Genomic DNA, 72,089 nt, shown 5'->3' on the forward strand with positions numbered 1-72,089 from the left:
CTAGAGCAGAACTTTAGTTCTTCAGTAGATTATGAATTTGTAGTTAGTGATTTCCGAATAGTAAAGATTTTGGGTTTGGTATTTATGTTTGGCTTTAGATCTATTGAAGAAGTATTTGAAATTGTTTAGAGGTCACCACCGGAACTTTCTATTGCTTTAGTAGGGGTGGAGCCTTTGTGGGCTCTATAAGAGCCGCCAAACTCCTCCCGCATGTTCGGCTGGGGATTAGAAGGTACTAGCTACGCCCTTTGAGACTCCATAGTGACGAAGAGACAAAACCTCCTAGGGTGGTCTAGGCCCTTCCTCTAGTGCCAATCTATTGCCGCTGAGAACTAAATGGCCTTAGGCACCGTGGTGAAAAGTGCAATAATGCTAGAGAGCTCGATGGTCGGCTGCCCTAATCAGAATTGGAGAAGTCGAGAGGCGCTCAGTCGCTACAGTCAAGATCCTCATCGGATGGCAGCCCTCTGACTTGAAACAACATAGAGTAAAGAAGTCTTTTGGCCAGAACTTATTCAGCGGGAGACCCTCCAATACCTAAATCAGTGTGGTAATCAGGGAACAGAAGGAGGTTGTTTTTCGGTTTGTTAAGATGTTCTTCCTTTCTTACTTCCTCTGCCCTCCCTTTTTGTGTATATCCAGTGGAGAAGCCTATCTGCCACCAAAAAATTAGAACATATGGGTCGACTAGAAGTCACTGGTTTGAGTAAATTCTGAACATCAGGTGTGAATGCTTCGCACGTGGGCGACATCCTGCCTATCATATCGATAGGATCTTGATGATTACTCAATCTCCCAGTTAGGATGGGGTCAATTGTGGGGAGCTCCTGATATGCAAGCTCGGCGGTATGGCTTGGGCCTGCCTAGTGACCGGTCCTAATCCACTATCTGTTGGCACCGTGGTGTGTTTTAATTGATTGGACCTTCTCGTAGCTATAGCTAGTTTGGAGGTGTATCAGTTACAATTATAAGCTTGTTGTAAGAACCCACGATCTCACCCAAAAAAGCTAGCCGAAAGGTATTATTGGATTTTTTAGTCCTGTATAAGTATCCAAAAATTTTTAGTGAATAATTGATGTGGGACTAAACATACGCTCGTACAAGTTCTCACACTTGCAGACCTACTAAATCAGATGCTAGAAAAAGTGGTAGATGCTGATCCACTATCTGTTGGCACCGTGGTGTGTTTTAATTGATTGGACCTTTTTGTAACTATAGCTAGTTTAGAGGTGTATCAGTTACAATTATAAGCTTGTTGCAAGAACCTACGATCTCACCCAAAAAAGCTAGCCGAAAGGTATTATTGGATTTCTTAGTCCTGTATAAGTATCCAAATTTTTTTAGTGAATAATTGATGTGGGACTAAACATACGCTCGTACAAGTTCTCACACTTGCAGACCTACTACATCAGATGCTAGAAAAAGTGGTAGATGCTGCTCTCAAAGGTCTTTTTTTCTTGGCAGACATGTATTTTAACAACATCCTAAACAAAGACACAGCTCTCAATATCAAACATGTGCCTTGGGGATTGTGGGTTGACCATTTTTTTTCGTTGGTAGAACATAGGCAAATCTCACTAGATTTTATTAATTAACATTATAGTACATACAAACTAAGATTCTATAGTCTACACACAAACAACTGCACATACTCGGCATGCAACCAAAAGGGCAACATTGTGGGTGTAGCCTCTCAACTAGCTGAGGACAAAAAGGAACAATTAACAGAACGTTGCTATGCATCCAAACTAAGGATCTATGGCATGGCCAGCACAAGGATGAAAACACCAGTAGAACAAACTCGTGCATGGCTTCACTATGCAGACTAGATAGGTCAGCGGATGGGGACGACTCAAATGGTAGCATTTTTTTTCGTTAACTCGAGCAATTCACACTGTTCTAGTATAAATATGACTAAAAAGTCAAAAAGTAATGTATCTTGAAATTCCATCAGCGCTCGTGTGAGATCGGTCCAAAGCATGTTATCCGAGTGATAAGCTACGAAGGAGGTTACATAGTCCGCAGCCCTATTCATCTCACGATAGATATACCTCGCTACGAAGGAAGTACCCCCTCTCATTATGCTTCAAATATTCCATAACAACAGGTGTATACTCACCACCCTGGCCTACCCCCTGAATCCAGGCAATCACTGTAGCGAGTCATCCTCAACAAAGATAAAGTCAGCTCTCAGGTTGCAACGAGCATAGCTGAAACCTGTCCATGCAGCCTTCAGCTCTGCCCTTGAGATCGAAGTGTCAAAGATTGGACTCCCACTAGCTGCAATGAGCCTAAGAAACCAAAGCCACCAAAGCAACCAAGTATTGGGAATGAATGCACCACATGGACTTGCATTGGAGGAAGCCTAAGAGAGTGGAGTGGCATGGTCTTCGCCTCCACCTTCAGCAAACTGCCGTCTACATGGCAAGGAGGTGGGCATTCTCGTATCCAGGTAATCCAAGTTTCATGCTTGATAGGTATCATCCATCAAGCAACAGCCCGATATAGACATTGTGCTAACTTGGGAGGTGATAACCATCGAATATGGAACCCAAAAGGTGTAATTGATTAGGTTCTATATGAAGTAATTGAGTATGGGACTCACACTAGCTCATAATCGAGTGTATTGCTATAGAACATGAATAAAATGGCTATTCTGGCCAAGAAAAAGACAAGTCACGACAATTTCAGACACACGAGACCTCATCACTAGCTTGAGTTTGTGTGCTATATAGAAACCATAGAGAAACTCGGGCTTTGGTTTTTATGCTCGTAGGCTCACTTCCCCACTTTGTCTCCAACCCACCCTTGACCCTATATCTTTTTTCCATCGAATCATTGAGCCCGCAAGCCAAGCCATCGAGTCGTGAACATCCCTAACAAACAAATATTTTCTACCCAGGTGTGTCATGGACCATGCGCTTCCCCAGACAATGGAGAGAAGGGGACAAAAACATAGGAGAGAAACATACGAGACACACACCATATGGGTCCAAGGAATTGGATATTCTTGCCTTCTCTATGTTGTGAAACTAGGCGACTTAAAATTAGCTTCTTTCTTCCTCGAGGGAAGGGCTTCGTCTGGTGCTAGGAATGTGCATGGAAGTAGAATGGGCATGAGAATAGATGCATGGACCGATTGAGAAAGTTCAAAGGAAATTGACAACCAAGTGCAGGGGATGGAGTGCTCCAACCGAGCTCGGTTAATTTTTCTTTTGGAGAGGCATTCTAAACTTGCACCGGACTTCTTTCACTGGAAACATACATATTATTTTTTACCATCCTCTATAGTAGAGGTGGGCATTGGGCCGGGCTGCTCATGGCTCGGCACGAAGCGGGTCAGGCACGGCCCGCTTGCTATAGTAACGGGCCGTGCTAGGCACGACTCATAAAAGGGGGTCGGGCTGGGTTAAGGATTTCTGGCCCGCGGGCCGAGCCCGGCACGGCCCATAAGGACCTGGGCTGGCACGATTCGTGGGCCAAGCACGGCACGGCCCGCCGGCCAGCCCGAAACGGCCCATAAATTAGAGAAGAGAACTTCAATTTATGGTATTTATAGGACTCCAATTTTTCTCCAAAATACCCCTCAAATTAGCCGTTTTATGGCTGTTGGGAGGGACAAAATGGGTAAAAAGCCACAAATAACCGTTATGGGCCAAAAAAAATAGCCGTTATGGGCCACCCATAACGGCTATTTTTTTTGGACAGACGGGCCGTGCCGGCCCGGCAGGGCCCGCCACCCCACGGGCCTAGGGTCATGCCGAGCTTAGCCTTTAGGTTAAGCAGGCCATGCAAGGCACGACCTGTTTGGTTTGTGGCGCGGTGGGCTTGGGCCGGGCCCGGCACGGCCCGATGCCCATCTCTACTCTATAGAGAAGTGCAGGAGTTGTTGCTATTAACAGTTTACTATGATGTTCGGACAGCTAACCCTAATGTCCAGCAGTCAATATATTTGCATGAGTCTCGAACAATGGAAGATTTGATCAAGCAGCCACACATTTAACTAGAGGTGTAGTCGAGCCAAGCTTGATCTAGCCTAGATTTGATGCTTAATTCAAATCTAAATAATATTTAATGGGTTCAAAATTTAAATTGAAATTCAAGCTCAAAATACTTCTGAACCTAGGATCCAATGATCATTTTGATGATATATATATATATATATGTGTGTGTGTGTGTGTGTGTGTGTGTGTGTGTGTGTGTATGTATAATATATAATTTTGAGTCTAATTGAAATGAGCCACTATCTAAATCGATAATATATGTTATGTATAATATATATTTTTGAGACTAGTCAAACTTAGTCCGATCAAGCTAGGTATATTCTAGCTATGCTCGAAATTGATTTCGAGCATATATTACTGATTCAAGCTTGATTCTTTTAGCTTCGAATGAAACTTGAATTGAGCTTTTTTTCAAGCTGAGCTCGAACCAAGCTTGAGACATTCAAATGGTTTAACACCCCTAACTATATATGTATTTTAACTATTCACTTTTAATATGACCTAATTATGTCACAGATTTAGATGTACGCAAGCTTATCCCATGCATGATGGCTATTCTTTTGTTTTGAATTAGTGACCTTTACATCATAATAGAGTAGATTTACTAATATACCAAAAGCTCAATCTAACCTATTTGCATGCAAAACTGTAGGAAACATTTTATGCTTATCATTACAACAAATGACTATCAAGAATGATATGAACCTCAACTTTCACTAGCCAACGGTCGTTTAAACAATTATATACCATATATGTTAATTTTTTTTTTCTTAAACAAATCACCTTGGGGTTCATTTGGTTGGGGATAATCTGGTATAAAAAAATAAATTTCATATCAGAATACCATATTTGGTTAAAAAAGAAGATTAAAAAAAAATGATAAGTCCCACGCTTATTTTTACTAAGAGAGAAGGTAAAATAAATATTACCAAAAAGGTAGTATTTTTTTTGCCATACAAGAGTTACAAGTAAAGGTAATCTAAAATTATCATTGCTTGACAAAAACTAATATATTAATTATATATATTATTATTATATTTAATATATTTACAAGTTATTTATTATAATTAATACAATAAATTAATTTATTATATTAAAATATTAAGAATATTATTTATGAATAATAATATAATTATGAATAAATAAAGACTAAGGTAAATATATATTAGTTATTAATAAATCTAACATGGGTATTATTAATAATTATATTTATTAATACACAAAATTTATTTATATTAAGGAATATATTTTTTAATATATAATTATTTTAAAAATATTTATTAACTCTTCTAAATATATTTTAGTATTCAAAATGGCCTTTGTTGATAGTCTTTATGTAAGGCTATAAATGGCCAACAAATGGAATGAACAAAAGATGTCATCATTTGAATTATTTACTCAAGGACATTATTAAAAATTTTGGTAATATTTTTTTATAAAATTACCTCTAACTAAATATAGTAATCTTTTTTTGGTACTATTTTTCAAAATAAATGTGGCAAAATTTATTTTCTCTTGCAATTATTTTTTTAGGTAAATGATTTTATAGGAATCATCAAATTACTCTATAATCTGAGATGCATCAATAAAGCAAATCTTTAAAGAAAAAACCCTCTACCTCCGGAACAAGTCCTAGGTGCTCAACCAAGCCAACCTAGAGTAGGTGGCTATAATAATAAGGCCAATTTGATGCTTATATCGATGAAAATTTGTCCATTGGAATTATTGTGAAGGTTGCTGTTGTCAATTTAAAACATTTGCCATATGTCCCATAATGCCAATTTTAAAGAAGAAATCTAAAAGTGGACTTCTCCTACTAATAGAGCCATCGATCCTATGATTAAAAAAAATAAAGAAAGAAAATTGCACACAACATTTTCTTTCTTCCTCATCAAGCCTCTCCATCCATTCTCTTTCTTGTCAAGTCATCTCTTTCGTCCATAAGGTCTTCCTTCTCCTTTTCGAGTCCCTTTCTCCTCCAAATTTCTCTCTCTTTTCCATAAATTTAGGCTTAAGAGTTCATAGAATCTAAGAAATGATACACACACACATATATATAATTAAACAAAGTTAAAAAAATTGTGTGCTATGTATCAGTACTCATGATTTGAAAATTGTGTATCGACTTATCTAGATATATATATTGGCTTGCTAGATGACTAATTTACTTGGTGTACATTTCTAGCTATATAGTATATACTGATAAAAGGTATGTTGTAGAAACTATATATCGATTTATTTGGAGGTATGTATGGGATCACTATTAGATGTATATCATAGAAGCTTGCAGTATGTAACAAAAAATTGACAAGTGTATTTCATTTGACCATGTAATATGTACTGGTGAATATGATGTTATAGAAATTATATATCAATTTACTTCCAGGTATATATTGGATTGTTAGATGACTAATTTATTAAGTATGTATTATCTAGCCGTGTACTGTGTACTAGTGAATTTTATACTCTCAAAACTATATATTGATTTACCTAAAGGTATGTATTGGCTTGTTAGATGATTAATTTACTTATTGTGTATCGTCTATTCATGTAATATACCGATAAAAATATATTATGAAAGTAAAAAAAAAAAAGATACCGTGCATGATTTTTTTTATTTTTTTTTAATTATGAGACTGATGATTCCATTAGTAGTTCTTGTGTTTTAGGTTTTTTTCTTTAATACAGCCCTCATTAGAGAACACGTGGCAAGATAAGGAGTGTGCCTTTTTTTTCCCCCCCCTGGTGCTCGCCCCTTGTCACTTTTGTCTGTCTCACTCCTTAATTAGAAATAGGAAACATCAACAGACGCGATAAATCCACACGCCAACACACCCACTCTCCAAAATGTGGAGCCTAGTTGAGTGGGTGCTGTCACCAAGAAAAGTAGGGACGTTTACAGCAGTCAAAAACTACATGCACTAGACATGGGACCCAATCGCCTATTTTTTTCTTGAAAAAATAGGGAAGGGGGAAAGAAGCGACAAGCCCACCTTCACGTAGCAGCCTCCACTGGGCCCCCATCCCATCAGAAGAATGTTCAATGCGGACAGAAATGACCGTGTATTGGGCACCCCAGCCGGTTTTACTCATACTCTTTCCATCCGTGGGCCCAGCTCGGTTATCTTTTCGAGCTCCGGCACGAATACCACGTATGAGTACGTGAAATCTGGTACCACAGAGACTACCAATAGAGTGATACGTCCTTCCAGACCTCTTGTCCGAGCAGAAAGCATCCGGTCTCCATAATTTAATTAACGTCCGTATGTTTCGAACTTGGAACCATTTGGTTGAAAATAAGACCACGCTATTATTGGACTACCACCTCAATGGCACCCGATCGATTTCCTCCGGGTGCCCCATCAGGAAGATAAGCGAAACGAGGCGGGTCATCCGGTTGCAGCACCAAAATTGCCTCTGCGTTATGCGGACTCGGATCTTCCAACCAAAAACCACTTAAGCACATGAAATCCCATAGGCCCCACTAAATTTGTGGTACGGAACATGACAGGTCATACTACATGGATTTAAACTCTGTCGCTTTATCCAGTTGAGAGCAAACTGGGACCAGTTTTCTCCTCGAGACCACGTGGTGGGGTCACGTGGGACACGCTTTTGATGACACATCGCTATCAATCCTCGTGTCTGATCCCTGCCGTGTTCCTCCTCCCGATCCGCTAGGAGGATAATACCGTTTCTTTTTTACGGACTTCGTCATACAAAATCTATACGATCACTCATCTACACCGTCCGATCTCGCTCGCATAGGGATTTTTAACCTACCGCATAGAAACATTAACGTACAAGGAAAATACTATGGAGACGGTTCTAGAGTTTTGGAGATCAACAGCCGCATGATTGATGGACAATTGTTGGGACCGAGGGCACGGGAATCGGGCAATGGTAGCCGTCGCTTTCCTTCGCGATTCCAGCCGAATACGCACCGCTTTTCCGCCCGCCTTTTTCTCGAGAAAAGTGGGGACCGAAGAGTCGCTGCTCTCACCCAAATACGTTTAACCGCAAAATTTTGATGAAATTCGATACATTAGTACTGATATGGTTGCATATGCCTGTCTAAAATATAGTCTGTATTAAAACCATTACTTATCTCAAAAATTTATTATAATATCATGTTAAAATTATCACTAATCTCAAAAATTTAAATTGATAGAGTAAAGTAGATTTATTTATATATTTTATATTTTCTTACAATCCGTTGAAAAAAACAGATATCACACATGGCCATCCAAAGTGTGGTCCATTGGTGCACCCAAAAATTATGGTGCGGAGATGGCCAAGCCCCAGCGCCAGCTACTTTACTATGGCGGGTAGAATTATTTTGCGTCCCCACGAAGGCTAGGTGTATGGTTAGAGTCCGGCATGAGGACTCATAAGAGGTTAAGGTGGTGGATGAGTGCCGGTGGGTAGCACAAATTTTCCCACTTGATCTATGGGGACAACTCTGTTGATCCATTTAAGCAATTAAAAAAAATGATGTAAAAAGGATTGGGCATGGACTTATATATATATAGAAACTGATGGTGTTATTGGTGCTCCCTAAGTAAGTACCTTATCAATGAGTTTGATTTAAGAGGATGTAGATAAAGGTGTGTGAACGAGCATTAGATGACATGTTGGAATTTGTTTATGTGATAAAATGGTTTACCTTTCTCAAGATTTTAGCATACTCTAAGACAAGGGAAATATTATTTACATCCACCGAAAGTTCTAAAACAGGATTGGAAATGATTTGAGAGTTGCTCATGATCGAGTAGCTTGGTATTAATTTGTTTGAAGCATAGTTGGGGCTTCGCTCAATTAGAAAAGCTGAACTCAAATAGTACATGTAGAGCTCAGTTCAAAAAGGAGCCAAGCTTGAATGGTGGTGGATTAATATGAGCCGCACTTGAACAAGATATGTTAAACTTAGGCTCAAGCTTGAGCAACTCCTTTTTAAACAAGTCGAGTCCGACTTGATACTCAAACCCAACTTGTTTGCACCTCTACCCTCAAAAGCTTTGGAATTCATATACATGCCCTTCCAGAATATAAAATAAACATAGATAATTTCTGGAGCTTGGTTCAAATGGAAGCCAAGCTCGATCAACAGTGAATTACATAATTAAAGGAAAGCTAGGCTTCAGGAATTGAAAGCTTGATTTAAAGCTTATATGAGCCAAGCTTGAACAAGACAGGGCAAGCTCGGCTTGAGCTTGAGTGGCTCCCTTTCAAACAAGCCAAGCTCGAGCTGGTACTTGAACTCAGCTCGTTTGCACCTCTACTTTTGAAAGATTTGGAAGTTGCATATATGCCTTTTGTGAATATTGATTACAATGCATGGATAGTTTCTCGAGCTCCAATAGCTGCTAAAGTTCGACTTAAAAAAGAACTAAGCTTGAATAATGTGGTAGACCACATAATTAAAAAAAAGCTAGGTTTGGCTTAGTAAAAGCTTGATTTAGAACTTACATGAGCTGAGCTTAAACAAAATGTATCAAGCTTGGTTCATGCTTGAGCAGCTCCTTTTTAAACACGCCAAGTTCAAGCTCATACTCGAACTCGGCCAAATATGAAGAAATCCAGGATATATATAAAGACATTGCTCAAAGATGTCTATACAAATGCCTTACGTATTCATGGATTTGTAGTAAGAATGTCTGTTGACTGGCGACGTTATATTTCAAACATGTACGTTAAATTCTCCATTCAGGTCTCTATCAGCTTTGCTCTCTCAAGCACATTTGATCCCCCCATTTATGGTGCCAGAACTGCACATAAATTCATCTTTGCATAGAAATATCCATGCTCATTTATGAAGATACCACTCTCCCTCGTAACACATTTGATCCCCCAACCACAACTGTACATCACCTGCATTATGCTTAGAAATATCCATGCTCATTTATGAAGATGCCACTGCCCGAAAACACCCTACCGTGGCGTCTTTCACACTACAAATTAAAGGAACATTCAATCTATCGTACCCCACTGCCATCACCTGCACATCTCTCTCGCCCTCCGATGCAAGAGAGCAGGAAGAGAAAGAAAGTGAGAAAAGGAAGAGAGAGGAAATAGAGAAAAAATAAGAGAAGAAACGATGAAGAAAAAGAACCATGCTTCGCAGGTAGTCCCGCTCAAAGTTTCACATACTTGAAGTAAGAGAATCAGTTTTTTATTTTATTCATAATATAACACTAAACAAGTATATATATATATATATAGTTAAGAAATACTAAAAAGACCCCTATATGGCACTGGTATCTGCACCACTCTCTTATGTCCTCGACCACAGGATGGAGAATGAATGAAGTCACTAATGAGAATGCATGCGAGGGACGGGAGGTTGTTTCTATGTGCAGTTATTCCAACATTCTTAAAGATGCATCCATGGCTCCCACCTTACCACCCAGTACGTCATTTATGACCTCAATCTGGCCTTCGGCACCGGTCTCTGGCTTCCCCCTGATCCCGTAAATCATATGGCGACGAAGACTAGCCGGCACGCAAACCCAGTCCATCGGAAATACTTTCTCCGCAAGTAAAAGCCCATTCATTCATGCCCAAAGAATTTATCTGTCCTGAAATACTTGTACCACCTTCTCATTTATGAGTTGCCGCTAGCTTTTCTGATGCATTACATGGCATTATATTGCCTGAATCCAGTTTCTTAATGGTATTAGAAACCGAGCATTACATTGTTCTTTTGTTTGAAGAAAAAGAGAGTAGATGAAATTGTTACAAGATAAGAAAGAAAAAGAAGAATACAAGAGAAGAGGGGAGAGATTGAGGTACAGGATGGGGGATATAAAGGTGGCTTCCTTTCTTTCAAGATGACATGTCCACCTTCTTAGCCTTCTTGTTGTGAGGTTGATGGCTTGATTGGGGTTATCGCTGATGAATGATGATGTCCAAAGCAAACATTACGTTGAAGTACCAAGCCTCCACATGCAGATTTTCTTGAGATCTAGACGATAGTGCACATAAGGTTTTTTCTATAATTCTATTAAATTAGCTTTTGGATATATATATATATAATTAATTTTAATTTATTTAATTAGTGATTTTACTTTTGGCTCTTGTTCTCCTACTTACTAAGATTTTAGTACATGCTTCTTAGATCCAACCTTGAAACATTACATTGGACTTTATTCTCATCCTCTGCAACCAAAACTATCATTCGAACAAAATTATTCCAAATTTCATAATTGATGCAAGCTACATCATTTACCTTGTAATATTTTAATTTAAGAAATTATAAAAAGTAGCCTAAAATTTATTGTGTACATTAGCCAAATAAAAGACTTCCAAATGATGAAACTTATGGAAGAAATAATCTAAGATACTTGTCACAATCATAGGTGAGATTGGGCATTGTTGATGCCCAAAAACGACCTAACAGAGTCTTGGTGATTTGATGATTGGTCGGCTCGACTGAAGCTAGGCAAAGCAGACCGAGATTCAACCTACAAACAGAAAGAAGCAACCAGGAGTTATCGGTATGTATCTGGCGGAGGATCCTCTAATGTTTAAATCAGACAAAGCTTTGGAAGGAATAGTAGAGATCTAAAATGAATAACGAGATGAAAAAGTCTCTTATCCAAGGTTCGCTGGCCTGGTTTATATAGAATGAAGGATGAGAGTCTATTGGGATCTAGTCGTTTGATCTTCAGACAAGCTGTCAGAATCATTATTTGCCGCGCTGGGCAGTTACACCCTTTCTTATCCAGAGTTTCAAGATTGTGTCAGCTTAAAAACGTCCAAGCTATTTGCTTGGCGGTTCGCTCTGCAGTTGATTGCGCATACCTCATGTTTGCTCTACGGTTTTAAGGGTCGTCGAATCTGGGCTGTATCAAGCATCACACTCATATGGCTGAAATTGTGTATTGTATTCCATAATAGATTGGAGTGGTTATTTTCTTATAATCATCGAAGTAATTACTTTGCATTGGCTTGTAGGTATGTTTTATACTGAGTTGTCAATGATATAAACTATTTCTTAGAAAATCATTATCAAAGTTGGAGATATCGATCTTGTATGCACAACATGCAGGTAGTCTCTTGACCCAAGGGCACGAGTACCCACTGTGTATTTAGTTTAATAAATTTAGAGCCAAACCCATATACTTATAATGATATCCTGGATTTTCCTTAATTGGGAGTTCACTAGTTTACTGTACCTAATGACGAGTGGAGGTAAATATTGTTCCAACAAGGGAGCCACATACTGCACTTTATCCATATTAGAATAGAGACACATCAACATAAGAGTTCCGGTAGTAGACAAAATTTTAACTGAATTGATTTTTCAATTATAATTGTTATTTTTTTGAATATAATAAATTACTCAAAATTGATTTTATGCATGCATCAATTTTTCATAGCACCCGTTACGCGTGCTTGTTGAACAATTGAGATTTTATCATGCCTTATCACTAACGTATATCTTTTGCTTACTGCAATCATTTTAGGCCTACCTTCCCTACCTAACATTATCACGAGAAAGTCCATTTCATTATTTTCCGTGCAGCAAGCTGCTTGCCTTTCATATAGCAAGGTGTTCCTTGAGACAAAGTACAAAGTGGATTTAAAATCCATAAATATGTGGAAACAAATTAGCTAGGGAATGGCCAGAAAACCACAAGGATAATAGGAAGCTCATGTATATCTACGAGGGATGTGATTAGTCGTACAATACTTAAATCACTCCCATTCTGTTGTTTGGTTAACGAACCTACAACCTATATGCACATGTCTCATTAATGAAAATGTATCAAAATTTTATCATCTTTATGGTATCAGAGCAGCTCTTTCCTTCAATGAGAAGAAATCGATCCTCTCTCATGACTTCTAGCGATTCCTCTAATGCCACTCTTTGCTGTTGTCAACAGTCCCACCACTACCACTCCGCAACTAATCTTGATCAATGCAGCCACCCAACTTTCCTTGAAGCTCAGCCCCTTTTTTTAATAAATATAAAATATTTTAAAAAATGATATAGAAATAGATAGCTATCAAGTATACTATTTCAATAAAGATATATAAATTTAATAAAATAGGTAAAATTTTTTTTAATTTAATATAATTTTTAAATGAAAGTAAATAAAAGTAATTGCTCGAAAAGAAGGGCCATGAAACTGATTAATTAACTAAGATAATGCTTGACAATAGTGTTTACCATGTCAAGCAAAAGCCGAATAGGAAATGGTTATCTCATGCCACTTCATTGTCAAGGTAATAAAAAATTGCACCTCTCTATAAGAGAAAGTAGGGGCATTATGGGAAATTCACTCCATCCAATAAATAAAAGTCCCATCCCACCGTCTCCCCTTCAAGTGAGTACCCAAGCAGCAACTGCAACATCACAGCACAGCAGCCATTCAACTCCCTCTAGCTCCTCTCTCCCAACCTAAGTTCCAGGTCTCCATATCTTTTGGCCAGCATCAGGATGTAAAGACCAATGGACTCCGTGCTTGCCGAAGGGAGATACGTCCTCATCATCCTCCTCAGCACCGACGTCTCCATCCCCTGCGTATTTTCTCTGGTTTCGGCAGGACAAGCTCCTGCTTCATGCAATCTTGGCATCAGTTTTAGAAGTTGTTATTCCACTGATTGCTACATCGGAGACCTCCCATGCAGCCTGGTCGAAGCTCACTCGGCTCCATGCCAACCACTCTCATACCAGAGTCATGCAGTTGAAAGAGGATCTTACCCACATCCAATGTAGTTCACATTCTGTAACAGACTTCTTGCATGCTGTGAAAGTTATTGCTGTGAAACATGACTCTGCATACAATTGTTGAGCACTTCACCTTACCAGCAAATGATCCTTATTTGTGATGATAATTAGGGCATTGTAGTTGTTTTTCACTTTCTTTCTTTCTTCCTTTTCTTTTTAACAAAAAAGAAGGGCATAGCAGTTGTTGATAGCTCACATGAGGGATTAGAATGAGCAGTAACTAGGTGCTGTTTTTCTCCTGTTCATGCACAGGAAGTTTGACTTGAAAGTGATTCAACCACAGTGTTGTTTTGGATTAACAAACTCGCTTTATGCAGGATGAAGAACAGCACATTGTTGCAGGATACTATGGCGTGGGAAGCAGTCAGCCACAACATTCGTGGCTACTCACATACCTTGTGAAGGAAATCAAGCTACTGATTGGCTTGCAGGCAATGCTGCTCAAGACGGCTTTACTCCTTAAATACTGTGATAGAGTGCACCCATTACTTGTCCGAAATTGTTGCTGGTATGTCTAGAGTTGTTTCTCTTTATAGTTTGTGTGAGAATACATACGGACATCTATTTAGTCTCATATTGATTATTCACTGGATAGATCTTTAATATTTATATAAAATTATTAAATTTAAATAATTGTTATAAATAGTATTAGAATGGATCCGATCTATAATCTATATAGACTAAAAAATACTGTAGCACGGATCTATTAGGGTTGACCACAGACAATCTAAATAATATTTCCAACTAGCTATTTTAAGTTAGAAATTAAAGAATCTAAATGATATTTTTTTGACAAAGTATTTTAGGTCAGAATATTGGCCAGCTTTTTTGAGTAAAAAATCAGTTTCTCAAATTTTATAAATAGAGCCTTTAATTTCACGTCCAAAGGCCAAACAACTGGAAACAAGCCTCTCTCTCTCTCTCTCTCTCACTCTCCTCCTCCTTCCTTCCCCAATCCCCACCAATTATTTTCTTTCCTGCAGGTTGTCCGAAGGAAAACAGTCCGGTTCTTTGTTTCCTGGGCCCGAAACCACACCAAAACCTTCACCCCTCTCTCTCTCTCTCTCTCACACACACACACACACACTCACCCACCCCTTAAAAATGCTACCCCTTTTTTTTCTACTCTTCAGACCCTCCTTCAACGCATGAGACCATCTCTGCATTCTTTCCTTGTCTGTTCCTCCTGTAGTACTCTACAGTGTTGGTGGCTGAAATGGACCTTGGTGGGGTGGTGGGCATGGATGGGTTGGTGGGTGCCTCTTTTCTCTGTGGTGGTGTCTTCTTCTCTCCCCGGGCTTCTTCGGACCCTGAATCCAATAAGCAAAATGGGTTCTTGAGGTCTGGTCTCGTGAAAGAGGGGAGGCCTTGTGGACCAGAGGAGCATGATTGGAGATGCCTCAAGGTGGCCAGGACTGAGGCCCCTTCCCTGTTCCCTGATGCACAGCAAATGCTCAGCTTCTCCTCATCCAAGCCGGATGCTTTTTTATTCAGCAGCGAACCACTGTCATCAGTCCCTCTAGCGTCCTCCTATGTTGGGAATGCAGGTAAAGCGTAATAAAAATGCTTGTTTGAAGACTTTGGGCTAACATGGGACCGGTGGGATTTGGTGAAACGGATCATGCTGCTCGTTTTTTTGGGTCGGTGTGAGGCCTCTATGCTCGAAGGGTTTGGTCTTCTTGTGGTATAATATTGATTCTGGTGTTGATTGGTAGGGATCTTTTTCATGGCATTCTATTGAGCCATCTTTAGTTTGAATCTTGTCGAGAAGAAAGTTGAGTCCTTTCTTTTCCCTGTCTTTATAGTTGTAGTTTATGGAAATCAGTCCACTTTCTTCGCAACAAAGAACAGATAAATGGGACAAAAAGATAGACAGAGAGAAGGAAGAATAATAAATTTTATTTTTTTGGGTTGGTTATACTTATGCAACTTAATGAGCTCTTATTAATGTCATCCTGACCAGTCTCCTAGCCAGGCCCCTTTCAAGGCTCTGTTATTTGTTATTGTTACATGTTATTTTCCTCCTATCTCGATCTCTGTTTGCTTCTGCTTGTGTTCCATAATATGATGTGGGGTTTAGCCTTATCCTGTTGCTTCATTACTTCCTAATCTTTTGTTTTTTCTCTTCTTAGGCTTGGTTTCGGGAAGTCTTGATGTGAAAATGCATGGGGTTTTGGCAGGGGTTAAGGGGCCCTTCACTCCCTTGCAGTGGATGGAGCTAGAACAGCAGGCCTTGATCTACAAATATATGAATGCAAATGCTCCTATACCAACCAGTCTGCTAATCTCAATCAGGAGAAGTCTAAGCTCATCTAGGTTCACATCCTTCTCAGCTGGATCTCTTGGACCCAATACATGTAAGCTGTCCTCACTCTAACTAGTAGTAACTGATAACAAAATCTCTACTGGGTAATCCAAGATGGAAATATGCCAACATTTCTGTTCTAGCAATAGGTTTATGTACAAGTAGCCTACATGTCTTTCTGATTTCAGTCTCAAGGGATTTTTTAGGAATGGCATTGTCCAATTTTTTTTTAAAAAAAAAATCTACAAGAGCCCTTTAAATCCTGGAATATGTGTTACATAATGATTACTATATAGGGGTGTGATTTTTATGAGAAGAATTGATTCATAGTTTTTAGTTTCATATGACTTACAAGTTGTTTTCTAATGTTTGGTAGAGTACACATTAAGTTGTTTATTAAAGTTGGTAGCATTATCCTAATCCTTGCATAATTTTCTTTTAATTGCTGCAGTTGGATGGGGATCTTTCCATCTAGGTTTCTCTGGGAATGCTGACCCAGAGCCTGGAAGATGCCGTCGGACTGATGGCAAGAAATGGCGGTGCTCAAGAGATGCAGTTGCCGATCAAAAGTATTGCGAGCGACACATGAATCGGGGCCGCCATCGTTCAAGAAAGCCTGTGGAAGGCCAAACTGGCCGTGCCGCAAAGGTGATGCCCATCAACGCCACTACACCAGCAGCTCCAGCTGTTTCTGGCAGTGGATCACCTAATAATTTCACAATGGCTCAGCAGCAGAAGAATAATGTGAAGGCAAACATCACTTATTCTTCCCCCACACAGTTTGACAGGTATACATGAAATCCGTATGCTGTATTTTTTTTGGTACGAAAATCCATATGTTGTATTTCATTTCAAGTTCCATTGCTTTTATTATGAATTATAGCAGTGAGACTGGTATTGATGCATACTTCTTTCCTTCTGTATATTCCTGAAGTTGGTTTTTGTTTGCTTCCTCAAGAACTAGATTTCATGGTTCAAATGATTATGTTTTTTAACCAGTAAAAACTGTTATGACCATTTGACATTTCGTTTGAATCTTTTGAAGATTCAAAGACATTATTCTTGATCACTAACTAGTATGACACATTTCCATGAGTTCCTCCAAACATGCTGAGTCAGCATGTCGATGCATCCTGTTGGTTGATTGGCATTCACTCTTGGAAATATATTATTATCAAGCTAGTACTGATATGAAATATCAAGCAAAGGTCGTGCTTAAAAACCTTTAAAATAACTAAAAGAGAATAGTTGGATGTATATGTTAAATGGTACATTTCACATAATAGAGCAACTATATAAAAGTTTCCAGGAACTTTATTAGTTCTTACCCATTATCAAGTATGGAGGACCCTTTATATGTTACATAGTTTGAGCTCATTCAACCATTAAGCAACACTCCAGGGTTTCATGGACTTGAAGTGTGTCATAATGAAAATAAAAAATACAATGTATGTTTTGATAAAGGGAATTACATTTGACTTTTAAGGATTTTCATAATGTCAAGCACAAGTAGAACTGATTTTCATGCGACATTTCTTAAAGCATTTATATATTACAACATAATTGTGTAACAATATTCACTGGAGTGGTCCAATTTCTTTCTTTATATTGGACTGGATGGTTATCATGTAAGAAAATATATTATTTCTTTCTTTACATTTCTTATGAGATGATGCTTCTTTTAAGGTCTCATTTGAGGTAATGTCAGAGTTGTGATAGTTATTTCCTAGACACTATAGCAAAAAAGGACTGATAGATACGATTTGAATGGATAAAATGTTTGTACCTCTCAATTCCCTTTTGAAGAAGAAGATTCAGTTTTCTCGTCACCCATGTCGGGCTTGTATTTTTCCTCTCTTTAATTAAATTGATCCGCAGCCATGATAGCTTACATATTTCCTCTTTCTTTACTTTAAGGTGTAGTTGTCTCTTCATATCTTTGTAATGATGTAAGCATTAGCCATTTAGGGTTATTAATCTAAACTGATTCTTTGAAGAATATCAGATTTCCTAGTGGTCTCCGGTCAAACCTAGCAGACCTTAATCAGCTAATTGAAATTTGTTTGTGGAATGCTGTGATTTCAAATAACTACTTAGAAGTTGTATTTTTGTTCAGCTGTATCATACTGAAACAAGATCGTAGGTGAATACTGTAAATCTTCTTCAGAGCATATAAAACTTCCCTCTTTCATATTTGTAACTTTGTCTATGTTCCTCTGCAGGGTTTTGGCTAACAATGAGTTGAATAACTCACATGACCTCTCCATGTTAAACTCAGTGAACTCAGAGCCCACAGAGACTTTATTCCCCATTGCAGATCAGCATAACCCTTTCGCAGAATTGCCTTCACGAGCAAACTATGGACTTATCTCAGACTCACCATTTAAGCTCCCAAGTAACTCCTACTTAGGGAATGATAACTTAGTCTCCTCTGTAGAATTCAATGATCAAGATTCCCCAGCCAATACCTTTAGACACTTCATTGATGACTGGCACAAAAAGCACTCCGATAGCTCAACCATCATCCGGACTGAAAGTGAAATGCAGTCTGACAAAACTCAACTCTCTATTTCAATCCCTGTGGCTTCTTCTGACTTTTCATCATCCTCTTCTTCTCCAACACATGAAAAGCATACACCTTCATCACTCAAGTTGTCTCTGGATTTTGATCCTGATAATACTCATGTAGGTGTAGGAGGCCACCCAAATGATGGGAACCAACGGCAGGCAAGTTGGCTACCGACCTCTTGGGGGTCTTCCATGGGTGGCCCTCTTGGAGAGGCCTTGGCCAACACCTGCCTGGACCATAATAAGAACTTCTCATCCTTAAAGCTCGTGACAAATGGTTGGGACTCGAGCCCCCAGTTAAAGTCATCCCAAACTGGTGTCCTGCAGAAATTTAGCTTTGGCTCACTGTGTAGTACCACTAGGAGTAGTCCAGTTGCTGAGAAACACAATCTCCAGGACAGAATCGGTAGCTCAAACCTTGTAAATCCATCGACCATTACCTCATCATAATCGTTTTAGTTAGTGAAGCAGCAACAAGAAAAGCTACAGCAGGAAGAACTTTGAGAGAGGTTTCCCAAGATCGTGTGATTGTATTAAGTGTTGCATCAGTTTCTTCGTTCTTTTATTTGTTTCTTGTCATTTTCTATGTTGATTTGTGGAGCATTGGCATGCCTGCCAGTGTCTTGGTGTGAGTATACTGTTGTTTTGGCTTGGGTTTGATCTGTGGCTGTCAACTAGTTGCTTTATTTCGTTGGTATTTTGAAAAAGAAGGGGGGTTGATCAGGATATACTGTTTAATTATTTCTCCAGCTCCTGCATTTCTTTGTATACTCTGATATAGCAAAGATTTTGAAGAGAAAAGCCTTGTTTGCCAAAATTATACTTCTGTGCTTTTATCTCCACTATGGTTTAAAAATTCAAAAACCCAACTCAACTTGAACGCGATCCAAGTTGAGTCGACTCATAGACTCTATCCAGCATTCAGTACCCAATGAGTCTCGAACATCAAGACTTGCAGATACATACATATATACGATACACACATACATATATACATGCATCCATATATACATACACACATACGTATTTAATGTTATATATATATATGTTATCGAATATTGATTTTTAAGAATATAAATAAGATATTTATATACATGAAAACAACGAACCCTAAATTTTTAGTCCATAGACAGCATATAATTTGTCAACTTAATAATTAAAATAAAAATTAAAGTATATCAATGGCTATTTGACATGCCATCAAATTCTATTTGAATGTCTGTCAAATTGCTAGGAGGGGGCAGCCATTAGAACCCGGCAGTGCATGATAAAATTATGATTTATGGGGGGATTTCAGGCAGGGCAGGCAACGCGCAAAAATCCCGATCCTTCACATTCTATTTATATTATTATAACTTTATACTAAATATGCTTACCAAAAGGTGCCCCGATTATTTGCTTTGGTTGAAAATCTTAAAAAAAAAATTGTATTGCAAAAAATAATACCTACTGTTTAAGACTCAACAGGATAATGAGTTTTGGGTAACTCGATGAGTCAGTTGGGTTGGCTCGAAACTTGCCGAGTCAAAGTAACTCGGCCGAAGTTTGAGTTGGCTCGACGGGTTTTAACTTTGATATCCACTGCAGGTTGGTAAGAGTGTTGCTTATGTCTGCCAAAATAAAATCCTCTGGTTATATGTATGTTTCTGCACAAAGCTTCCATTGCATGGATTTTTTCTCAAATAAATTGAAACATCTAGGCTGTAGCTGATTGATGGGTTGTCTAGTATCATAAGAACTTGATTGGTGAAGTACGTACTTACTAAAAGATGCAGATGGTTATGATAATTCCCAAGCGGATGGAACCGTCCGTGGCACAATGAATGCAGTCATTCCGTTGTAGCTATTGCACCAGTTTCATCCCCTCATAGGCGAATCCAAAGATGCTCCTGCTTTAACTACTTTAAAAGTTTTATAACTATTTCCGAGCATCGGTCAAATGGCTCAAGTTCGGTAGCTTGGTTTTCAAATGTTAAAAAGAAGAGCTTGAAAGAGGTACATTGCAGCATAAAGCAATGAAATCATCACAAACTGCGACTGCCAAAGGCTATGATATCCTTCCATTTCTACAGTTTTGAACCTGCAAGAGAGTTTCAGTACGTTCTTTGCAAATTCTTCTACTTTGCAGGGTCATTCTGCCGACCTCCACAGAGCTTCGTGATCATTACTTCCGCAGAAGTTTCAGCGAGTTGTTGAAGCGTGCGCTGGTAACTGTACGCTTCAGTGCTGAGATCATATCGAGTGTGGTTATTACCAAGGAATTGCAGGCGATCTCTTCACTTTCTGCATGTCTTGTGGTTTTATTTTTATCAGTGGCCATGGCCATTTTTCTGGAAGAGTATACACGGCTCCATCTGGGACAAGACTCATGGACTATGATGCAAGAGAGTGCATTAGTTTTGACATGTTATAAGCAGTGGATGCCTCTAGTGTTCTGGTCCTCTGTTGCAGGGTTAGCTTCAAATAATCCTGCATTTGTTGCACTAAGCTAGCAAAACAAAGGGAAGTAGGGCACCCACAACAATTGATTTAGCGCCATCATTTTTTATTTCTTTTATTTCTCTAAATAAGATTATAAATTTAAGACAAAAATGTATTTGATACAATTATATATATATATATATATTAAAAAAATATTATTTGTAGAAAAAATGTAAGTAGGAAATTTTTACTTTTACTCTTTTCAAAAATAAATACCACCGAACACCTACTACCTCCACCATTGCCGCCATCACTAATATTGTTTGTCTCCCCCACCATTACTACAATGGCCACCACTATCGTCTTGTCGTCACCTTTGCTACCCCCATCTCAAATGTCACAATTCTATTCACTACTGTGATATCTATCACACCACCAACACCATAATCGTTGCCATAACTATATTGTTAATGTCTCCATCACCACCACTATATTGCTACTATTTTCAATCCTATCGTAGATGCTGCAACTACCACAATAATTTTCACCATTTCCACCACTATTATTATAGTTATTTTTTAAAAAATGACTAACTATACCAATATGTTTATATATTTAAAATTTAAAATAAAATTGAAACAAATTATTTATTTATTTTAAAAATAAAAAATGAATGTGATACCAAATGATCCCTCATTCTATTAAGTAGAATTTAACTAATTAAGAGTAATCTTTCATACTTTTCCATCTCCAATGACACAAATTTTATGCGGTGGAGCGGGCACCGTCCATGGAAGAAAAATTAAATATTGCAAACTCTTATTCTCACTCAAAATACTACCTAAATACAAAGTGCAAGTTAATCAGGCATAGGGGTTGCAATTTACGACCCAACCAACAAACCAGATCCATAACCGATCTGCTTTAAGTATGTTCAAATCTGACTAAGTGAATCTAGATCTTTAATGGGTCAACCCACGTCCCTAACCCATTTTAACCCATTTACTTAACAGATTGAATCCAATCCATTTAAAATTCAATAAACCCTGTTTGAAACCAAATTACTTAACCTGCTTAACTTGATTTGCCCATTTATTAAATAGATTATAATCAGGTTGGGTCAGTCCACTCATCTAACTCAAGAGTGGGGTTTGAATCAGGATATTTTACTTATTTAATAAATAGTTTAGGTTGGTAGACCTTTTGATCCGACTTGCAACCCGATTGCAGCTCCTATTTAATGATAGTCAACTGAAAAGAGAAAACAATAATTTGCTACACGCCTTTAAAATAAACCTTTAAAATAAATCTTGGTCAACTCGCTAATTCGCTTCATTAGGATAGAATGAATAATGATAATTTGACAAAAGGCTGTTTTTGCCATATAATAATATGAATTCCTTTGCACAATCCTGTACAACTACTAGTTTAAAACCTCCTACTAGCACTGCATCAAAGTATGTTCCAAGGCAATGAATTTATTTGACATCAAGAGGAGTATCGAAACCACAGGCAACTCCAATTGATGAAGACTAACTCAGCCTGACAGAATCAAGATTCGCACTCAATAAACATAATATAGCTAAGTAGAACATATACAAAGATTTAATAGGATATACTTTTACAAACTTCAGCGCTCATATTATACCTTGAATACATGTGAACTTTTCAAAATGATCCAGCTATCAGAGGGACCAGCAAGATGCACTACCCTCCTGATAAGCCATACACTGCAAGCTAAAGAAAAAAATCTTGTTTGCTTAAGAAGCCCAGGGCGTCCGGCAAAACAGACAACTCTAATGACTCACTGAAAATAATAATAATAAAAAATTCGATACTATTTCGATTCAATGTAATCAGATTATCTTTAAAGTTTAAAAAGGGACCAAAAATTACAGCCCAAAGCAATGAACAAAGTTGACATCCTGTTCCTGCTGTCAGAGAGGAAACAAAATCATGTACAATGTAAATAATGCTAGAACGTAAAGTTAACATGGTCAAATATGCAAGCCTGATAACTATCTCACCTAAACTACAAAAGAAATATGCTTCAACGAGGTTAGCAAAGTGTGAGGGTGAATGGTGAAGAAAAATGTGATTACAGAACAAACTCGATCTTTCAATCAATCATGTTTCAATGATATGGAATATGTAAGCTATTTTATAACCAAAATGCAACGATATAAGCTATCATATTACATCAAACTAAAATATGTAAATGTCTATTTCCACTAGGGAAGGGATTGAACCTTTGATCTCTTTGACCTTGTGGTTAACAGCAACTGAACTACTCTAGCTTATTTTACATAAATTATCCAAAAAAAAGAACAAAAAAAAAACATACTAGAAAAGGACAAGACACCATGCATATAAAAACTGTAACCTGCATTCAAGGACTGAACTTGTAGGCCACTTGCTCATGTCTAGAGTCTGTCCCTCCAAAAAAAAAAAGAAAGAAGTATATTAAAAACCTGTTGCAATAATTCCCTCCAAATTTCTTTTAGCTCCCAATCCTCTTCTTATCTCTTTAACCTGTATATCCACAAGACTGAAATTTTTCTCCTATTGGTACCCCAAGAAGCAGATTCATATCCAGCCCAACCTCACCCCCAACTGACCCAAAGAAGGAATCTAATAGGTTTCCAAGTTCCAACTTCCAAAACTTGACAATCACATGGAATACATTTAAACTAACTTCTGCATTTTTAAGGAACAAAAGACTCACATACCCAACACAGATTCATTGTGGTTCCTTTTGGGGCCTTATAGACGACGAAAGGAATGAGCAATGTAGTGGATTCTAGCTAGCAAGAGAGGAGGCAGTTTTCCATTGATATTTAAAAACTGAGGGGGCTAGGAAGAACTTATAGAAACTGATGCTAAGTGCTACAAAAGAACAGTATATGCTTGTATCTTGGTTAACTATAAGAAATTAAAGAAAATGCACTTCCATGATTCAGTGAAAAAACCAAATGGTCATCTTCAATAAAAAGGGCACTCCACTCTGGGTTCAGTGAAGCTTAGCTGAATGTAAAAACAAAATAATAGGAGATACTTGATTCAGGAGGGTTATGACGAGACAAATTAGGGGGGGGGGGGGGGGTGCACAACAGCAACAATATTAGCAAGATGCAAAACTGGCTAACTACACCTGATTCTGTTGCTGCACCTGATAGCAGCTTAACCCTGAACATGTCTAACTCTCATTTCTTCCATCTCTCTCTCAAATCCTAAACCCCTTCCCTCTCTGCCACTAAAACCCTGGAAACCATTGCAATAAGCTTGCACAGTCTACCAACACCACTATCAAGAACGATGACCAATACAAAGTCAGGAACTGCATCGCCATCACCATAGTCTTCTAAATTAGGAGTTCTCAGACTAACAACTGGAAGGCCATCAGTGACCATTTTGTTGAGTAAATTGCATCTGTGAATAGTATCATCTATGTTACTCTCCTAATCTTCAACCCAATTTAGCCACTTCATTCTACTATCACACCCTACTGTTGTTGAAAGGGTCTATAACGAAGACCAGAAAACAAATTATAATTGGTATTGATCAAAATGCATCATCAGTTCTCTAATAAAATATATTCAAAAAAAGCCAATAATACTTTCTAATCAACTGAGTCTAAATTTAATCCAACCTAAATTTCACCAATGCCACCAACTTTCATGCCTTCTGGTCTTTTGCAGACCCAAATTAGAGAATTCAGATACTTAAGCAAGATGCAGATGCTATGTAGAACATTTCAATGTAAATTAATAATAAAACACTCAAGTGACTAACCTTCAGCTTTACCATCCTCACAAAACCAAATAAAAGTTAGAAAAAATTGTTTGTCCAAATAATCCTCCTTGAAGATCTGAATGTCAAAACTACCATGCAACCAATTCCCATTTTAAATCCTCTAGTAGATTCCAACACAAGTTGCTAGCACTTGGATTAGCCACTTTTAAAAACTCAAAAAAAATTTAAATAAAAATGTTATTTTCAAATAACTAGCAATATACTGCAGCTTCTTAACCACCTACTCAACTAATTTCCCGTACCCATTCTCTCCATCATTTACTAGGGACACTCATCCCTTCGACATATAGTTTTTTTAATGATGGTTTATATAAAAGCTGCATAGTCCTCCTCCAATTGTATGTAAGCATCCCACTATCTCGAAATAAAAGATTCCAAATTCTTATACCTTTCTGCCAAACAGGTCTTTTAGCCATGATGAGAACGGAGTGTGGGTATGATAAAGAGTCACCACACATGTACAGGGTTTAGAGTTGCAAACTTTGATGAAACACATCTATTCACTTATAATTCTTCATAGGCCCATGCAGACTTCAGTCACAAGTCCAGAGCCAGCCTTTCAAGCTAACAGTTGCCTAAATTCTCACTCTCATATGAACTCTCTCCTACATTACTTAGAACTTGTGCTCCCTTCCAGTCTTCTTTTAAAATTGGATAATAATTTGATAAAATTTTCAACAGTTTTTACATGTATTAAAACCAGTTCTATTGGTTTTATTGTTGAATTTTTAATATAAATATTTATTATTATGTTTTATCTATTTTGGTGTTGCATTGCAAATTCATGAACCACTGCTTTTCTTGGTTACATGTGCATAAGCACGTGCAATATAACTAGTCAACACAATATTCATGGTAACATCCAATTACCAACCATTTTGAATTAATGATATCCTCATCTTAAGCCATCCCATCAAGGCATAAAGGTGTACAATGTACATAGCATACCATTCTGTTTTGCACTTGTTCAGCCACAGCTTGCCTTGTTCACTATAGAATCATCTATGGTTTATATATTCACTTTTTTGCATTTAGAATCCTATCAGATATATGTTATTGCATTGCAATTTACATAAACTAGAGAACAATGAATTAATTACAAAAGTAGGAAAGTTTTAAAATAGTCACAAGCATCTACTCCCATTAAAATCAAACAAGTATGTAAAACCAATACCTACAAAATGAAAACAAGATTTCTAGTAATCATAACACATCAAAAATTCCGAAGGACTGCACTCTTAAAGATAACAGTAATCTTCAAACAAACACAATAGACAGATTCCTCTTCTTCTTCTTCTTCCCATTCGTCTTCTTCTTCTTCTTCAAAATATTAGGCATCGTTTAACCCAATTCAACAATCAACTTCTAAATAAAAAAAATTGAAACTTGTTGGTGCTCATATACTATCCAGCTAGTAATAGAAGTCTGTCATGCCCATGGTTTGAGCAGTCAGAACGAGGAATTTTCTTTATAATCATGGCACCAGGAAAATAAACAAAAGCCAACATATCTTCCATGCTTAAACAACAATCCCCTAAACACAGAAAACATTATAACAATCCATAAATACAGTAATATCAACTATTAAACTAACACTTTAAAGGAAGAATAATAATTAACTAATTATAACAAAACCTATCTGCATGGGGGGTTATTAGACCAATTCAAACTATAATTAAAAGGAGAATAACAAACCAGAATCCTAAATCAAAGAACATTCTGAATTATCAAAACGCATCAAGAACGAGTTCTATGAAAAGAAATTGATCAATGACATTTAACAACGATCTATTTCTTTGAAGTAGAAATACAAACTAAAAGAAAAACCACAATCTCTAGCAGAAAAAGGGAAAGAAGAGGAAAACCACAAGCACCTTTAAAAAGAAATATCCTGAAATTTTCAATACATGTAACTTTATTAATTTTACTCACTTTATTAAAGATGGGAAAGAAAACAGAGCCTCATTAATAGAAGACCAAAGCTGGTCATAGTTCCAGTTGATTATCAAACTCAAAATACCAGAATTTTGATATCAAAGGAGATAAAAAAGGCAGTGGTGCTCATATTCTATGGGTGTAGAATGAGTCTATCATGCCAATTTCCACAGCATTCAGAACGAGGAATTGTTTATAATCATCGCACCAGCCGTTTCGAGAATAATAACAACAAATAAAAAATCACTCGCTGATCTCAACCATAAGATCATAATGTACCAACTTTATATCTCAAAGAAAAAAAAGTAACAACTTTCGAATTATCTGTCCCATTATAAACTCAGATTCAAAGGTAAAAGAGAAACATTAGCTCAGACACGCACAAAAAGGCATCAATTTGGTCTATGCATTAAGCATATATCAGAATCGAGAAATTTAATCAGTAAGCAAGCCGCGAAATCGTTTACAATATAGAGGCGAGCGTAACCCTACACCCATCTTGTGGAAGAGGCAAGGGCTTTAAACGCCTCTAATCAGTTTAGGGAGTGGTTGAAGAGCCCTCGCCGCCGATCGGAGAAGCGGCGGGCGGGCGAATCGGAATCCATCTCCCGAAGAACCGATCCAAACAATAGATCAGCGAAAAATAGATAAGAATTATACTATAGATTTCAAAAGCGAAAGAGCAACTAGGAAGAATAGAGAAAAATTTTGGAAAAAAAAGGGGAAAGGAGGAGGAGGAGGAGGAGGGCAGAGAGAAAAACATAACGAGGAGTGGAGCGATAGATTTTGGTCGTCTATATAGGGAACCCTAACCCTAGATCTCGCAGCGCGGAAGGAAGTGAAGGATCGGGAGGCGGGACACCAGATCTACCTGGACACGTGTTTAGTGAGGATTGGTTCACAGATAGGCCCTTGGATTTCACGGTCAGGTTTAGAATGGCCGTGGGCTGGGCCCCGATTTCAGGAGAAGTGGGTTAAACATATATCATGCAAAATTTAAATAAATCAAAAATCTATAAACTTAATTTTATTTTATTTATTAAATAAATTAAATTTAAAAATTAATTTTAATTATTTTATTAAATATATAATTTAATCTAATTTATAAAATTAAAATAAGTTAAATAAATTGAATGGTTAACTAATTTCTTCTCTATCTGCAATGTGCTCGAGGCCGGCTTGATGGAGAATCTGCTCTAGCTTATCTTAGCTAAGCTTTGAATATTGAGCGTAGCTTTTCTATTCTATTTGACTAAATCAAACATTATAGGTAGGCTTGTTTATGAGCTCCAGAAAACTATTTAAGCTTGGCTTACTTGCTGAGTCCAAGCTGCATTTGCATAGATAGGATCATTTTTAGCTCTAGCAAGGAAATATGTCCATTCATAAAATAAATTACAAATATGGATATTGATATGGGGAAAAATGGATCGTCCAGCCTATAACTAAAAGGCCGCACAGTTTCGGCCTACTAAACGTCAACGACCATCAGCTGAATCTTCACGTCGGCTCAGAATCAGCTCGACCTCGGAACTTCGCCAAAAGCTTCACCAACTTCAGATATTCGCCGACTCATTCGACCAAGCTCGGGGCACCTCCAAATATTTGCCGACCTACCCCAACCAAGCTCGGAGCGCCTATCTCAGCAGTACGCCCCGATTCTCGAGCTCGGGGCGCTCCACCAAGCACGCTTCGGAATCCGGAAAGTCGAGCTATTTCCAGCACCCGCCAAGCCGACCTCGTCAAACGCACAACGCGACTACTTAACGAGCTCGGCCTCGCCAACGACTGCACCTATGTGCAGGCCTACGCCCACCTACGTGGCCATACTTCACAACACTACTGTGTCATGTCTCCATAACCGGTCTTCAGCAGTTAGATGACACCTTGACTACTCCGACCATACCTTGTCGTGACTGTCAATACCTTGTCGTTCTCAAGAACGGGCAGTACCTCACGCCACCAGCCAGCCTAAGTTACGCGCCATCCGGCTCAGAGCCATACCCCCTTATGATGAGGGCTGACAGTGCCTCCGCCACCTGGGCCACTCCACCGAGGCTATAAATAGCTCGGTCATGTAACTTCTAAGGGACTTTTGGCTAAACCAAATTTATCCCACTCTAACTTGATCATCGGAGGACCCTTACCGGAAATACCGATGAGGCTTTGTGCAGATCCGCGGCCGTCGCGCAGGAGGTAGCTCCCATCTTTCCCTTTCAACCACCGTCGGCTCCTTCGACTCCACCGGCGTGGTCACTTTCGGGCCAAATTTGAACCACGATAGATATTATAATAGTACTTTGAGTATCAGTAAACATATATAATATATCAAGATATTTTTGGTATGTTAATGATTATATATAATTATATTATAATTCATGTAATATTATTGATAATATAAAAGTAAAATGAGAGACATAATTGGTACAAGAAATTGGCATAAAGAGAGGCACAGGCTTATTCAAAAAGGAGCTTGAACAGTGTATCAACAAATTGATCATAAAATGGTTTTGACCAAATCTTCTACTTCTATGCCGGAATAGCAAATGGTATATGGTTAGCATAAAACCTTATCCTCATGCTAAAAGGAGCCAGGAAACTAGAAAGGGTGGGGACATTTTCCCCATGAAAGATGGGGGTGCAACCATGTTTCACTATGAGGGCATTAATAATAATAATAATAATAATAATAATAATAATAATAATAATAACAACAATAATAATAATAATAGTAATAATAATAAAGTTGGACAGGAGCAAAATTAATAATAAGATCACTATTATATAACATGCGATCTCATCTTTCACGTTCAACGAGTCAGACTGCTCTCTAATTTGTGCTTGAACTGGAAAGGCTCGGCCTTCATTGTGCATTGTGCAGCAGCCCATGTTTGTATAGGCACGGGCACCTCATGGTACATGAAACCATCTATTGCATTGGAGATTGGTTTAACGTAGGACGTGATGTCAACATGACTGTGAATTGCCATGACGGTCGGTTATTGGGGCTATCAACCCCTGGTGACTCGTGCTGATTAGCTCCTCAGGCGAGGCCGTGCTAACTCACTTCAGCTGCTCTACTGTTTAGCAGAGGCCAAGGTTGTTCTCTTCGCTTACTGACTCTTCAGTTGGGGTCGAGACCATACGCCTCAGTTCTTGCCCTAGGCCAAGGAGGTCAGTTCGGTCTGAGGTCGAGATGTCCAATATTTTCTCCATCTTTCACTATCTTTAGTACTATCCTAGCGAAGGTTCGCACCACTGTCATCACCATCCCTTTGCTACTTCCTTGATCCTCCTAAATGCCTTTACAATCCTGCACCGGTTAATTATCAAATTTGGCCATGCTTCAGATAGATTCGCACTTTCTAGTTTGCTACCACAAGGCAATTGTTTGTGGATCCTAAGAGGGACATCATCATAAGTAGCAATAGTAGTCTAATTTGAATGGTGGATCAAAGCAGATCGATTGAAATCGAGGTCCGGTCATATCTGATTTTTTTTTTCTTTTTTTGCGTTTATATTGTTCTGGACCTAGGGAAGGATACTATTATCCATTTGATGAATGGTGTTCATCTTTCTTGATTCCAGGATGCTTGTATATTTAATCTTTAGTTTGTAACCATGAATGCTAGGCACTAGTTTCCTTGGTCAAAGATCAGTATTTTGCTGAGCTAAAACTAACACAATTTTCAAATTACTCCTAAAAGAACAAGAGTCATTGCAAATATTTTCTCAAAAGCAATATGTGATGCTAGAAGCATACTTGAACCATTTGAATATTTGCATTCCTATCTGTATTCGTGAACCAAAAACAAATATGAATATTAAAATCATATAGATATTGAAATATATTAAAATTGAAAACAAATACGGATGTCGAAATATTGAAATTTGATCCATTTTTCAACCAAAGACCAAAAGAAGAAGAAAAATATTTGTACATATTTATACATACACTAGTTGGCACCCTCAACATATAATCAAATTTAAGTCATTGATTATTAGCTTTACATGAAGTAGACAATGGTCATTCAATTTACATTCAAAAACTCGTTCATAGAAAATATTTTTGATGTTGAACTTGATATTACTTCTTAGCAATGTTTGAGGACGGATCTACCTGACCAACTTGCCACCCACGGGGTTTCTAGGGTATATAAAAAATGGGTCTGAATCGTTGAGCATAGATGGTTCAATTGCTTTGAAAAATTTTCTTGATTCCTTCCATCCCAACGTAACCAATCAATCCTCTTCCTCTTCACTAGATTTCATCCTTCCCTCTCCAACGCCATGGGAAAAGGAGAAGACATAGAGACGGTAAGAGACATGGCGAGGTTGGTGATGATGAGAGTTCTTGAGGTTGGCAATGAGGGCAGCAACGTTAGTCATGTTGACGAGAAATTCGACAATCTTAAGGTTGGTTCTCATCCATTTCGATAAGATTGCTGAAAAATAATAGCAGGTCTACAATCTTTTAAAATAAAATATGTTTATAAAGAAACTAACAATGCTATATATTGAACGCCAATGTACATGACTAATCATATTGGATCTACTTTATAAATGATTCTGGGCGATATTTTTGCTGAATTTCTTATTGTTTTATTTTTCAATTTCTGTGAATGTATTTATTCTAGATTGGTTTCATAAATTCGGTTTACCGAAAGAAAAAATAGGCATCAAGAGTCATGGGGATCATGGAGGCGTCCTGATAGCCCTGATCCCTGGATCTATGAAGATTATATGATCCAAATGAGGTTGGTGGCTCCATTTAAGTTGGGACAGATTGGTCTACTCCCACTTGACCCAAGTCACCTTTTAGGTTGGCTGGAAGACAACAGCGGATTGGGCCATATTTGTCTTCTGGGCTTAGGCTTTCCATAGGGTATGTGCAGGGTTTAAGGGACTTTTCCTTGGTAAAGTATAAAAAAGGGATGGTTTAAGACAACAATCCCCATTAAGTTGTTATATCTGATTTGGAGCGAGTATTATGTTATATATAATAGTAATAAAAACTTAGATAACATATGTCATCCGCTTGTTATTCTATTATCTTTGGCCCATTATGTAATTTAAATAACACCTGTTCAAATAAAATAACATTTTCAAATTTAATCTATGAAAGAATGTTTTTATTTGGCCAACTGTGATTTGGGGAGCTACATCATTTTGCTTTTTGTTATTGGTTGTTAATTTCCACTACAATAACAAATAGAATCATAATGCAGTTATGTCGTTATTGAAACTGTGGTTGCAATGGCAGGATTTGTAAGGGAAATCAACCTACATGTAGCATGAAAAACACATATTTCCTCCCAACATTGTCATTCATCTAAATCTCAAATTTTTGCTTTAACTGGTCCCTTAAAAAAAGGAAGACATTTAGGGGGCGTTTGGTACCGGATGATCATACTAAGGTTCCACTTCTTAAATCATCGTCTAACCCAGTGATGGAATACCTATCCTTGAGGTCGGAAATTCATAATCATCCTAGCACAATAATCTTGAGCTGAAATTTAAGGACAAAAGCGCACCTTGATCCAACTAAATAAATTGGTATATCAATATACTGTCAATATATTATATTAATATTATATATATTGTATTTATGATATATATTATATTATAATATATTATTAATCATATTATTGTTATATTATTATTCAATGATAATTTTAAATTATAGTAGAAATATATTATTATAGTTTATGTTTATATAATAAATGTTTTAAATATATTACATCTATTTGCCTTATTTTTCTAATCAAAATAAATATTAACATTAAAATAATATATTATAAGTATAAATACAAATTTTAATTCTATAATAAAAAATAATATATCTTTATAGGATTAATAATTTAGTGGCCTAATAAATATATATTTTATAAAATATATTAGTAATTAATATATTAATATTTATATTATAATATATTGTATATTATTAATAAATATATTTTTACAGAATATATCAAGGATAGTTTTGGTATTATATGGTTAGTGATCTTTAATTCCTATACATAGCAAAAAGGTTATTCATAAAAAATAAAAATCTTTGATCATTGAAATATAGCATACCAAATGCGGTGATCTTAGATCATCAAAAATCAGATTATCCCATGATAAGAATCATGAGTGAACTAAGATCATCTTGGTGATCCCATTTGGGTCATCAAACGCCACCTTAGTAAGTGGTTATTCTTGCGCAATAGTAATTACATCATAAATATTTAACAATTACTAGTATATTTGGACATATTAATATTTAACAAGGTGCACCTTAGCAAGGTAAAGTCATTGGTTATTATATCAAATAACCTGCATAATTTCAAGGAATTGAAGGAGAATGGTAGGGATGGATAGGCTGGGTCCCGTGACAGAGTGAAACCTGGGTTAGGGGCAAGGTTAGTTGCATAATATATATCAGATTTCAGTTTTTTATAGTGGCAATCTCAGAATTTAAAATAAATATGATACATGTATCCTTATCCAATTTTAATGGCAACATCCTTAGCAATCCTACCTATTTCGTACAAGTTAAATTAGCATTCAAAGCGTGTTTAATTTCTTATGAGGAGCTAAAGCAGCCATCATTGTCCTTTTCAAGAAAGACTTATTTTATAATGATTATTTTTTTTTGAGAGAGAAATTCTAGCATTCAATTTATATTTGCTATCTGAAAACTAAAATCAGTTCATTGTGGAAATAGAATCAAAATAGATTAAAATGGAAATCAGAATACTTATTTACTTCGATATATTTGATATGCAACTGAAATCAGAATTGAAATAAAATTTGAATAAATAAAATTATAATAAAGTAAGGGGTTGTATTTTGGAGGGTTGGAGCATTTTATATCTTCTTAGAATTGAAATGAAAATACATTTTTTTCAACTAAATGGTTGGAAGGAGAGTTTTTTTTTCCTCAGTGTCCAACTTTTTCCAACCAAACATGCCCTGACTTCTTATATTGATTAATCTGTGATTGGAGTCCTTTGCGGCGATAGCCATGCAAGGCCGTCCCGTTCCACACGATTCCTAAGTTGTAAGCTTGTGAATACAATTTCAAACAAATGACAAATGTCATAAACCCACTGCTCCTAATGGAAGTCAAGCAGACGAAGGATTTGCGACAATGATTGAAACATGCAATTTAAATGCTGGAGGATGCCGTGGGTGATAGTTTGTTGGTCAACTACGTCTTCCTCCGAGTGTCGTTTTGGATGTTGGGTTAGGATTATGGACAAACTCTGGTCATAATTTATGGCAATTGAACCCTTTGACAGGTCCAACAAGTACATTAAATTTGACGGCAAACACTGAAAAAGATTTTAAGTATCCCATCTACCTTTTTATAGACTATGGCATCAAAATTTCTTAATCATTATCACAATATAATACTATTATTTTCATTTAGTGACAAGTAGAAACAGACACTGGAACTGCCTAATCTGTGATGACACATCTCTATGGTTGAAATGGTGCAGGGCCAAATATTTCAGCAAGGAAAGCATAATGGAAGTTAGGGCATCTAAATTAACCACATTTTCAATGTCGATTGTTTGTTATTAGTTGTATTGCGACATTAATTTCTCAAATTTAACCTAAAATTGAAACAAAAAGAAAAGTTGAATTCAGGTTCCGCATGCCACTAAAACTGTTCTAAAATTCTCATGCTCTTTCTTCATGACAGCAGGTTGCAATTTTTGAACAATGATACATAACAAGTAGTTTGTTGGACTTTTATGATAAAAGAAAGCGAGAATTCAGCCAAATCTCATTAATTAAAAAGAAGTTACATATCCAAAAAAAAAGAAACTCATTAGATTTTAGCAAGCCATAATAACTGAAACTGTTCCTTTCAAACTCCTGAGCATATTTCCCACGTTGGGAAGAAATTGGCAGTCAAGCAACAAATAAGGACTCGTTTAGATGGTAGGAAAAAAAAAATATGGTCAACAGAAAAACAAAGAAATAACTCTTGTTTGGTTGAAGTTTTCAAAAAAAGATAAAAAACATGAAAAAGCTACTTTCCAGCCCGTTGAAAATTGAAGTTTATTTTTTTTCAAAAATACCTTAACTTTAAGCAATCAAAATCCATGTGTAAAGTATTTTTCTTTATTAAAAATATAATAAGTATTTCATACAACTTTTCCAGAAAAGTAGATGCTCAACTAAACATAAATCACTCTGCAACATGCCACTTTTCCATAATCAATTAAATATGCTAAAACCATTTTTCGAGACATCATATTCACATGAATTATTTTTATAAAAAAAATATTTTAGTGAGATTTTTTTTTCCGAACCAAACAAATCAAAACAAATTCTTGCCTTCTTTTACACGACTATGGAAATTTCCTTGGAACTAGGATACTAAACAAATTAAGATTTCTCCATAGAGCGGAAGATTGACTATGCCGCCTTTCGTTCTCATAGGACCCCGTCAATTTTTTCTCTCTCCACCTACTCCCCTCCGCTCATAAGACAATCCAAGTAGCCCAAGCTATCCATATTCCTACACCCATGGCAATTTGGTCTGTTCATCTCCCTCTCCCATACCACTCAAACGTTGGAGGGCAAGAAGTGCGTGACTGCATGAGAGCTCCCTTTCCAACCACCCACTTCATTTCTATTACTTTCAAACCGTTCAATCCACACAAAGAGGAAAAGAGATGAGCTACCACAGGTCCCGTTCCTTGGGGAAGGTGCCCTTCTTATGGGAGAACCAGCCCGGGGTGTGCAAGGTCACTCCAGGCACCGAGGAGAGCCCAAAGGCCGGGCCACCTCAAAAGCCGCTCAAGCTGCCACCGCCACCGTGCTCCACCGATCGCCGGAAGCTCTCGGTGCATGGCCTGTATGTCCCTCTCCCTCCATGCCCCTTCCTGCCTCCTCGAAGAATCTCGTCCAAGAAAGGGATGTCACAAACGGAGAAGGACCCCTTTCTCGCCGCCTACTTGGAGTGCACCAAGAGTACTGTTAAGAAGCAAGGCAAAGCCACTAAGGGGAAGGTTGGCTTTGAGAAGGTTGAGCATGCGTTTTCTTGCAAGCATACATGTGAAGTTAGGGAGGATAGCATGGTGAGGCTGTCTCAACTTCCTGAAATCCGTCTTAAAGACAAAAAGTTCGGGAAAGGACATGTTAGGATGGGGATCAACAGCCTTAAGGACCGAGGTTACTGATCTTTTAGGCTTTGGTTGGTTCATTGCTTCAATTTCTGAACAGTTTAATAAATAAAATCACCTCTTCTTCTTCTTCTTCTTCTTTTAAGTTTAAGTTACTGCAACATATCTTTTTCTTTATAGTTTTTGCTTTTTTTTTATTAAACCGATGGATTTACACATCACACATGGCACGGGTAAATATATCCAAGAGTATCAGAATATGATCAATCTTTGAGCTCCTGGGAGTAATCCACAAACAATCCGCGGAGTGATGAGCCATATGCGATGCTACATAAACCGCCGGTCCATTCCCTTGTCTGAATATATGGGAAGCAGCCTCTGGGACATGCACCTCACATCCAGGAGAAGTGGGTGAATGTCTGAGTGAAGTTCAGGCAACCTGTTGGTCCATATAGACGAAGCATGAACTTGATATATAGCATATGCAAACCCCTTCCATGCAGTCATAAGTTCAGCCAGAGGAGCTAATGCATTTAGCATCCTTCTCCTGCCGCTCACTACTATTACTTTGCAGGTTGTGATCTCTAATAACAACAGCAAAAGTAGCACCTCCAAATATGATATGCCGTACCATATCGTACTGAATGGTATTAGACGTACCGTACCATACTGGTTTGGTACCTATAGCGTACCGACGCTCAGTATGCTAAAAAATTTTTGTATTATACTGTATCGATACTATACTAGTGTGGCACCGGTATAGGATTCGGTACCGGTACGATAAATCTTGCCTCCGCAGGAACCAATTTTTAGTGTACTACTATCAAAATTTATCTTCAAGATGTCATGGAGTGGGAGTTCGCAGATGAAGTTAATCACTGCAGAAGAGAGAGTAGGTTGAGAACCCCATATTCACTCCTAATGAAAGCTGGATAAGCGATGGCAGTAGTTAACTGATTGGCCTAGGTTACAGCCCTACTAAGGATATATTTAGAAGAAAAAGGATGAGCATTAAATACTCCCTCATTTCTAGCCCACCAAATATGACAAGCTATACGGCAGCAAAATTTAATGAGCTCCATAATCTAGGGTGAGGAGCTAGGACTTGGATACCCTCCGTAAAGTTCTTGATTTCTAGCTCACATCATATCACGTTTTAGTGGAGATCTGAATATCACAAATTAAATGTTGATAGAAAAAATTCCAAAATCGAGGTACGAAAGTAGGAAAGAGAGATATATAAGCTTCGACATGTGATGGCCAAGACTCAGATGAAAATCAAGCCAACATTTAAGAATGATCAAATCCATCAGATCACATAGAAAGAAATAGATCGGGAAAGAATCAATAAGACAACCATTTTTATGGATTTATTGTAAATTTCATTTATATACAATATTGCATTGTATTGATTTATATATTGAGCCTCCAATGGTGAATTTTGCACGATTCTGATGGATCTTGGAGAATGGCCATGCAAGTAGTTTGTAGAGTACTCGGTCATGGAGTGTCTCAAAAGCGTCCTTGAAAACGGGAGGTCCTCTTGGTAGCAAGACAAGTAGCTAATAATTATCCTATTCTAATTTATTTCTTGATATCTAAATCCTTTCCCTTATAATTTTAAAATCAATATTTGCTTTCAAATTCTAGGCTGAAGTTTCATTTTAAATGCATACACTTAGTCTTCCTTTGGGTAATTCTGAAGCTAACATCAAACCTTCCCTGCTTGCGTCAAGTAGGGTAGCATGGGTAGAGCCATCTAGGACAAGAGGAGAAAAGAAATGGATGTGTTTAGGATGATGGTGCTAGTGGTCAAGTTACTAGCTAGAGGTGGCAATGGTTAGCCGGAGATAGAGGGAGGGAGAAAGGAGGAGAGAAGGGGATGACCGAAGGCTCCGTAAAACAAGTAGAGTAGGAGGGATCTAGGAGTAACGGAGCCTATGTTAGTACCACCTATCTATTTTTAATTGATGCTTTGTGATTCTTAAGCATGCCTATCTGGCACATTATAAAGGGCTCTTATATGATGCATTACTCTCTGTGGAATTTCGGAAAAATTATATTTTGATCTCCCCGACTTTTGGCCATTTACACATACCCTCTCTCCTTTAAAACTTTCAATTATGTCTCATTTAGCATTGTTTTTGGAGGGCCAAAAAATAACTCTTAAAGGGTCAGAAGCCTTTTTGGAAGATTTAAAGATGTTTGGTAAAACTTTAGAAATAACTTTCTGGTTTCTTTAAAAGCTGAAAAGGGTCTACTTGAGAAAAACTCCAATTTAAAGTTTTTGGAAAAAAGCTCTACTTTGAGATACATCGAGAAACTCTTTTTTAGCAAAAATTCATTTGAGATAACCAGGTTTGAGCCGACAATAAATTTTTTTAAATTAATGTAAAATAATTTATAAGTTAAAAATATGTCTTAATAATAATTTTTATAGTATAATATAATAGCATATAATATATATCATATTATATCATATAATATATTAATAGTATTATAATATTATATTGTATTATATGATATCATGAAAAGATTATATTACTATCATCATCATTATTTTTATATTATAATAATTTGAGATCTTTCAAGAAATCATGAAAAGATTAAAACTTTACTTGTTATCTGGGGATGGATGAGTTCAAGGAGTAGAAGAATGGGATAAAAGGGGTTGGAACAGCGGTTTAATTTATAGCCCAACCTTTTACACCCATCAATGGCAAGGCCTTTTAGCCATCACAAAGAGCAATTCAATGTCCTCCATTGCATAGATTTGCTTCCCTATCCTCCTCATCTTCGTCGATGACTCCCCCTTCTTACCCGAACCCATATAATAAATCACCGATGACCCAACCAAGTCTACTTGCTAATAACAACTGCCAACTTTTTTTGACTCCATTGCTGCAAGTGACTCCCTCCTCACTATTCCAAAGATCTGTCCCCATCAAATGCTCAGGGTTGAGTCATTTAATATAGTTATGCTTATAAGCTTTACAAAGGACTGCCTAGAGTGTTCAGAGTTTTTGATTGCTCAAGAAGTTCAATTCTTGTGATCAAAGAAAAGATTCAAAGACTGCACTCAGATTAGGCTAAAATAAGTGCGAGAATCCGTACGAGTGTGTGTTCACTTCCACGTTGGTTATTCATCGAATAGATCTTGGATACTTATACATGACTAAGGAACTCAAAAAATATCATCTAGCTAGCCCTTTTGAGTAAGGTACCGGATTGTTATAAATGGTATCAAAGGAAACCCAGTTCATATCCCATATGGACTAGACAACACTACATCACGAGCTTCATTGGGGTTGACCACAGGCCAATCATTATGTTTATGATTAGATTTGAATGAATTTGCACCCTTAGCTTGACAAGAATATTAGGCCTTAAATAAGAGGAGGATGTGAGGATCTGTGTAGGCATGTATTAAGTCCTATATTAGTTATTCATCGGAAAGATCTTGAGTATTTATATAAAACTAAGGAATTCAAAAAATTTCATCTAACTAGCCTTTTGGATGAAGTCTTGCATTGTTACGGTAAGAATGCTATTTGTAACCAAAAGTAATGAAGCATGCTATTACACTTTTAGATTGGCTGAGTCACTATTTTATATTCTTCTTATTTTATCATTTTATTTTATTTTTTTTGAATATGATCTAGCTTATTTATGACTTATTTTCTATTATTACTATTTTATTTTTTTGAATATGATCTAGCTTACTATTTTATTTTTTTGAATATGATCTAGCCATTAAAAACGTACTTCATTTATACACAAATTCACCAAGTTCCTATGATCCTATTGTTTAAATACATATTTGATTCAGGATGCGTCTTATCACTAGTATTTCTCATCTCTCTGCTCTGCAAAATTAGCATGATTGTAGTTAATCCAGTATTGACTAACCATGAGCTTGCTGCTCGGGGATGTGTGCGAGGACTTCGTCCTGATGAGGCCGTCCAACCCCAAAACAGAGGTCATGTTCATCGAGTTCCTGGTGCTGGATCCTCATCATAGGAGTCTGGGACAAACCGCCCTCCATCGTTGCCATTGGCAGCCAAAGAAATCCACAGTTCGCCTCACTGCCATAGCTTCCAGCGATGTCTATCTATGGCGATGGACCGCAACAGAGAGGATGAGCTCGCTGGTTAGCAAAGCTTCGAGTTCTCCTCTGCTTCCTGCCTTCCCAGATGCTGCTCCACTTGCAGCGACAGCAATTGCCAAGCTCCAGCTTGAGTCTAGAGCTTGTACCGTGTGAGGTCGATGGCCATGGTCCATGGAGTTGGGGGCAGATCAAGACCACCATTCGTATTGCCGCCACCACTGTTTCTACTCCTCTACCTCGCACGGTGCCTTCGTCCGACGCCGAGTTCATAAACCCTACCGGAGCTTCTCCCTCCAGCCTCCGCCGCCGCCGGCCGGCCTCCTCATCCTTGCAACGCCCCATCTCGGCCACCGGCGCTTCGCCGCCGCCGCCGTCCGTGCCACCCCGTCGGACCGAGGCCATTCATGGTGGCGGAGCCCCTTCCTCCCTCCTCTTTTAATTAGCATTGAAGCGCTCCTCCCTGCGTTAATTCCGAGCTCTCCACGATACTCTGCCATATCTCTGCGATTTCTTCGTAATGATCTCTTCTTTGTTTTCTAATTCTCCTTAATCATCTCTAGGCTGTGAAATCCTATGTGGAGCCTGTTGCTATCCACCATGGACTTGCCCTTATTAAGGTATTCAATTCATTTATATGGAATTCAGATAAAGAAGGTTGCTTAATAGTTAGTACTGCTTTAAAGTTTCCTTTTTCTTATTGATTACATTTGGATGATCTTTTGGTGGCGCACTTGGATTTGTTGTGGGGAAAACGTCAAGGTGATGTTTGTGTCTATTTGGTACTTTCTTCTTATTGTGCAGTTCTTGGAAGACATGAATTCAAAGTTACTTCGTTTTTTCCTTCTTGTCACCATGAGATTTGAAGGGGCTGAAGCTCTGCCAAGGGTCAGTTCTGAGAAGGTTGGTTTACGCTTAGATGAAGCTGAGTTCCAAGTATGCACAGCTTGCTTTCAGGAGATATTTTGTGCTCTCTGATCATGTGAACATCATAGGAAATTATCTGCAATTGGATGTGGTTGTGCTCGGATGGTTAGCAATTTGATGCTTCAGTTTTCAAGATGAAATATAAGCATAGATGAAATTTTTTTCCATTCTTCATTTTTAAGCAGTGTGCAATAGATTGTTACTATAACAAGAACCAACATGCATTTTTAGACTTCTTCTCTTATTAACAAGTACCATAGCTATAACCATCAAGCCTTATCCCAACTATTTAGAATTAGCTTTATGGATCCTTATTTACCAAAATATTATCATTTTAATATAATTTTAAGTTTTTGCATGCCTGTTCTCACTCTTCATAACATTTACAAGCTTTATAGAAATAAAAAAGATAGAGGCCCTTAATTGCACTAGGATCATAACCATACACGTTTGTTGCATGTGCGCAGCTTAATCTTAGGTATACTTGCATCCGGTCGCCCTTCATCAGAAGGGCAGATCCTCCAAAATATGGGTTGCAGCAAATTACCGCAGTTTGGGTGCATTGAAATTTTTGATAGACCGAACAAAAATTGAGGGTAAGATTGGCTTCGTATCTAAAATCAACAATCCAATGTAATGGATGTCAGCAACATATACTGGTTGTAGGAATTTCATAGTAGTGTCGTATAGGATTTGAACTGCCACAGTTTTTGAGGGTACTCGGACTGCTATAGAATCTAATGGTGCAGAACTAGAGCTATGATACCAAAAAATTGCAGCCAAAGGGACAAGCAAATGAGGAAGCCACCACCCAAGTAGACATGGCAAAGTAATTCTAAGGCGTTTTACTCCATCTCCTCTATATGTCTTATTGGATGCGAAATAACCGAGGATGTTACCCAAAGTGGCTAGTTACAAAGTATTATTTAGGTTTTTTGATTCTGTATAAGTACCCAAAATCTACCTAGCGAATAACCGATGTGGGACTAAACACACGCCCGCATGGATCCTCACATACTTCCTCCATTTAAGCCCTGATATCCTTGTTAGGCTAAAGGATCAAATCCATTTAAATCTAATTACAACCATCATAATCGGCATGTGGTCAGCCCCAATGAATCTGTGTTGCAGTGTCCTATAGTCTATATAGGTTATGGGCTAGGTCCGCCTTGATATCATTTGTAACAACTCAGTACTTCACCCAAAATGGCTAGCCGAAGGTATTGTTTGGGTTTTTTGATCCTCTATAAGTACCCAAAATCTACCCAGTAAATAACTTATGTGGGATTAAACACACATCAGCACATATCCTCACAAGATGTTACTCCAATGATCTGATGAGAGTGGAATTGAAAGAGATATGGAGTTGCAAGAAGGGTTGTAAACCCCAGACCAGATGGACCGGCATGGACCAAAGTCGGCGGTCCATCTGGTGATTTCGGGAATAAGGCGGTGGAGAACGGCAGTTGTTGAGGCAGTTAAAACTGCCTAACAGCCGCGGTCCCCCACCCCTCCGAGCTGGATGAGGAGCTACAAAAGCCCATGGAGTCACAAAGAACTCCATCGACCACCTCTTACCTCCCTACTCACCTTCTTTCTTCTGTGCAAGGAGCCGGACCGAGAGCAGTAGCGCCGGAGGAGGGAGAATTTCCAGCGCGTCATCGCACTGCGCTGCCGGAGCAAACACAGCAGCTCGCCGGAATGCCTCACAGCTCCTCGGAGCTAGGTAAACCCTTAACTCATTGCCCCATTCATGATCTACATGCTATTAGGTTAGATCTATTCTAGCTAGGTGATGATTAACAGAGGAATCGGGGTGGGAAGAAGATGAAGAGGAGGGAGGATAAAGGTCTATGCAATGATCGACTGTGATCCGACATTGGCCGAGGACCTTTCTCCTTCATCCGATGGTGGCTTCCCCTTTTCATTAAAACCCTAGATCTAAAAATCCAAAGATGAACCTACCTCTCGATTCATGGGGAGGATCCTCGACTCGTGCAAGTTCGGTTTCTATGGGTGGAACCGGCTTGATCTAGATCGGAGGTGGTCGGAGCAGACGAGCCGAAGGGGGATCTTCCCGTTGTGGCCGTCGTGACACCGTTGGGTCGACCGCAGGTGTCAACGTGCACCACCGGCTTCGGCCGGTTCTGCCGCTCCGCGACGGATGGCCGTGCTCCATCTCCTTCGCCGGAGGTGGAGGAGGAGAGCTCCCGGTTGGGCCGTGGCTGCTGCAGGTGGAACCACGGCTGCCGCCGGTGCCGCCAGTTGGTCGCAGCACCGCCGGCTTCGGGTTGGCCTCCTCCCGAGTGCCTCCCGAGCGCCTCCCGAGCTTGCCTCCTGGTTTCATGGGAGAAGAGGAGAATAGGAAGAGAAGCTCGGGAAGGGAAGAAGAAAGAAAGGAAGAGAAGGTTCGGGAAGGGAGGAGAAGAAAGAAAAAGGAAAAGAAGAAAGAAAAGAAAAAGAAAAGAAAAAAAAGGAAAAGAAGAAAAGAAAAGAAAAATAAAAGAAAAATAAAAAAGTTCGGTGGGCTGAATTGGGCCTGATTTCGGGTTGGGCTTCAAATAAGTCTAGTTTTAAGAGGCCGAGATCGGGCTAGGCCCTGGTCTGAGTCCAATGATCTTAAACCCAAAAATTGGGTTAGATCTCAACCAGTATGTAATTGATCCAGATCTGAACCAAAATTGGGTCAGATCTGAACCAGTATGCAGTTGACCCAAACCTGAACCAAACTTGGTCAGACCTGAACCAGAAACTTGGGTCAGACCTGAACCAGAAAATTGTTAGACCAAAATCAGAGCTTGGGTCAGACCCAAATCGAGGAATTGAATAGACCTAAATCAGAAATTGACCTAGGTTAGAGACCTAAGAATGAAATTGAGTCCTATAGATGGATTGTAAACTGGGTAATTAAGAAAGATGGTAATTAAATGAAGTCGAATGTGTGATTAACAAGTAATTTAATGAAGTTGTTAGGTAATTGAAGAATTGGCACTCAAACCTACGGTTGGTGGGCAAACTAAGGTAAGTAACCCTGATATAATCTTATGGTTAATTCAAATACTTGTGACTACTCGATTATGAAATTGTATATGGTTATTTATGTTTTCATAAAATTAGGATCAAGCATGTGTTAGCAAATGATTACATGATTTTGGCTAAATAGCATCCATCATGATTATTATTATATTATGTACACATGATTATGATGTTGTAGAAAGATGCATAGAAAAATAAAGTTTTCAGCATGATCATGAATTTTATTCAGCATGATGCCATTATTCACTTTCCAATGTATCTATGAGAAAATATTTATGAAAAGCATGATATGTTTTAAAGAACTCTCAGATTGCTATGCACGACCCTCGCCAGTGGGTAACAGTAACTAGGCATACGACCCCAGCCAGTGGGTAAAAATAACTTGGCTTTACGACCCCCGCCAGTGGGTAATAGTAACTGGAAGATGACCCTGCAGTGGTAAAGGCCTTGCCGTGGAAATAAGAGCGGCCATAGCTACACTACCATCTGAGAGTATGGATTTCAAAGTATAGAATAATGGCAAAAGTATTACGATGCATAACCATATTTATGAAATTGCATGAATGGACTTGCATAGTTTGATTACTGGTTTGATTATAGAAATGCTTTCTTTATTAAAACTGTTTGTTCTTCAAATATTGCATTAGCATACAAAACACTATGCTTGATCCGATAAGATTATTCTTGTTTACTTACTGGGCTTTATAGCTCATACCATTTTAATTATGTCTTTACAGATGAATAGGAGATGCTAGGAACAAGGAGCGTAACATGCTCCAGGATTATGGGAAAGACAACTGTTAAATGTTGATATTGTTTCAAGAAGCTTTGTATGGATTTTAATACCTGAACATTTAATGAATTTCATGAATATAGTTGTTTAGTAATTGAAGTTTTAAAGTGGCTGCGTGTTATTGTATGCTTAACTTGGCAATAACATGGCCGTGTCATGAACCGAATTTGGGGCGTGACAAGGGTGAGGTGGACTCTGCTCAGGAGTTTGTGTTATATAGGTAGAGATGATTTATGAAACTAGGTAACAATTTTGAGTTGCATGGTTGTTTATTAGAGCAGTACTAAAAGTGGCCTGGCAGCAACAGATATGAGATGAAACACAAGGGCATGACGCAGTGGGCGATCAAAATACTCATATCAGCCGACATACAAATTGCTATAAGGCAATCAGAGCATTGCTCACAAAAAAGCTTCTGGGAATTCACATGAATGTGAAAGGGTTTGGCCTTACTGCATCCTCTCGATTTATATTTCATGTACTAACAAGCACTGGCTTTCACTCCATAATGAGTGGTTCCTGTTGCAGCTTAAGGGACCCATGAAGAGAGTGCTTCTTGACAAATGCAGCACAAGCAATATAGCACAAAGCACACTTTCTTTCCACAGAAGGCAGTCATTAACTAATTGCCAAACCAATAGAACAAAGTATTGGAAATGACGATGAACGAAGTGAAAATATGAATTTGGAAATGTAAATGCTTGTTTCGAGTATCCAATCCATTTAGATTGGTCAGGCTGTCTCTGATTGTCATCTATCAAATTAAATTATGCATGTTAACCAGTCTCTTGAGGGAAGCTAATGCTTGCATTTTTCTAGAAGCTAGTGGCAGTGTTCTGCGAAAGAGTTAAAACCACAGATTTTGATCACCAGTGGAATGAAAAGTGACAGGATGATGGTTACTTGTGTGTTGCAGCAGAGAGATGTTATATAGTTTGGAGCCTGCTTCATAATTGTGACTTCACTTGGCAGTGTTCTTATAGTCTGCTTATAGTATACCTCGTTGATTTCGATCGGATGGTTCATTGCATGGAGCCTTCTGAATTGTTTCAAGTACTATTCAGTATTTTCCCTCATGCTATTTAGAGCTTGTTTGGACGATTGGGCTGAAAATCCTATAACATTCATGGGTTGAGCTAGTACAACCAGAAAAATCAAAGGATTACAAACTGCACTAGACCTATATTCCTAAATATCTAGGAGTAGCTTTTGAGTGGCCCAGCTCGAATCTCATAGAGAGAAAAATAGGGCCGGCCCACTTCAAATCTACTTTCGGGTAATTATGAATATAGGCCTAACTCAGTCTGCAAATTGCAATCATATAATTTTGCTGGCTGTACTGGCCTAACCCATGGATTTTATAAAATTTTCAACCTAATCATCCAAATATTTAGTGATACATTTGGAACAGATATATATACTCCTTTTTTCTATATTTGGTCTTAGCGTCCTTGCTAGGTCATTGTAGATAGCTGCAGGCTTTCCCGGACTCCCTTTGGCTGCTTCCTCATGATATTTCCTTGTTGAAGCCATATCCAGGACCACCTGTTATATTCTTTAAAATAGGCAGTACGTGGTAATCTTTTTATCCATTTTTCTCTCGCTGGTGTATTTTTACAAATTATTTTTCTGATGCAGGTGCATGAACATCAGACAACTTGCATACCATTTTCAGAGTATTAAATGGCCGAATTTAGAAAAGTTATTAACATAAAGGTTTCAAGTCTCTTTCTCTTCTTTCCAACAAGCCTAAGAACATTAAAATCCGAGTTATGGTTGGAAAGTTATAGGTATTTCAAGAGGCAGGTGTCTTTTGACCTTTTAAATTCCCTAAGAGAATTTAGTTGGTTTTGATGTCTTTTATTGTGTGAGTTACCCATATTAAGGTGACTTTTGATCTTTCATTTTCTTTTGTCTTTTCATGTTACCCATGACTTGCCTATAAATAGTCATGAATTGTAATGAGAAGGCATCCAAGTTTTTGAATGAAAGTTATCTTCCTCCTTGCACAAGAAATTGTTCTTGTCTTTTCTTCCACTTCCATTGGATTGCAAATTGATCCAAGCGGTATCAAGTGGTACCAGAGCGAGGTTATCATCTCTTGACGTTTCGAGAGGAATCCTATCGCATTTCTCGTGGTGGTGTTGACGCAAGCTTCAACCAACCATGGCAAGCCGAGGCAACCAAAGTCGTTCTAGCGATGAAGAACCTCGTAGAGAGCGAGATCTTCGCGACATAGAGAATGATGAGTTGCGGCGGCAAGTCCAAAATCTTACCGAAAGGTTGGCTCGTTATGAGCAAAACCCGAGTGAAGAGGAGGGCGGCACCACTGAAGAAGATCGCAACACCTTCCGTGACCAAAGTTTACGTCGTGGTAGGAGGAGCAACTCTTCTTCATCTCACCAACATCGTCATCAATTTCGATTTCCAGACATCAGGGTAGACATTCCTGAGTTTGAAGGAAAAATGCAACCCGACATCTTTTTAGATTGGCTTAACACTGTTGAGCGGATTTTTGACTACAAAGAGGTCCCCGATGAGCTTAAAGTGAAGATTGTAGCCATCAAGCTTCGAAAGCATGCATCAATATGGTGGGAGCGCCTCAAGTTGCAAAGAGCAAAGGAGGGCAAAACCAAGATTCGTACTTGGGAGAAAATGAAGAAAGAGCTTCGCAAAAAGTACCTTCCCGAAAATTACCTTCAAGATGCATTTCTCACTATGTATCAATTCACTCAAGGAATGCGAACCGTGGAGGAGTACACTGAAGAGTTCGACAATCTTATGGTTCGTTGTGGTGTAGCGGAGCCCGAAGAGCAAACAATAGCTCGTTACCTTAGCGGATTAAGGCGTGACATCCATGATATGGTACACCTCCATTCTTTCATTTCTCTTAATGATGTTATTAAACTTGCTACTAAGGTGGAACGCCAACTTCAACAACGGCGAGAAAAAGGTTTAACAAATGCTCCTGGAGGCCGAAATTTCAAGCGTGAGGGCATTCCTAACCGGGGGAGTGCATCGCAATCTCATTCATCTTCTACATCTAAGCCAACCACGATGGTGAAAAAAGATGCTTCATCTTCTTCTCGGCCAACATCATCTCGACCTCAATGTTTCAAGTGTTCTGGCTATGGGCACATTGCTTCTGAGTGTCCAAATAGAAGAGTGGTTTCTCTTGCCGAAGAAGGTGATAGTGAAGAAAATGAGTCAGACTCTATATATGATGAAATTGAAGGAGACATCACATATAGTGATCATGGTGAAGCTCTTGTGGTCCGTCGAACCCTGAATTCAATACGAAGCGAAGATGATCACATGTGGCTCCGGCACAACATCTTTCATACTCGATGTACGGCTCATGGCAAAATTTGCAATGTTATTATCGATGGAGGAAGTTGCGAGAATTGCGTCTCAATGGAGATGGTGGAAAAGTTGAAACTCAAGACAAAACCTCACCACCACCCATATTCTCTTTCTTGGCTCAAGAAAGGAAATGAGGTAAAAATTTCCCAACGTTGCCTTGTTCAATTTTCAATTGGGAAAAATTACCGTGATGAAATATGGTGTGACGTGGTTCCTATGGATGCTTGCCATTTACTTTTGGGGAGGCCATGGTTATTTGATAGAAGGGTTGTTCATGATGGATACAAAAATACTTATGCATTCTTGAAGGATGGTGTCAAAATAACCCTTGGGCCTTCAAAAATGGACAACACACCCAAACCCATTAAGGGAGAGGGAAGTACCTTTTTGTCCATGGCAGAGTTTGAAGTTGAAATTCGAGAAGCCTCCCAAGCATATGCTCTTATAGTGGTGGAATCTAATCCGGAGGACAATTTATTGCCACCCAAGATTACTTCTTTTTTGCAGGAATTCCGAGATGTGACTCCCGATGAAATTCCTTCTGGTCTTCCACCAATGAGAGAAATTCAACATTGCATTGATCTTATGCCAGGTGCAACTTTACCAAACAAGGCGGCATATAGAATGAGTCCCAAGGAGCATGAAGAATTGCAAAGACAAGTGAACGAGTTGGTGGCCAAAGGCTTGGTACGTGAAAGCATGAGTCCATGTGCGGTTCCTGCCTTACTTGTCCCCAAAAAGGATGGAACATGGCGCATGTGTATTGATAGCCGAGCTGTTAACAAGATCACCATCAAATACCGTTTTCCTATCCCTCGGCTAGACGACATGTTAGATCAACTTGCCGGCGCTTGCATCTTCTCCAAGCTTGATCTTCGAAGTGGCTATCATCAAATTTGCATGAGACCGGGTGACGAATGGAAGACGGCATTCAAGACAAGAGATGGACTATATGAATGGCTTGTGATGCCATTTGGGCTCTCTAATGCACCAAGCACATTCATGCGCCTCATGAATCAAATCTTCAAGCCTTATATAGGTAAATTTGTCGTTGTTTACTTTGACGACATTTTGGTCTATAGCAGGGATCAAGAGCAACACTTGGAGCATCTTAGACAAATTTTTATGACGTTGCGAAAGGAGAAGCTCTATGTCAACCTTCGCAAATGCGACTTCTTGACCGATAGCCTAATATTTTTGGGTTATATGGTCACCGCCAACGGCATCAAAGTTGATCCTAAGAAGATTGAAGCTATCTCTAGTTGGCCGGTACCTCGTACCATTCACGAGATCCGGAGCTTTCATGGGTTGGCCACATTTTATCGAAGGTTTATACGACATTTTAGTTCTATTATGGCCCCCATCACAAATTGTTTGAAAGGTGGATCCTATCAATGGACTATGGAGGCTCAAGAAAGTTTTGAGAAGCTTAAGGTATTAATGACAACGGCCCCTATCCTTGCCTTGCCAGATTTTGAAAAAGTTTTCGAGGTGGATTGTGATGCCTCTAATGTGGGCATTGGCGCAGTGCTTAGTCAAGAAGGACGCCCTATTGCCTTCTTTAGTGCCAAACTTGGAGATGGGCGAAAGAACTATTCAACATATGATAAAGAATTTTATGCTATTGTTGAGGCTCTTCGTCATTGGCGGCACTATCTTGTGACTAAGGAATTTGTTCTCTACTCCGATCATGAAGCCTTGCGATTCCTCAATACTCAACACAAGCTTAGTGCAAGGCATGCCAAGTGGATTGAATTTTTGCAATCTTTTACCTTCACCATCCGTCATAAAGCCGGAAGTCTCAATCAAGTTGCGGATGCTCTTAGTCGAAGACATGCTTTGTTGTCAACCCTGGAGATTAAGGTAATCGGTTTTGATTTCATCAAAGATCTCTATTCTAATGATGATTATTTTGGCGAGATTTGGGCTCGATGCAGTGATGCTCCTCATGAAGATTATTCAATTCAAGAAGGTTACTTATTTAAAGGTAACCAATTATGTATTCCTAATTGCTCTCTTCGCCAAGCAATCATCAAAGAAGCCCATAATGGAGGACTTGGAGGACACTTTGGCCGAGACAAGACTTTAATCCTTGTGAAAGAAAATTTCTTTTGGCCGAAGATGAGAAAGGATGTAGAGAGACATGTCAACTTATGTCGAACATGCCATATTGCCAAAAGCCGAGCTCAAAACACCGGCCTTTATACTCCTCTTCCTATACCTCAAGCTCCATGGGAGGATGTAAGTATTGATTTCGTTCTTGGTCTTCCTCGCACTCAACGTGGAAAGGATTTGATCATGGTGATTGTTGATCGATTCTCTAAAATGGCACATTTTGTACCTTGCGAGAAGACCTATGATGCATCTAAAATTGCTGATCTTTATTTTCGAGAGATTGTCAAACTTCATGGCATTCCAAAGACTTTCACTTCGGACCGAGATTCAAAATTTGTAGGACACTTTTGGCGGACTTTATGGGCGAAATTGGGCACCAAACTTCAGTTCAGTTCTTCTCATCATCCACAAACCGATGGTCAAACGGAAGTGGTGAATCGAAGCCTTGGCAATCTTATTCGAAGTTATTTGGGCAATAACAAGAAGCAATGGGACTTAATTCTTCCTCAAGCGGAGTTTGCATACAACCGCTCAAGTAGTTCTACTACCGGTGCTAGTCCTTTTGAGATCGTCTATGGGTGCAATCCTAATGGCCCCCTTGATCTAGCTCCCCTTCCTCATGTTGTTCGATTTAGCGGTGATGCAGAAGCAAGAGCTAATGAAATCAAAAAGATGCATGAGCAAGTTCGATCCAAGATTGAGAAGAGCAATCAAAAGTTTAAGGAGAGAGCTGATAAGTATCGACGCTCGGCATCATTTAAAGAAGGCGACCTTGTATGGATTCATCTTCGTAAAGAACGATTTCCCCATGGAAGATATAGCAAATTACAAGATCGTGCTGATGGACCATTTCGAGTTCTTAAGCGTATTGGAGAAAATGCCTATCAAATTGAACTTCCTGATGACTATGGAGTTTCTGCTACCTTCAATATTTCTGATCTAATTCCATATCATGATAAAGAAGAGGCATTGGACAACTCGAAGACGAGTTGAGCTTCAACCGGGGGAGTATGATGCAGGTGCATGAACATCAGACAACTTGCATGCCATTTTCAGAGTATTAAATGGCCGAATTTAGAAAAGTTATTAACATAAAGGTTTCAGGTCTCTTTCTCTTCTTTCCAACAAGCCTAAGAACATTAAAATCCGAGTTATGGTTGGAAAGTTATAGGTATTTCAAGAGGCAGGTGTCTTTTGACCTTTTAAATTCCCTAAGAGAATATAGTTGGTTTTGATGTCTTTTATTGTGTGAGTTACCCATATTAAGGTGACTTTTGATCTTTCATTTTCTTTTGTCTTTTCATGTTACCCATGACTTGCCTATAAATAGTCATGAATTGTAATGAGAAGGCATCCAAGTTTTTGAATGAAAGTTATCTTCCTCCTTGCACAAGAAATTGTTCTTGTCTTTTCTTCCACTTCCATTGGATTGCAAATTGATCCAAGCGGTATCATTTTCATTCATCTTTCTTCATTACTTTTTTTTTTTTTCCAATGAATTCATGGGTGTCTTTTTGATTGTTTACTTTCCTATATGCAATGTATGTGCATTTCTGAAATTATAAAGATAACAAAAGAGTTTCCATAAAAACAACATTGCATTATGTTAATAAAATAATCATCATTTCTTATCATGGGAGCCTACAACACAAAATCTTTTCGAGTATTAAAAAGAAAACAAAAAAACTGACTACTTACAGACAATCCTAATCGAGTAATGTCAACTCTTGTTTTGAAAATGATATCAGTGTTCATCTGTTAAAGAGGACAGACTCCTAAGATGAGAGAAATGAACATAGCAGATGATTGGAACAGAAGCAAAAGTTCGTCTGGCAATCAAATACAAATTGTTATCAAGCATTTGTTCAACATTTTAATCTTGCAAGCTTACTAGTCTCTGATTCACTCTTTTATTTATTTATCTATTTATTTTTTGGTTCAAAGGCAAAGTTGATTTGAATCTTTTAATAGCACAATAACTCAACATCCTAGAGACTAACTGGTTTAGATTTCTTAATAATATGTTAATTACTTTGTATTTCTTTTAGTTCATGTTGGACCACTGCCTTTGTTGTGATGAAGACCTCATGCTTCATATTCAAAACACAAGCACAAAAAGACATTGGCGAAGACTTCAATTGTTACCTTCCCTCTACCAAATAGAGAGGCTACCAGATGTGAAACTTCATGCAGGTAATGCTCTTTTCTTTCTTTCTTTCATGTTTTCTCAAGCTAAATACAGATGGCTGTTCCTACTCATGATGTGATCATTTTGCCAACACCATTTGCAATTTCTGGATCAAGTGGCAGGTGTTTAGCAGGTCCTTCAATCAGTCCTCTTTTTTCTTTTTCTTTTTAATTTAATTTTAAGAGTTGAGCTATCTCCTGGAGCTATGAAAGTGGCTCCGTAATTATTAGTCAGGTGTTGATTTCAAAGCAATGGATTTGCTCAAGCCTCATTTAGGCCATGCACCCAGAAGAAGTTCATGCTCTTCTAAACATGTAGTTCTATTCAGGGTGGGACCCGCGGTGGTGGAGAGGCCACCCCCACTTCTTGCTTCGGGACATTTGGGCTATGTTGAGCGGTGGCGTGGCCTTCCAAGATAAGCATGCTTTCAGAGTGGCAAACAGGGCCATGGACTGAGTGGTTTCGTATGTGGCTAGCCATTTCGGAGGCATTTTATGGGTTGAAAAAGGGGAGCTGCCTAGAGCGCTTCAGAATTTATTGTTTTCTGACTTATTGGATGTATCCATACTAAAACTGTATGAATCATCCGTTTCAGGGAAAAAAAAATGTAGTTTTATGCTGCATCAGATGTAAATTATTCTCTATTCATCCCCTTTATCATACAAACCATATCAGTCAATGAATAGATGTTCGATTTCAGCATTCTTATTTGTTGAACTCATCATGCTAACAGTGTTATGAAATTAGAATTTCAGATAAATCAAGACTGTTTTATTTGGGGCTTATGCCTTATTTTGGCAGTTTGGCTTATAATATGTGCCATGATGAATGTGAAAAAAAAATTGAATACATTTCTCAATATCCAGTCTTCTGATCTTACCTTCTCAGTATAAGCTCTTCCAAAACCGATTGGAAACTTGAACTGTTGCTTTGCTATTGCTTGATCTTTAACAAAAAAATAATAAGGTAGCTTCTTTTATCTATTGTTCATGCTTCAAGCAGAATAGCTAGCTGCTCTCTCTTATGTCCTAAATTGCCTTCCACCAATTTTTTGCGAACTCAGAAGTAGTCGAAACCTGGCTGATCGGAGCCGGAGTAGGATTAGAACCAGATCTCTTGTATCAACAGAGAATTGGCACCCTCAATTGCTTGCATAATTACGACCTTGTCATATACAATTGTCTAAAAATTGTCTCAATGGGGTTCAGATAGGGGTCATTTGGTCTTGTATAGAAAATCAAAATGTTTATAGCTAGAGGTAGTAATTGTTTTGTTCTTTGAACAGATATTGCCTCAATTATGCTATCTTTCACCATTGTAACATGACGAAGGGCGTCGGTGCTGTTGCGTGGCCAGCCGACCATCTCTAATTTTTGTGGCGAATACATCCAATCATACAATAGCAATGCATCAAGAAAAAGGCAAAATGCACCCATCAAGTAGTAGAAAAGATAAAATAAATTTGTGAATGTGATAACAACCATCTATCATGTTCTTGGCACAAGCCAAAGCAAGAGTCACCATAATGCCAGTGTCATACTAGCTGGTCCTCACTGTTTATATGCAGCGGACAAAGTGATGAGCCCAATCTCCTAATCAAACAAGAGATAATGTTACGTAGGGTCCTCAGAGTTCCGTGCTAAGATCAGCAATGGCACAAGATAGAAACTTACGTCATATGGATCTTTCAACAGTAAAGAATACGAGATTGCTTTCTCGTGGCAAAACAGTGACAATTCGATCCCTAAATTCTCCTATCCTACGGAGGTGGGCTATAAGTATCAACGTCAATGTTCAAGTGGGCAATTAATAAGCACATGGTTTCATGTAACAGTGCACCGTGACAGGTCCCAATTTCTCCGTTCCACCTACTAACTATTCACGTACAAGATAGCATGCACATGATTCCCTCCGTAGCTTCTGCCCGTGATTTTGTTAGCCAATTTTTTTTCACCAAGTGGAGCTGCACCATGTGTAAATTACTTCGTTGCATTGGTGCATGGCTGTTGGGAAATATTTTTCCTTGTGTTAAGGTTGTTGAGGTCTTTTTTGTCTGTCTTCTTCAAAGAAAAAGATGAGAAGCATAGGGTGAAAGAGGTGTAACATCGAGTCATTGTTTAATAGAAACTCTTGTCTGTGGTCCTTGGAGACTTTAATGTTTGATGTCACATACAAATCTTCAAACTGAGATTGCTTTGTTTCCAAATTAGAGTTAGAATAGCCTCCTCTTAATTAGCAGTTGACTAATTAATCTCAAATGGCGTATGTCACGGGCGAATGGAATACTAGGGTTGGTGGTGAAATTTCTGTTGTCGAATTCTTATTCAAAGTTGATAAAACCCCGACCTTTTATGCTTGGTTTCTCAGAAACGGTTAATTAACTCCTGACCGGAGGAAACAATCCTAACTCTAAGCTACAATCTTCTTCTGAGGAACTCTTCTATTTTTTTTCTTATTCTCAACCATTTATTAGTCGATTTTCTTACTACTTGTTCTGACACTTATGCGGTCATCATTTACAAGAATCGAAATCTACTGGTTTAGAAGGTTTCACCTAGTTTCATGGGTTGGACTAGGAGTAGATTTGAATCTCAAATTTGTTCAGAATTAGGAGTATTTTTCTTGTTATTTATTTATTTTTTGGAAGATTGGATGAGTGTTTAGAGGAACCCAAAGAGGGCAAATTAATTTCATTGTGTGAACCAATATTTGCTTGCAATGTCCAAATCACCTATATCTTCCCACGAAACTTCCTCCCTTGGCGCACCAATAACCTTTCATGAGTACAGCACAGGACAATATGGTGACTTAGAGCTTTTACTCCTAAGCAAGCCAATAAAAAGGCAAATTATATCCTGCATCATATGCATCAATGTAAACATGCACCATACTAATCAAATCGTCTTATTTTCATTGGCTAATCATAGTGCATGATGAATGAGGCCTACAGAAATGAGACAACGTAATTGGCTGAATAGTTGTATGGGGCATACAGTAGAAAATAAATGGTTAAACTAATAGAACTCTCTCTCTCTCTCTCTCTCTCTCTCTGAGTTGGTTTTGACATGCACCACAGCCTCCTATTAGCACAGCACAGTGCATAGTCGTTGCTTAGGGCCATCACTGATTACTAATTAATATACCATCGACTCATAGCTCCTAAGCAGGCCATGAAAAAAAAAAAAACAGCTGAAAGGTCACTTTGTCTTTTCCAGTGGTATTATCAAAGAGACTCCCCAAGCTAGGAGTACAACCCAAGTCAGGGAAGAAATGCTTTAACTAATAGAAAAATAACTAACTTCCATGATATGCTAATAATTAAACCACCCTTTTTTGTCGTGTGTTTCTTGGGAACGGAAGGGAAGGTGATAGATGTTAATAATAAGACTTACAGCCTTTTTGATGTACATTGAAAGTCTAGCATGTCCAACGCAATCTCTTCACCAATCTCTTCAAAGATTACAGCTTCTATCTCGATTCCAATCTCTCTAATCTCAGGTTGGAAATGCCTCCATTCTTCTCTACACTTTGAGACTTCTAAATCTACCAACTGGGTTATGTCAGCCAGATCTCCTCTCAGCTTCTCCCAGGAAAATATGTGCTCCTTAATTGTCCTTTTAGGTCTCTCTGGGCTCAAACATTCATGAGAGCCCCAAATCCCTTCCTCCAGCTCCCTCACACAGTCCAACAGAAGTTGGTGTGATTCATTCGACTCCGTCTTGGTCTTTGCATGCTGAGAAAGAAGAGAAGCAGACCCAAGAAGCTCTTCCAAACCAACCCAAGAAGCTTCCTCAGTTTCTTTTGTTAAATTAGAACTCGGTGCTGAGAGGTGAAAAAAGGAATATTATAGGTAATATAAATGTGAGAGAGGTCATGAAATATAGCTTAAATTCATTGAGAGTTCAACAACTTACAGTGGTTGCGAACCGGAGAGGCTTCATCAGAATGCAATTCAAGCACTGAAACAGGACTCGGCTGGTTGGAGTCCTCCAAAACTTTCCATTGGACCTCTCCATCCAATTCCCCTTCATTGACAGCACTGGAACTCGACAATCTATGGAAGTCTGCAACATGACTCTCTGTTCCCATCTCAAAGACCCCACGTCTTCCATTCTCACGAGCTGTTCCCTCCCAACTCAAAGCCTTCCAGATTACCTTTCGATGCAAAAAATTATTTAGTATACACCTTAGAACACCACCTCTCTTCCTCTTGCAGCCATGGCTGCTAAGCCTAAGTAGGCTCCTGCAAGCACTCCCAGGCCAGCACAAGACTGTGGCCTGAGACCTCAATGCCCTGTCCGAATACCCATTCTCCAAGAGGTAGACATCCAGCAGGAAAGGCTCTTGCTGTTCTTCTAGCAGCTCAAAGAGCCTCCTTGGGTGCTGCACTTGTCTGGGGAGAGAGGCCATCTAGACCTCCACTTTGAAGGCTCCGCAGGGGATGAAAGATGAGATTTAGTCTGTACAAAGTGGAAGAAAAAAACCTTAGAGGGGCTTAAATATGAGTGATACAGAGAGAGAGAGAGAGATGGGAGATGGAGGACGAGGGAGAAAAGAATCAAATATCTATTCCTGATTTGCAAGTAACCCTTGAGCCTTGGTAGACCTGGGAAAGAATCTGAGGGTTGTTTGGAATTCCTCTTGGGCTACTTGTGTGAGGAGACTTTGGTGGTATTTCTGACCCAGGGACAATGCCTATCATCTAGTAGAATAGATGAACTCAGCAGTATGTCCTTTCTTGAAACATGGCCTGCATTGCGCTGAAACAAATCCATTTATCTCTAGTTAAGAAAAGATTTTGCTACTGTCCTTTGCATTATTTTATAAAAAGATGGAAAGATATCTTGACCGTCCAAAATTAAGCAGGGGTATTTAGAAGATTTTGCTCTTGTTAGTAGGTTAGCAACCGGTTAAAAGCACATTACTAACTTTTCTAATTTTTATTATTTCCTCGTCAAAGCCAGCCATGTCGTATCTCAGCCCAGCCTCTCATTTTTTAATATTTTCAGAAAAAAACTATTTTAACATTTTGCTATCCGCCTCCCGTCGCGGCTCTATTCATCCGCTTCCCCCTAAGCTCCTTTTTTTTTTTTTCTTTGACGTACAATGCGCATACGAATACACCCAAGAAAATCAAAAAACACAAGCTCGCGGAGTGCCAGTGGTAGCTCCCTCTCTTCTGACCACAGGGCGTATCCTGAGTGGTGGGCCGCATAGGCAGCCACCCAGTCAGCCGTCCTATTGGCCTCTCTGAATACATGCTTGGCCTCGAAGGCCACACCATCCCTCACCATCATCCCAATGTCCCGGATCAGGGGGTGGTTTGTGCTTTCACCACTCGAACCCCTCCGAATCCACCCAATGATCGTAGCCGACTCGCCCTCCAGGATGATCGAGCCGGCCCGCAGCACCTGTCGCGCATGGCGAAGATTTGCTCAGGCAGCTCGCAATTCCGCCCCCAGAACTGATGTATCGAACAACTGGCAACCGCCCGCTGCCACTACCCTGAAGTGAAGGTCCCATATAACAAAGCTTGCCCCGCCTCGCGTACCTCCATCCAGCACCGACCTGTCAAAGTTGACATTGAGGAAGCTCGAGGATGGGGGCTCTCAGGTGAAAAACACTGTCCGAGGAGCTACCTAAGCAGAGAAGAAACTCCATGTGTTCCGAGCTATCAAGGGTATATCTGAGGGATGGTGGGTCTGGACTCCATCGCCAATGCTCGAGCGGACTCCACAACAAATCTCGACAACATCCTGCGCTCGTCGAAGGTGCAAGCGTTCCTTGCCAGCTAGATTTGATGGGCTGTGTAAGTCGCTCTGATGGCCTCATGACATGTCCAAAGACTAGCCAACCACTGCCGTATGATCTGTAGGAAGAATCGTCTCTCACGCCAAGCCTCCTCCGGGATCCCTATCCACTGCCATGTCGACCTCGTCCATGTGCACTGGAATAGCACATGGTCCACTGACTTCTTTGCACCGCAAGCCCCGCACTCCGCAGGGATCCCCAAATGACACCTGCTCAGCACTACTTTCGTCGGTACGCGGTTCTACGTCACCTTCCATAAAAAGAGTATTGTACTCGGGTGGATCCCGGACCTTCAGATTCAGGTGTAGTCTGGCTCCTACTCATGCTCTAGCTGGATAACCCGGGATAGGTCTCCAAGTCTAACACTGGCTCTACATGAGGTGCCCCAAACCCTGACATCTGGCCTCTCACATCTTGGTACTGGAAGGGATCGGATCCTCTCAGCAAAGTGTACCCTGAACAACTATCGTACCCCCTAAGCTCCATTCGACTTCCAGCCGCCACCCTCTCTATACGCCTCCACGCCGTCGTCTTCTTCTCCCTCCGATTGTCCGGTGGTGGTCTCAGACGGGAGGAGGAAGCGGGTCACGTTCCCATTGGGGAGGACGTCGAGGTCGTATATTTAGGAGGGCAGCCGCAGTGAGCAAGGACCGTGGGGTGGCTGATGCTGCGGCGGAGCTCGCCGGGGCGATCGCTGGGGACGGCGAGGAGGCAGTAACGTACGAAGAGGTTGATATCCTGGACGATGTGGAGGTGGTGGCGTAGGAGATCGCAGTTCCGGAGGGCAATACCCTCCATGGTGCTCTCCACGGGGAGTATGTTACGGTCGACGCGTCGGCTCTCCTCGGCGGCGATCGAGTCGGAGAAAGCGGGGGAGGGGATGGTGGTGCAGGTAGGGCACGCCATCTTGGTCGTGAATTCGTTGCAGCCGCTCTGGCCGCCCTGGAAGGGCACGAGGAGGGCGTCGGAGCCGCTGACGACCACCCTTTGTTCTCTGGTATCGGGGCTGAGGGAGGAGAGGCACGTTCTAAAAGGCCCCGAACTTCGAATTATTTACCTAACTTGCGATCCATTTCGCTCCGAAACCGCCTATGTAATGCGAATTATTTACCACACCAGCCATGCTAATGACCAATTAAAATCGGTTGCCGGTGTTTATAACAGTGCCATCAATCTCGAATCATACGGCCAGAAAGAAAAAAAAAGCAAGCAGTAAAAGGACCAAAAAAAAAAAGTCCTTCCTGAAAACTATCACGCATGACCCCTAGAAAAAACCACTATTTTATGTCAACCCCTAAAAAACTCTAAACGACGAAAAGATCATGTAATCATTTAATCTAAGGGATGGATTACTAATTTGACCTCTAGTTGGCTCTACTTCAGTGAGGTTAAAGTATGTCCAGTACCATTCATCTTGCCTGCTTGAAAGCCTTCCTTCTTTAGCATCTATTCAAAGGGTAAGACGAGGTTATAAAGTGTTATTATATAGAGGAGTTTTCCCCTTCTTTGTGAAATATCCTGGAAATTCCACAATCCAGAGTCTGAAACTGGCATATCTATTAAGCACTTACCTTTTTTTTTTTGATGAAATATCTATCAAGCACTTGCACTGAAGAGAGGAGTGCCAGTCCATAGACACAAAGTCATGTTTAGAAAATATTTAATAAGCATTTCCACATGACAAATGTTTCTTAATTATAGAGGTGAATTTGAGCCAGTCTAGTATGGTTTTTATCTGCAAATACAGTAGATTTTAAGGATATATATACAAGCAACCATGTCTTGATCTTTGTTGAGACCAGCTAATTATGTACTGCAAAGCTCTGAAATGCCATCAAAATGATCAAATTTAGCATACGGAAAATTTGGTTGCCAAGGCCCCCACAGGGCTGTTGGTAGTGGAGGGAGGCATATGTCCATGGGAAGAGAGAAAAGATTGAATGATCTGTCGTTGGGATTCTGGGGTAGAAGAGAGAGCAGTGGCTCGGCTGCTGCTTGCAAAATTGTACTACTCTTTTGTTGTGGTGGTGTAGTGGTACCGCACTGTGAAGTGAGAATGTTTCGAAGTTCAAAACCACCCCACCCTTCGGCCCTTTTGCTCTGAACCCGAGCCCCGAGAGCATGTGTTCATGTCCAGAAATCACTCTTCTCTGCTCCTTTTCCCCAGGGCAGTCCAACCCCTTTCTAAATAATCTTTTTAGCCCCTCTCCCCGAGAACAAGCTACAAGACAAGGGCGAGATGGGCAGCCACTAGCTTGCACACCTTTAGGGTTTGCATGCTTTTGGAATGTGCTCATCCACCTTAAAGAGCTCTGGGTAGGGGTGGCTACGGTGCAAATACATAATACATAATATGTGAAGATATGTATGTATGGATAAATATTTAGTCTTACATCAGTTGTTCATTGAAAAAGTTTTGAGTATTTGTTATAGAACTAAAGAACCCAAAAAATACCTTCCGACTAGTTTTTTTGGATGATGTCCTATATTGTTACAAATAGTATTAGACCGGATCCAATCCATATCCCATATGGACTAAAGGATACTGCAACATGGGCTCATCGAGGCTGATCACGGACTGATCGTATAACTTATGATTAGATTTGAATATATTTGAACATTTAACCTGATGAGGATATTAGGACTTAAATGAAGAGAGTATGTGAGGATCTGTGCAGTCGTGTATTTAGTCTCACTTTGGTTATTTGCTGAACAGATCTTGGATATTTATGTAGAATTGAAGAATCACAAAAATACCTTCTGATCAGTTTTTTTAGCTAAGGTCCTAGGTTGTTACATAATGTTCAATATAAGGAAGGGAAAGTGAACCAGCCATGGAAGGAGGAGCCAATGGTTTGAACCCATAACCTCTCCTAATAGCCAGGTGATTTGATTTTGAAATGGGGTATGGACCCTACTTTGTAAAGTAGGGCAATCAGATTTCCACGTTACTGATCATCACTTTTCTAACAACATCTCCACCTGTAGAGGGCCTGCCATCCATGCATTGTGGATTTATAATACGACTCCATGATGAAAACGTTGTCAAGCTGTTTGCCTACATATCCCACCTCTTCTCTTAAAAGATTGGATATTTGATCATGTTTGAAAATTTACCTATATGGTTCGATATTTCCTTCAACCCCCCCCCCCACCTCTTTTTTTTTAATAAGTCGGATAAACCATACTATTCTAATATGAGTACATCCAAAAAAATCAGAAAATAAAATATGATAGAAAGAAAAAAGAATAGTATTGTAGCTGGCCCATAAAATACTGCTAGAGTGCTAAGCCATATAGTAAGTGACCTAGTCAGCTGCTCTATTTGTCTTCTGATATATATGAGTGACCAAAAGGCAACACTGGATTGTATATGGGTGGCAAAAGTAATTAAATACCACGAATTTGCATGATTTTTGAAATTGCAAATCATGAGTTCACATCGCTGGTTATTTTATTATGCACTAAAACCTCACAACTTTCCCAAACAAAGAAATTAGATATTTTTATGTGTTCTTACCTCTATTTTCCCCTTTAGAACTTTGCTTTTTGACAACCAGCACCTTGTAAAATACTGCAACTTTTGAAATCTAAAAGGTTCAAAATTATCAAGAAGTTGAAACCATGATTTAGAAAAAAAAAAAAAAAAACGTCTAAATGTCCCCTTGGACCTTGTGCATAGGATGCTTGTAGATCCCTAGCAGAGCTTGTGCCAAAGGCCCGAAGTGAAAAAGCCGGAGAAAGCTTTTCCTCTCTCCAACTGTTTCATTCCCCTCGTAGGATAAACACTTTCAAAGCCTGCAGCTTTTCGTTAAGGTTATTCCAAGCAAGTCTCCTGTACTTCTTGAAACAATAATAAAGCAAAAGCGGAAAACTGCTACAAAAAGATTTGGGAACAAAGATATCAGCATAAAGTTCAGATGCAAGTTTTTTGAAAAAGGAAATAGGGCATGAGAACAAACTTACAAAGGAATATCAGAACGCACGCATGCTTCCATATACACAGACCCATATATTACTGCAGATAGTCTAGCAAACAAGGACACAAGTCACCAACATTTTGCTTGTGATTGGTGATATAAGCCTAGCAGTTTTTTGTTAAATTCTGGAGTTTGTTCCCAACTTTCGTGCAGAAAAATCTCATCATATTTCATTAGCTTAGGCTTTATTAAGCCAGAAAAATGTTGTTTTCAAGTCATAAATTTGGTACCATCACAAAATTCATGCAAGTTGGCGTCTTGTGTTTGTGGGTAGCAGATATATAAATGCCAAATAGGGGTGAAAGCTGATTGAATAATATCCATTTAGATCTATTCTTGTATCCAAACCTATCCGATTATAGGTAAAAAATTGAACATCCGACTAATGTCTATATTCATATCTATATCCATAAAAAAAAAATGGATATGGATTTAGATAAACAACTCTATCTATATCCAAATACTTGATTCTATTTGTAACCTATTTGATTTTATACAACATTCATAAACTTTTAAGCAAAACAAATGACCATATTAATATGTTATTAACTTGATTTATTATTCACTTAGTCATATCTTTAACTTTGTCATTTATAAAGTTTAAATATCTGATTTATATCTATATTTATATTTATACTTTTTGTCTCCGACTAATATCTATATCTGTATTTGCATTCATCAAACAAATCAAATATTGATATGGATATACTAATATCTGATTTGTATCTGATCCGATTTCAGCTCTAATGCCAAAGAATTTTTTGAAAAGAGCCAAAAAAATTAAATAAAAGGATAACATTATTCTAGTTGCTGCTACTAATAAGAGGTATCTATGCATGCACACAAAAGGGAGGCTTTCAATCCTGCTCTAAGATTGTTGTTGAGGTCAGTCTGCTCTTATATAAGACTGTAAACAATGCGAACATTTATAACTAGAGTACTGGAAGAAGATGGTCAAGCACATTGCCACTATATCAAACATGACTGACAGTTTTTGCTATAAGGTAACATGAATTTTGATTCCTCACTCCTATTTCCAATGTGATGCTTGAGGAGAGCTTTATATGTTTTTTTTTTTGTTGATAGGGTGGGTTGATCATATATTTTTAGTATGAAAACGCTCAATAAAATTATAAAACAAAAGATGATTTAAGGGGGGAGGAGTGGTCTCATAGTTGTCCCAAAGAAAGCCGTCAGAATGATAAGTAATAAAGGAGAAAACCTAGTCGGTTGCCCTATTTGCCTCTCTATAAATATGAGCTACTTGGAATGTTATGCAATCCCTCATCAGCCTAAATATATCCTGTAACAGCGGATGTCCACAGTTCATTCTGCCTTGGCTTTGGATCCACACGATTATTGTAGCAGAGTCTCTTTCAAGCTGAATGCACGCTGTCCCCGAGGTGGGTCTTGTGTAGGTAATGCTTTCTGATCCTTGCAAAGGTCAATTTTTATTATTATTGTCTCTCTATAACATAAATCTTCTGATGATGACTGAAAAGATTGCAGTAGCTCTTGCTTCACATCAGTTTCCAATTCCCCACCAGCAGCTACGGTGGACTCTGGCAAATTGATCTTTACTCCTTAAGCTTGCTTCTGTTAGTGAACAATTGGCGCTGGCCCTCAACATAAAAACATGAGCATGTAGATGGTAGTCTTTCAATTCCAACTAACTTCCAACGAAAATTATCCAAAGAGTTCTCAAAAACACAGCTCTGGCTGAGTTCCAGCCGGTTGTTCAGAGGTAAACATTAGCAAAATTAATGTTGTCTAAAACTGGGGAACAGATCATTTATGCTTTCCAGCAAAAAGCAGCAGAGAAAAAGGCTTTACCAAGTCAGCATTGGACTGCTCAGTTGCTCTTTTCAAGTGCTTTTCGTTCTTTTTTCTCTCTCATTATTCGTTTAAATAAGGAAAACGTCTTTCTTTCACTGACACTTCTGTAAAAAAATTGAAGACCATTACCAAAAATAAAAGATAAAAAATAAATCTGCTTCAAATTCTCAATGGATCAGGCAATATTTGATTAGGGTTGCAACACCTTTGAGTCACAAGCCAATGATTGATGATATATTAATGCGTGACTCTTTCTTTCTACTACTGAAATCTTATATCTTGTTAAAGATGCTTGCACGTCACAAGAGAAATGCAAACCAACCTGCTTGGTACATAAGAAAATAGGTCAGAAACCTAGGTTGGTTGGATCAGGCTGAGGACAAATCCTAACGCAATCCAATCTCTAAATCTTCCAACTGTAACCCAACTTGAAATCTCTCTAACCCAACCCAACTCTATCCTAACCTAAATTTGAGTTAGATCAGGTTGGCAGGATTAAGTTGACTTAGTTAGCTTGAGTTAAATTATGTGATCTTAATTGCATTAAACTGAGTGAAATTAGAAATTCTAAGATAAGGAAAAGATTTGAGATATTTTTTTTGAATTGATATTTATCGAACTGAGCCCTAATCTTCCATATATTTCAATTCACTCTTATACATAATTCAACAAGACTCAATATATAACCATATACATATATTATTTATTTATTTATATATCAAGTTGTCCCAAGTTAAGTTGGACTAGGTTGGGTTGAGGCTGGTTCGGGTTAGATCAAAGGTCCACCCTATCCCAACCTAACTTGAGGTTGGGTTAAGATTTGAGCATAATCCAACCAAAGTTTTTAGAACCCTAACCTAATCCTACCCAATAAGCAGGGTGGTGGATGGTTTCTGCTCGAGCGTAACCCAAGTTCTACCCTGTACAAAGAAATTTCTGTGCTGCATGACATAAAGGGATTGGTATAGCTTATGGGAGTCAATGTGATGAACTAACGAGCACCCAAAGCAATTTTCGTCTATTAAACATCCCCTTGGATTTCAAGAAATAGCAGTTCACCACAAGAAGAGCATGATAAAATTAAACATAGCCGATTTTTTCCTACTTTGCCGTACTAGTTGGTAATTGGTGTTGACGATAAAATTAAAGGCACCCTATATATATATATATATATATATATATATATATATATATATATATATATATATATATATATATATATATATATATATATATATTTGGCCCTGTCACATGGGAAATACTCTGTTTGCTATGCCCCGGGCTGAAATACGTTTTAGCTGAGCGGAGAAGAAGAAAGTTTTGAAAATTCAAAAGTGTCACTAAAAGCAAGATGATCGTTGTATCCCCAATCCTTCTTGTCACACCTCTAACTTGAATTCACAAACTGAGGGTTGTGTCAACTGCTACATACTCATAGAGAACCCTCCCCACAAGCATACAAAGTATCTCAACATAATATCAGCGGAATAATTTAAATAATAATTTGCAAACTTTATTTCAATAATTAGCTCAACTTTACAATATCTCACAATTCTAATATTATTCTAAAATAATACATCAATTTAAATAAATATTAATCTAATATAAATTATGCCAAAGTTCTGCTAGTCGCATTTCCATATTGAAAACTTCGGTTATGTTGGTTCTCTAAATCTGCAAAAAGAAAAATTAAACAATCGTATAAGGATCTAGATAACCCAATAAACAATGATCACTTTAGCTAAATAAATTTGACAATCAGATAGATAATAATTTTTAGAAAATAAATATATATGCAATAATAAAATATGAATTAAATCTTTCTTAAAATATTAAATTTATATTCATTAATTCAAATTCTTTTAAATATTCAATTCATCTTATCAATTTTGAGCTACGACAACTTCTTTTCTGTGGTGAGTCATAACATCGGTTAATCTTCTTGCGGTTAGCTGCGCATAATCTTGCAGCAAAGTTCTTCAGAACCGCATATCTACTTGCGGTATGCTGCTCATCATCTTGGACACAATTTTTAGGACAAATCATGTACCAACGTATTAGCCTCTATTAATGGGGTCCTCAAAATAGCCAGGTTGAAATTCAAATAATTTTATATTTCATATTTTAGTTCTAAAATCATATGGTATCAAAGAAAAATAGATATGGATTCGGATAAACAACTCTATCTATATTGGAATACTTGATTCTATTTGTAACCTATTCAATTTTGTACAATATTCATAAACATTTAAGCAAAACAAATGACCACATTAATATGTTATTAACTTAATTTATTATCCACTTAGTAATATCTTTAACTTTGTCATCATAAAGTTTAAATATCCGATTTATATCCATATTTATATTTATACTTTCAGTATTTGACTAATATCTATATTCGTATTTGTATTCGTCAAACAAATCAAATATTGATGTGGATATACTTAATATTCGATTCGTATCTGATCCGATTTCAGCTCTAAAGCCAAATTTTTGTCGAAAAGAGACAAAAAAATAAAGAAAATGATAACATTATTTTAGTTGTTGCTGCTCAATCAGAGGTACCTGTGCATGCACACAAAAAAGAGGCTTTCAATCCTGGTCTAAGATGGTTGTTGAGGCCAGTCTGCTCTGATATAGGACGGTAAACAATGCCAACATTTATAACTAAAGCACTGGAAGAAGATGGTCAAACACATTGCCACTATATCAGTCATGGCTGACAGTCTTTGCTATAAGGTAACATGAATTTTGATTCCTCACTTCCATTTCCAATGTGATGCTCGAGGAGAGCTTTATATGTTTTTTTTTTTGATAGGGTGGATTGATCATATATTTTTAGTATGAATAGATTCAATAAAATTAGAAAACAAAAGATGATTTAGGAAGGAGCGATTGCATAGCTATCCCAAAGAAAGCTGCCAGAATAATAAGTAACAAAAGGGGCAACCTAGTCGGTTGCCTTATTTGCCTCTCTATAAATATGATCCACTCGGAATACAGTGCAGTTCCTCATCAGTCTGAATATATCCTGCAACAACGGATGTCTACAGCTCGTTCTGCCCTGGCTCTGAATCCACTCGATTACTGTAGCAAAATCTCTTTCAAGCTGAATGCACGCCATACCCAAGGTGGGTCTTGTGTAGGTAATGCTTTCCGAGACAAGCTTTATATGATTTGGAGCTTATGATCCTTTGTAAGGGTCAATTTTCTTCTTATTATTGTCTCTCTATAACATAAATCTTCTGATGATGACTGAAAAGATTGCAGTAGCTCTTGCTTCACATCAGTTTCCAATTCCCCACCAGCAGCTACAGTGGACTCTGGCAAATTGATCTTTACTCCTTAAGCTTGCTTCGGCTAGTGAACAATTGGCGCTGGCCCTCAAAATAAAAACATGAGCATGTAGATGGTAGTCTTTCAATTCCAGCTAACTTCCAAGGAAAATTATCCAAAGAGTTCTCAAAAACACAGCTCTGGCTGAGTTCCAGCCGGTTGTTCAGAGGTAAACATTAGCAAAATTAATGCTGTCTAAAACGGGGGAACAGATCATTTATGCTTTCCAGCAAAAGCAGCAGAGAAAAAGGCTTTTCCAAGTCAGCATTGGACTGGTCAGTTGCTCTTTTCATGCGTCGTTCTTTTTTCTCTCTCATTATTCTTTTAAATAAGGAAAACAACTTTCTTTCACTTACACTTCTGTAAAAAATTTAAAGACCTTTACCAAAAATAAAAGATAAAGAAATAAAAAATAAAAATAAAAAATCTGCTTCAAATTCTCGATGGATCAGGTAGTATTTGATTAGGGTTGCAACACCTTTGAGTCACAAGCCAATGATTGATGATATATTAATGCGTGACTCTTTCTTACTACTACTGAAATCTTATATCTTGTTAAAGATGCTTGCACATCACAAGAGAAATGCCAACCAACCCGGTTGGATATGGCTGATGAGGACAAATCCTAACTCTCTAAATCTTCCAACTCTAACCCAACTTGAAATCTCTCTAACCCAACCCAACTCTAAACCTAAATTTGAGTTAGATCAGGTTGGCAGGATTAAGTTGAGTTAGTTAGCTTGAGTTAAATTATGTGATATTAATTGCATTAAACTGAGTGAAATTAGAAATTTTAAGATGAGGAAAAGATTTGAGATCATTTGAATTGATATTTATCGAATTGAGATACTTCAGTTGGGGCTAGCTCGGGTTAGATCAAAGGTCAACCCTAACCCAACCTAACTTGAGGTTGGCTTAAGATTTGTGCATAATCCAACTGAAGTTTTTAGAACCCTAACATAATCCTACCCAATGAGCAGTGTGGTGGATGGTTTCGTTTCAAGCCTGCCCCAACTTGTACCCTTGTACAAAGAAATTTCTGTGCCGCACGACATAAAGGAATTGGTATAACTTATGGGAGTCAATGTGATGCATGAGAGCAGTCAAAAAAAGAAAGAAAGAAAAAAAAAAAACAAATGTGGTACGTGATGGGGCAAGGTCGAATGCTAGGTTTCCAAGAGAGCCATATGTGAGCCAATCGGAACTTTCCGGGTGCACTAACGACCACCCAAAGCAATTTTCGTGCATTAAACATCCAAGAACGTAGTCATCCGTGGAAATGCATTGGTTCTCACGGACAATCGTGTACATACTTTAAGCTAGTCAGCACTTATCACGGCTATTGCCCCGTTGACTTTCCAGCAATAGCAGCTCATAAAGAAGAGCATTGTAAAACTAAATATAGCCCATTTTTTTCTTTGCCGTACTAGTTGGTAATTGGTATTGATGATAAAATTAAAGGAAAAGGATAAAATTAAAGGAAAATGGCAGCCTATGTGTCTCTGTGTGTGTGTATATATATTGTATGTGTATTTTTGGGCCTGTCACACCGGAAATACTCTATTTCCTTTGCCCCCGACTGAAATATGTTTTAGCTGAGGGGGTTAGAAGATATTTTTGAAAATTCAAAATTGTCACTAAGAGCAAGATGTTCATTGTATCCCCAATTGTTCTTGTCTTGCCCTCAATCCGAATTCATGAACTGGAGATCATATCAACCGCTGCATAATCATAGAGAACCCTCTCCACAAACAGGCAAAGCATCTCAATAAGATATCATAATATGCAACGGAATAATTTAAATAATAATATGTAAACTTTATTTCAATAACTAGCTCAACTTTGCAATGTCTCACGATTCTAACATTGTTCTAAGATAATACATCAATTTAAATAAACTCTAATCTAAGATAATCTGTGCTAAAGTTTTGTTAGTCGTGTAAAAACCCCAATCAGCTCTATGAATCTGCAAAAATAAAAAGTAAGAAATCGTATAAGGAGCTAGACAACCTAGTAAGCAACGATCACTTTAGTTAAATAAATCAGACAATCAAATAGATCATAATTTACAAAAAATAAGCATATATGTAGTACTAATATATAAATTAAATCTTTCTTAATATATTAAATTTTTGTTCTTTTAAATATTCAATTGATCTTATCAATCCTAAGCTACGACCACATCTTTCTTGTGGCAGGGTCATTACAGTGGCTAATTTTCTTCCGGTGAGCTGCACATCATCTTTCAGTAAAGTCTTTCAGAATCGCGTATTTGCTTGTGGTATATCGCTCATTATTTTGGATACAATTTTTAGAACAAATCATATGTCAACGTATTAGCCCCTATTGGCAAGGTCCTCAAAATAGCTAAATTGAAATTCAAATAGTTCTAGATTTTATATTTTAGTTCTAAAATTATGCGGTGTTAAAATCAGTCAATCATATCTATAATAAGATCATATATCGTCATAATATTCTAAAATAATATATTCTACATTGTGAATAATACCACTCAAAAGTCATGAATATAATAATTTAATGATTAGTAATAAATTTAAAAAAAGTGAAACATTACTTTCTTTGTGAGGGAATTCAAAGTATTAGTCTGATCAATTTCAATAATCCTTCTAAGATCCTAATATTTAAAAATTATATTTTCATCAAAATTTATCATGATTATTCCGGACAAAGAAACCCTAACTCTAATACCTTCACAGAGTTGATCTAATGTAAGTGCCCAACATCCCGATCGGTCCGAACAAAGTGAAATTCATCTGATCATGCTCGCATGAAAATGCAAGGATTTCGATAGAGATCAGGGTTGACTAATTCTGATAATGTCCGAAAAAGACCAAATTGGGGGTTGGCACGTCACCCGTCGAACATGGATTAGAGCCTTTCACCAAGATTGATCTAGAATACGAAAAGAGGTGCCATGCTAGATCCAACATCTCTAGAGAGAGAGAGTAGAGAGAGAAAGTCTAATAGAAAGAGAAATAAAAGAGAGAAAGGAGGGGAAGAGAGAGGAAAGAGAAAGGGAGAGAAACAAGAGAGGGATGACTCTCTTTCTCCTCCTCTTCTTCTTCTCTTCTTTCTTTCTTTTTCTTTCTTGGCAAAATAGAGGATGAAGGAGGCTTTGATTGGTGGCTAACCATGATGGTTCGGCGAGGTGGCAGCAAGTGGTGGAGATATGAGGCAGAGGGTGGCCGGCAGCAGCGGTTAGCAGGCCAAAATCGAACCAAAAATAGGGCCAAACAGAGATGAATATTTGTGTTGGTGTACTCAAATCGCAACCCACTCACCGGTAGCTTGGGGTCTGGCTCCAACCATGGACTGACATGGGGAAGCGCCTGATGGCTTCGGCAATGAATGCCAATGATGGGCATTGTCGAAAAAAGAAAAAAAGAGGCAAAATAGGGATCCTTATCGGGTCAATTTTTGGCCGATTTTGCGACCAACGACCATGACTCCGGGTCATGGGAAGAAGAACAAGGAATGGGGAAGAGGGTTGGAGCATTACCATGGCTTGGTCGATGCCGTTGGCCTAGATTTTCAATGAGCACAATGACTAGAAATCAACGACGCATAAGAAGAAGAAAGAGAAAAAAAGAGACGACGGTAGTCAGCGATTGTCGATGGTGCTTGAAGAGGAGTTGGGAGAGCCATATATAGTAGAGGAGGCTAAGCTTATCCTAGACTTCGACGGAGTTTGTGGTGGTGGAGGACTCTTCCTCCTCCTCCATTGTGATCTACTAGTGCATTGCCCTATTTTTGAGTCGATAGTGGCCTCCAAGCTATGATTTGGGTATTGAGCCGAGCCAACAGCGCAACCCAGTGAGGTTGGGCCTCACACTTCTAATATCAACCGTAAGGTTTTTGATCCATTACTGTATAATTGAAGTTTACTACTGATACACTTTGGAATCAATTTATGCTAATAAGGTGAATCGATCAATGAAGACGTACCACTTAACTACGATTTGACCATTTAAAGCTTGCCATGTGGCCAACCAAAAGGTGTGTATAAAGTTCTCCGCATCTCAAATTTTCTTGACAGATGGCAATAACTTACTACATCGCTAGCTGTTTCCTAACAAATACTGTACCCGAGTAAATCTCGCTACTGAGAAATGCGGAGTGATTTAAGGGCGAGATACATAGTTTATTGCTTTATCAAACAATGTATTGCCTCCAAACTACTCGACAATAGGTTTTGGCCTTCGCCTTGGGTTTCTGAGAACTCTCTAGGTAAGTTCTTGTTCAACTCTCTTGCATTGCCTCTTTGCTCTTCTCAGGCTTCTTCCTATTTTCTGAGAGTTGTGTTTGACTTGAGCTTCGAAGGGTCTCCCGTCGGACACGCTTCAGTGGGTGGACTTCTTTACTTTTGTTATTTTAGGTCGGAGCCAGTATTGGAGCACTACCCAAAGCCATTCATTCACCATGCAACTCCATCAGAGCATTGTCATGGAGGCATGCAGCAATCCTATCCGATTTATCTAATCCGAAAGGCAGATGAGCCAAAAACTCCAGTGACTACCACCAACTCAGTGCCAGGGTTGGATCGGTTCTCAAGGACAAGAAGTACCAAAATGGTAAGAGGGAATATACCCGTCCAACAACAGCCAAAGGGGATGCCATATTAATAAATGAAACATCACTTAAAATTAGGACTAGCAGGGCAAGTTCTTTGGA

General features: G+C 38.6%; 3 protein-coding genes and 3 non-coding genes across 7 annotated transcripts; 2 read left to right on the plus strand and 4 right to left on the minus strand.

Moving 5' to 3' along the window:
* The first annotated feature begins 14,657 nt into the window (after window positions 1-14,657).
* Window positions 14,658-19,430, plus strand: LOC103713680 (growth-regulating factor 6-like). Its single transcript, XM_008800692.4, has 4 exons — window positions 14,658-15,287; window positions 15,873-16,097; window positions 16,497-16,833; window positions 18,268-19,430. The coding sequence occupies exons 1-4, from the start codon at window positions 14,957-14,959 to the stop codon at window positions 19,061-19,063; spliced, it is 1,689 nt and encodes a 562-aa protein (XP_008798914.1). The 5' UTR covers window positions 14,658-14,956; the 3' UTR covers window positions 19,064-19,430.
* A 6,807-nt stretch (window positions 19,431-26,237) lies between these two features.
* Window positions 26,238-26,334, minus strand: LOC113463149. The gene has a single exon (XR_003386891.1). It is a non-coding gene; the product is annotated as a small nucleolar RNA snoR8a (small nucleolar RNA).
* Window positions 26,335-26,902: 568 nt separating this feature from the next.
* Window positions 26,903-26,994, minus strand: LOC113463148. Its single transcript, XR_003386890.1, has one exon. It is a non-coding gene; the product is annotated as a small nucleolar RNA snoR8a (small nucleolar RNA).
* Window positions 26,995-27,148: 154 nt separating this feature from the next.
* On the minus strand, window positions 27,149-27,236 carry LOC113463150. The gene has a single exon (XR_003386892.1). It is a non-coding gene; the product is annotated as a small nucleolar RNA snoR126 (small nucleolar RNA).
* An 8,076-nt stretch (window positions 27,237-35,312) lies between these two features.
* LOC113463144 lies at window positions 35,313-36,022 on the plus strand. Its single transcript, XM_026807177.2, has one exon. The coding sequence runs from the start codon at window positions 35,458-35,460 to the stop codon at window positions 35,962-35,964; it is 507 nt and encodes a 168-aa protein (XP_026662978.1). The 5' UTR covers window positions 35,313-35,457; the 3' UTR covers window positions 35,965-36,022.
* A 19,602-nt stretch (window positions 36,023-55,624) lies between these two features.
* On the minus strand, window positions 55,625-57,193 carry LOC103713681. 2 transcript variants are annotated; one of them, XM_008800695.3, is made up of 3 exons: window positions 57,041-57,193; window positions 56,349-56,894; window positions 55,625-56,256 (listed from the first exon to the last, which is right to left on the minus strand). In XM_008800695.3, the coding sequence occupies exons 2-3, from the start codon at window positions 56,842-56,844 to the stop codon at window positions 55,823-55,825; spliced, it is 930 nt and encodes a 309-aa protein (XP_008798917.2). In that variant the 5' UTR covers window positions 56,845-56,894; window positions 57,041-57,193; the 3' UTR covers window positions 55,625-55,822. The 2 variants fall into 2 exon arrangements, with proteins under 2 accessions (XP_008798917.2, XP_008798916.2); XM_008800694.3 differs by having other exon boundaries at window positions 56,349-57,193.
* Between the last annotated feature and the right edge of the window lie 14,896 nt (window positions 57,194-72,089).

This window comes from Phoenix dactylifera, chromosome 16 (assembly GCF_009389715.1).
Source record: "Phoenix dactylifera cultivar Barhee BC4 chromosome 16, palm_55x_up_171113_PBpolish2nd_filt_p, whole genome shotgun sequence".
Lineage (NCBI taxonomy): Eukaryota > Viridiplantae > Streptophyta > Magnoliopsida > Arecales > Arecaceae > Phoenix > Phoenix dactylifera.

Bases quoted from the DNA above. Each gene is read 5' to 3' on its own strand.
- LOC103713680 (XM_008800692.4), top strand. From the start codon at position 14,957: ATGGACCTTGGTGGGGTGGTGGGCATGGATGGGTTGGTGGGTGCCTCT. The intron at 16,098-16,496 runs GTAAGCTGTCCT...TAATTGCTGCAG, and splicing joins ATCTCTTGGACCCAATACAT to TTGGATGGGGATCTTTCCAT. The intron at 16,834-18,267 runs GTATACATGAAA...GTTCCTCTGCAG, and splicing joins TCCCCCACACAGTTTGACAG to GGTTTTGGCTAACAATGAGT.
- LOC103713681 (XM_008800695.3), bottom strand. From the start codon at position 56,844: ATGGCCTCTCTCCCCAGACAAGTGCAGCACCCAAGGAGGCTCTTTGAG. The intron at 56,257-56,348 runs GTAAGTTGTTGA...TTCACCTCTCAG, and splicing joins CTCTCCGGTTCGCAACCACT to CACCGAGTTCTAATTTAACA.
- LOC113463144 (XM_026807177.2), top strand. From the start codon at position 35,458: ATGAGCTACCACAGGTCCCGTTCCTTGGGGAAGGTGCCCTTCTTATGG.